This window comes from Stegodyphus dumicola, chromosome X2, assembly GCF_044657685.1.
Source record: "Stegodyphus dumicola isolate Sdum_Otavi_A_Nest chromosome X2, ASM4465768v1".
Lineage (NCBI taxonomy): Eukaryota > Metazoa > Arthropoda > Arachnida > Araneae > Eresidae > Stegodyphus > Stegodyphus dumicola.
In genome coordinates this window covers 191,675,411-191,747,499 of record NC_140781.1, presented here as the reverse complement: position 1 = coordinate 191,747,499, position 72,089 = coordinate 191,675,411, and the positions used below count along the sequence as shown (strand labels likewise).

Genomic DNA, 72,089 nt, shown 5'->3' with positions numbered 1-72,089 from the left:
GTAACATAATCATGTTTAACGCACAAGAATAAAATTCTTAAAACTAGCTAAACATAATAACCTCATTTGCGCTATGCTACATTTTATTTTAAATCACTTCATTTTATTTTAAAGTATTTTATTTTTACAACGTGTTCCGGAAAAAAAAGATAGGTTACCTTCAAGTATTTTAACGGCTTTTTAAAGGTTTTTAAATTCCTTACCTAATATTAATAATTATTCATGTAAATATTATGTACCTTTCACCTGAAGAGTGACCTCATACTTTTTTTATCATAATGAAATTTTTGTTTTTCAGAGGCCTCTTCTTAATTGCACATTGTCTCATCTTCTAATTTCTGAATGTCTACCAACATAAATTCTTCCGACCATTTTTCAAAAAAAAAAAAAAAAAAAAAAAAAAAAAAAAAAAAAATGTTTACCGAGGGGCGTAATTAACTTCCGCCAAGGGATAATTAAGCTGGGGGTTTACCAGTGATATCATGTTTACCGGATCTTAGTGCATAGGCTAATTCGTTAACACAGCTATGCCAGGGTAATTTCTTATATAGCTGCAGGTAATTTTAACTACTATATTTCTATTCATGCACTCTGCAGTGTCCGATTGCAATGTTCTCCTTCCAAAACTGGGGCGGAAGCTTAATAGTTAACTAGGTTCAGCAATAGCTCAATCACCTGAAAGTACTACAGATGTGTACTACAGATTATCCATGAATTCATAGTTGTCGGCCCTGTTTCTAATTCCCATTATGCTGCTCCTAAAATACCTTATCTCGTCAAAAGACACATCAAAAGATCTCATCTCATCATCAAATGGAAGTTATTCAAAAGACTTGTATGGTGCCAGCGGCTAAGTGAATCCGGCTGTTTTATTTTAAAATTTAACAAGGGCTCTTCTCTGTGAGCAAAATCTTAAATTCTTGTTCTATAATAGGAACACAAGCCCAAAAATGATGCCAGTTTCTTGGCCATTTTATGCGCCAAATAATTTTTTATTGTTGCAATTTTTGAATCTTTCATTTCTGTTTCCTGCTCAGATATCTCATGTTCCAGGTACCGAAGATCTTTTGGTTACGTATTATCATTTTGCCGCATTCACTTTAAAACCTGCTTCATTCAAAAAGCGAAAAAAATCTCGTGCAGATCTGAACATGCTCATCAGTTGTGATACTTGTGACTGCTATGTCATCTAAGTATAGTATGAATGCTGACTTAGTACAGGACTTAATGTTATGTCTATAAGGTGAGTGAGTGCGCCGCTAAGATGTTTTCCGACCATGGAAGTGAACTAAACGGAATTATACCGTAGATCGGCCTTAATACCGTAATTATACCGTAATTATTAAGTGCTGCTGAATTAGAGATAGTAAAACAGTAACGAGTTGGGCCTCCTCTGGCCTAGATAATGGCTGCCACACAAGGCATAGATTCAATAAGTTTGCGTTCATAATTCAGGAAGGGTCGCTAGTGTTGTGTGATGTTGTTTCATACCTTTCTCCGAAACATCCGAAAGGTACTCAGTAGGATTTAATTCAGGGTTTCTAGATTGCCAATTCATGGCGTAAAATGCTCATACAACCAGACAGTAGCCACTCGGTACCTGTGAGAGGTGCAGTTATCTTGCGGTAATACTCCATTTCCGTGTGATTGACAGGATAACATAAATGGATGGAGCTGAACGTCCAGCACTGAGAGAGGTTGATATAAGGACTAAGCACCCTAAACATTGCTAAGAGAAAACATCCTAGACTACGACTGAGCTGCCATGGCTTTGTACAGTTCAAACCTGGCATACAAGATCCATGGCTTCATGAGCCTGACGTCAAACGCTCAGCCTCCCCTCGATGTTAGTTAGTCGGAACAGAGACTCACCACTTCTTGCAACTCATTTCCATTCCTCTAGAGTCCATTCTCTGTGTCCTCTTGCCCAGGCAAGACGTGCAGCTCGACGGCATGCATTGAGCAATGGTACTCGTGGGTCTACTGCTCCAGAAGCTCATAAGTGAAGCTAGCATTGCATGATCTGTTTACTGACTATACAACTGGTGCCCTGATTCAGCTGGGTGGTAATTTGAGCTAATGTTTGGCTTCGCTGGCTACCAGCAATACGGCTGAACAGTCTCACACTCCGTTCATTCAAAGCTAATTGTCCTTTGCAATTTGTAATCACTAGCCCCCTCCCCCCCACTATCCATGTATTCCCTGTATATTCTTGACACTGTCGACCTTGAAAATCATAGCCCTCTAACGAATTTGAAAATTGAATGGCCCATGCGTCGAGCGCCTACTATGTGTACGTGATCAAAGATGCCTAAATCAGAAGCTTTACCTATAGTGGCAATTGAAACGATTGGTTAATAGCAATCACAATACTAGCTATAGTATATGCAGTTACCTCAGCGCCCTCACGTGAGCATAAATGCAGCGCAGCGCCACACAATTTGCATAGCTATGTCTACCCCTAATTCAGGGGCATGCCTATCCTAATTCAGGGGCCTCACAGCGGGAAAATCTACTAAGTTACAATGTTGAATATTATGTACTAATAGCAGTTTCTATATTTTACAAAGTCAGTTCATATTAGTATACGTTCTGAGTGCCTGAAACCAACGCTCAGATTAAATACTTCTTGCTGAATTAAAATAGGTTTTACTGTGATAAAATTGCACAGTACTATAACACTTACAAGCATCCAGACTTTCTCCTGGATACGAACCCCGCACATGTAGATACCACCTTCGAGCACTAATCAATATACTGATTACGATGGCGGACAGGTTTTATAGCAAGTTAATACAATCATTACCTTCAATGCATACGTGAGCCCTCGTAGAAGATTGTAGAACGGGCTCTGATTGCGATTGTGGTGCGGACCCTTAAATAATTAATATAAGAAAATCAGCTTGGTGAGTAATTACTTTATTTGAAAGTGATGCGTATATGAGTAAATTTTAAAAATGTTCTTTAGATAAATAACAGAACAAAAAATTAAAACGCGATAGCCAAGAGGTCCGTAATTGGCTATATTTTACTTTAAAAGCAAATTTTATAGTGCAGAAAATTTTTGCAAAAATATTTTTTAACTAATTATTTAACCTTTTTAATTGTTAATTATTTTCACTTGTGAACGTTCCATAAAAAAAAAAAAAAAGAATTAGCATTCGAATTTTGTAATTTGTACTGCCTCTCCCTCCGCCCTATCTACGGTACTGCAAAGTTATAACCCAGACAAAAAGGGTTATAACTATGCAACACCGGCACACCAGCGGCCGAGAGGTAAAGTCGCGGAACACTGGTAGCTAAAACCTGGGTTCGACTCCAGGCCAAACGGGCATGACTGCATGGGCGTTAATGTGGTTTTATTCATGAGTAACGTGTAAAGAACCCGCTTGCTTTAAAAAATCCTCTACGAAGCCATCCCTTTCCTTAGGCAGATAGCCCTCGCTCGCCATAATTAAATCAACCAACCAAAATCAGTTCTGCAGGGCCAACTCAAAAAACAAAGCATGCAAAAATTTTACTTATATATATATATTCTCAAAGTAAAATTAAATCCTCGGAAATTTAAATGTTCCATGAGTTTTCTTGCTACGACTTCTGCAAATGTATGGGAAATCTTTTTTTTTTTTTTTTTTAACTAAGAATCATGGTATAACGATAAAAATAAAAAGACACGAGAAGAGTAAGTTAAATTTAAAGTCAGTAACGTTTATTAAAGTTATTCAAAAATTGCAACAGAAAATCTAAGTCACTTAACTTATGGCGCCATCTGTCGATATGAATAGCTACTGTAATGAACACGAAGTGAATAACAGAAAAGCGGTATCAGTTTTCATTTCTTGAATTATCAGTTCAAAAATGTGCCAACATTCTTTAAGATTTTTAGCATATCGTATATTTCAATATGTATTTACTCTAAAGCAGGGATGTCAAACTCATAGGTACACTTGGGTCAAACAAACAAGGTTTAACTTTAGGCGGGCCGCAAAAAAATAAAGAAAAATCAATATTCATAGAAACGTAGATTTATTTCGAATAATACAATAATAAACATATATATATATATATATATTTATATAGAAAAGAACAAGAATAATTTAATGTTTACGTCCTGATACTTGACATCTCTTCTCTGCTATTATCTTTCCTATTTCGGGAGAAATTTTGTTTGCAGCGATAACTTTCAGCGCTGAACCAAGATGAGCATCATTAATACGGTTTCTAACAGGAGACTTATTACCTTTCATGACTGAAAATAACTGCTCGCAGCGATAAGTGCTACCAAACATGGAAATAATTTCATATGCGAATTTTCGAGTATTTTCAAACCTGGCTGGTAAATATTTGTAAAATTCAGGCACGCCCACTTCAATGAATTTTGCTTTCAAATTTGAGTTGCATTGAATCTCGATCACCTCCATTTGCATATGGCTGGGTAATGAGTCAATACTTATTGAGAAAAATCGAAGAAAACAACAACATAAAAAAAAAAAAAAAAATGTCTCCGAGGGAACTAAAATCATTAAACCTCGTTTCAAATTCAGTTGTTAAATTTGCAATTTTTTCTGCGTATTTTTGATACGAACAAGTATCATCTAAACTTGATTTGTTCATGCTGCACGTCGGGAAGTGCATCAAATCTTCATTTTTAAGTTGTTTTTCCCAAAGAACTGGTTGACATTTGAATGCTTTAATTATGTCAAACATGTTCGTAATGATATGATCTTTTCCTTGTAACGATAAATTTAAATCGGTTAAGTGTTTTGTTATATCAACCAAGAAAGCTAATTCTTGTATCCATATCGGATCGTAAAACAAACTTACGTCTTGATTTTTCGTTTTTAAAAACTGACATATTTCTTCTTTCAAATCCCAGAATTGTTTGAGAATCTTGAAGCAAGATAACCAACGTACCTCGGTATAGTAGGACAAACCCGAATATTCACTATCTAACTCACTTAAGAAAGCAGTGAATTGACGCTGATTTAAACCTCGAGATCTTATAAAATTTATAACTTTTTTTATATATGACAAAACATTCTCCATATTTATTACTTTCGTGCATAGAACTTCTTGATGTATAATACAATGCATATGATGAATGTTTGAACCGTGAATTTCACTAAGTTTTTTTCTTAGTAATGCTACGAAGCCCTTGTTTTTCCCGGTCATTGATGGAGCGCCGTCTGTAGCTACAGAATTTAATTTTGCCAAAGGTAGATTGTATTTATGCAGAAGTCCAAAAACACAAGTAAGTATATCTTCTCCTGTGGTAGTATCAGGCATCGGTATTAGTTCCAGTAATTCCTCAAAAATGTTAAAATTCTTGTCACAAGAACGAAGAAACACTGCTAATTGAGCTTTGCCACTAATGTCCGTGCTCTCGTCACAGGCAATGGAGAAACTTTCGAAACTAGATGATTTTGCTTTGATCTGATCACTTAAATTCGCGGCTAAATCAGTAACTCTTTCCGCAACTGTATTTCGAGACAATGAAATTGATTGAAAAGCCTTCACATTTCCAGGACAAACAATTTCTCCAGCTTTCATTAGGCATTCCTTGATGAAATCACCGTCAATAAAAGGCTTCGAATGTTTAGCTATCAACTCGGACAAGACGTAGCTTGCATGTACCGCCGCTTCACTTTCTTGCAATACTTTACTAAACATAGACTGTTGCTTTTTCACTCCTAACTTGAGCTTTTTCAACTTTTCTTCTCTCATTAATCCTTCGTAATTGTCATATTTCGAGTTGTTCATAATGACGTTTAATATTATATAACTTTGGTACATTAATAGTATTATTACATATCAAGCAGATTATTTTATCTTTTATTTCACAGCAAAAATATTCTAATTCCCATTTTACTTGGAATATTCTATGTTCGTCAGCGATTTTTCGTTTAATCTTACTACCACTTGGTTTTGATATAGACATACGGAATACAAAGGGCTGGAATAAACACGGTTAACGTTAAAAAGTTAACAAAAATTTATTCTTTCCACAAGAGATAAATCAAAATTCTGAAATATTTCTTCAAAAATATTCTAACAATATCACAAAATGTCAAACGTTTAGCAAAAATCAATTCAAAACAGAGAAACTAATTCTATCTCACAGCGAAATCGCTACAAATCAATCACAGCATTAAGTAAACAAACAGTTCGCTAGAACTACAGCTACTACTGAGATGAGTTGTTTGTTCTCGGCTTTTATAAGCTTTATAATTAATTTCTCGAATATACTGGAAACATCTATAAATATCTGGATTTTTTTGGATGGCAACAGCAATTACGAGATATTTATTTATTAGGTATTAAATGCACGCGCTGTTCTATTTTTAACCTTCCAACACAGCTGTCTTTTCAAAAATCGTCTGCGTAGCTAAGGCAACATGAAGCAAATCTAATTACAATTCTAAATAAAAAAAACTAAATAAATAAATAACTATGAAATCCGTAACAATATGAATTAAGTAATAATTAATAATAAAGCAAAGTGCATGCATGTGCATGCACTTTGCAACTATGATGCATGCACTTTGCCAATATATCGTACAAAACTATGATTGGAAAACTGAGACCATGATTTCGGCAACATTCGGCTATCGGGGGATGCGTACAAGTTCTGAGTGCACGTGTCCCCCAAAAGCCGAAGGTAGCTGAACGCAAGCTACTCACACGCATTTGTAATTTAAGTAGTGTGTGTGTCAGCTCGTTGTGAGTAATCTAACAACACTGAATAAATTATCGTTAATTACTTAGCAGTAAACATTTCATTTTTTTCTTCGTCGATATGTTATTTTATTATTATATATTATTATTTGCCGATATATTGGCCGGGCCGCAAAAATATTTGTTGTGGGCCGCATGCGGCCCGCGGGCCGCGAGTTTGACATCCTTGTTTTACACAGTCCGTGGACTTCGTGGAAAATTCTCTCGAATTAGGGAAATTGTAAAACTCAGCGTGAAAAAACAATTGATGAAGTACTCGAAATACTCCGTGAGGAAGAGTCCGTTCACAATCCAATGAACGGGAAACGACCTGATGGAACCAACGCAGAGGCGTTCATATCAAGAAGGAATAAAAACTATAAGCCAAGAATTTGTTAATTTGCCGACGACCTGGTCACATCGCGAAGGACTGATATTACAGAAACAAGAATCCAAAAAGTGAGTTATCCAAAGGTAACAAGGAAAGAAAGAAGTCACAACCTACAAGTGTGAACGTTTCAAATTGTTCTGATGAAAGAGAAAGTGATTTTGCTGTTCAGCTTACACGTGGAAAAAATGATGAATGTGATAAAATTTGGTTGCTGGATAGTGGTGCTACTAGACACATGGCAAAATACTTCTTTTGGTTTCAGAATATTACACCAGAGGTGAGGAAGATTTACCAGGCAGGTAAACATTCAAAAATATTTTCACAAGGTATTGGTACTGTTAGAGCAAAAACTATAAATACAAAGAATTCTAGTTTTATTAATTTAACTATTAGTAATGTTAGTTATATTCCTGATTTAAGAAATAACTTATTGTCACTCACTGCCTTAATGGATAAAGGATGTAAAATTGAATCAAGGAATAATTCTGTATTAGTTTTTAGTACGTGTAATGAATTACTTTTTAAAGCATTTAAGAATAACGGTAGGCTTGAAGTTAATTTAGAAACATTTTATAATTCTGAATCTTGCATTGCTAATGATTGTACTGGTAATAATTATGAACTTTGGCATAGTAAATTGGGCCATTTAAATCCAAAATATATTTTTAAAATGAAAGAATACATTGATATTAATGATGTAAGTTATTTTAAGTGTGAAACTTGTGACATAAGTAAAATAACTAGAAAAAGTCATCAAAATATTGACATTAATCAGAGTTCAGAAATTTTAGAATTAATTCATTCGGATCTATGTGGCCCTGTTCAAACTGAATCAATTGGTGGGTCTAAATATTTTATGATCTTAGTGGATGATTTTTCTGGAATGTATTTTACTTATTTTCTTAAAAGTAAAAGTGAAGTATTTGACGCATTTTGTAAATTTAAAGCTAAGTATGAAAATTTAACTGGTAAAAGAATTAAACGTTTGAGAACAGACAATGGTTTAGAATTTGTAAATCCACAATTAGATAATTATCTTGCTAATTCAGGTATTTTTCATGAAAAAACAGTTCCATATAACAGTGAGAGTAATGGGAAAGCTGAACGGGCAAACAGAGTTCTTTTGGAAAGAGCTAGGACATTATTACATGAGAGTGAGCTTCCGGTAAAATTCTGGGCAGAAGCAATTAATTTTAGTACTCAAGTATCAAATTTAACACTCCAGAAAGGAAAAGAAAAAATTCCTTTAGAAATTTGAACTGGTAAAAAACCCAAATTAAACTATCTAAAAAAGTTTGGATGTGTTGCATACTTTCACATTCCGAAAGTAATGCGAAACAAATTTGACATACCAGAGAAAAGAGGGATAATGTTAGGATATGCTAGAGAAAGAAAAGGATATCGTATTTATGATAGAGCAAGTAATAAAATAATTGAAGAACGATCAGTTAAATTTAACGAATCTTTAAAAGGTAGTAATTATATGGGGGAAAATAAAACCTTAGAAACTTGGAATATTGAGGAATTAAAAGGAAAGGGAAACGAAGCAGATCAAAAACCGCATCTCGAATTGGTTGTTACGGAAAGTACTCAAACAAGCAAATATGATGACACATCGAATTTCGAAATCGCCGACATGAGTCGTTGTAGCGGGGTTGATGACAGGGGGAATAAAGTCCAAACATCTGATAGCTGTGAAAAGGGTAATAAATATGAAAATGAAATACCATGGAAATCCGCAATGGAAAATGAATTAGATTCATTACATAAACACGAAGTGTGGGAAATAGTAAAGAGGCCTGAAAAAACAAAACTAGTAAAAAGTAAGTGGGTGTATACTTTGAAGGAAGGAGACTCTGGGGAAGTAAAATATAAAGCGCCATTAGTAGCGGCTGGGTTTAATCAAATAAAAAATATGGATTATACTGAATCATATTCACCAGTAGTTAACATTGAATGTTATAGATTATTGCTTGCACTTTCAGCTAAATTAAACTTGACTGTTAAATTTTAATGATGTAAAAACAGCATACTTGTACAGTGACTGAAACGAGGCTGTGTATATGACTCCTTCACCTGGTTATGGAAAACTGATTGGAGAAGGAAAAGTATGTAAATTGAAGAAAAGTATTTATGGGTTGCCTCAATCGGGTAGAAATTGGTATATGAAAATAAAAACTGAATTAGAAAAACTTGGGCTGGTACAGTTAGCATCTGATAATTGCATATTCATTTATAATGATACCAAAAACATTTTTATATTGTGTTTGTATGTTGATGATTTAGCTGTATTTTGTAATAATAAAGAAATGCTTGAAAATATTTTTTCTAAAATTAAAAATGTATTTGAGTTACATGAAAATACTAATTCAAATTTTTTGGGAATGCAAATAAGAAAACTTGAAAATGGTATATGTTTGTCTCAAACAGAATATATTGAATCTTTATTGACTAAACACAATCTGGAAAATTGTAAAGCAGTAAAAACGCCAATCGTTAAAGGGGCAGATAAAGGTTTTTCATGTACAAATGAAAAAATTGATGCAATTTTGTATCAGGAATTAATTGGGGAACTTATATATTTAGCGAATAGAACGCGTCCTGATATATCATTTGTAACAACTTATTTGTCACAATTTAATCATGTACCAGAAAAAAAGGCATTATCTTTTGGCTAAAAGGGTATTAAGGTATTTAAAAGGTACAAAAAATAAAAAACTTTTCTTCATCAATGATTTTGGAGTTTTAAATGCATATGCTGATGCTAGCCGGGGAAATGCAGAAAATGGTAAGTCATTTTCTGGTAGTACTATTTTATTAGGTGATTCATTGATTTCTTGGAAATGTCGTTAAGTAGAGAAGTGTTAGTCTGTGTACTTGTGAAGCAGAATTATTTTCTATATCTGAAATTTGTAAGGATATTATTTGAACTGTAAATTTATTATCAGAATTAAAATGTAAACAATTTTTGAATGGTGGTATTGAATACAGACAGTCAAGCTGCCGTCCAGTGGATCAACTATGCCAGATCTTCTACGAAATCCAGACACATGAACTTACGTTTCAATTTTATGAAGGACAATGTCATTAAGTTGGAATATTCACAGACTGATAATATGATTGCAGATTTTCTAAGAGTGTCAGTGAAGAAAAATTAATGTATGCATTGAAAATAATTTCCTTAATTTCTTAATGTAATGTGTTATATATTGTTTGTATTTCATTTTTGTATTGAAAAAATGTTGCTCGCAGGAGGGGTGTGTTGGGTAGAGGCGAGCGAACGTTTTTTTCTTATGCGCATGCGTATTATGATGGCGCAGTTGTCTCTTCTCCCGACACATCCGTCATTCGAGCGTATGGAGATGGTGAGATGTTATTTGTTGTGTGATGGACAATATGATTTCCTGTGTGATCTTTTTATTCATTATTCGTGTAAATAAAGTGTGTTGTCCTACGATGGCTTCTTTACTCTAAATATTGGCCTCTGAACAACAGAATCTTGTGAGGAGATACAGTAAGCGGTATGAACCTGGTGATACCCAATGCCATAAACCATTCAGTGGCTTATGAAATCCGGTGAATCCCCCAGTTGGCAAGATAAAGCTGCTTCACGTCAAAGTGTTGATAGTTGGTACAGGGTTTAATCCTGTGTGGAAACATGGGCTGTCGATAAAGCGATATTAAAGTTAATACTAGAGAAACTAATGACCACTGGTCGTGTGATCGCTATAATTAAGAGGTTCACCATAATGCCATTTGTCTTACTCTGAACAATAAAACCATGCATCTGTATCACTTCACACAAGTATGAAATCTGTTATACCGGAATTCTTCAAAAAAAGCGAACTAATGTGAGTTTCTGCAGCAGCGTATTTACTTTCATTGGCCAGGTCCTTGAAGAAGGACGACGAAAACGTTTACGCATGGATATGTTTAGTACACTTTGTAGCCATATGTGGACAATGAACAATCTCCGAAAGGCAGAGCGTGAACATAAGCAACAAAACCGGTGACGTCTTAAATATCTTAGTCCTTTGTTGCGCTTTTGTGGTGGGGGGTCATAGCTTCTCCCTAAATATATTGCAGGTGCGAATTATTTTGAGTTCTTGCATGATGTTCTGTTAATTATGGAAAATTTTTCCTTATTGTACTTTCCATACATTTTGATTTAAATGTGGACCAGTAGTTGGATACAGAGTAACGGACTATTATGAATTATGAATTGTTTGTCATGATCCGGTTGCATTGCTTAACAGATTGCCGGATCTGAATATTTTTAACTTTTAACTTTTAATTTTTAACTGGTAAGCGAATAATCGCTTTAGCTCAGTAGACAAAAAACAGATACTCAAGAAGGGTTAAATACCCTTTATTGTTCCAAATAAAGTTTAACAGTCGACTCCTTCTTGGAGTTAAATGAAACCTCCACTTGGGCTTGAAGCAATAAAACTTAATTCAAACGATATAGTCGAAGCTATCAAGATTCTAACAGAGTTGGCCCCTTAACCCTTTGCGGCACGGTGTGCCCAGTCCGGGCACACCTAAAAATTTCCTTCTGTACGCACACAAAAATTGAATGAAAAAGGATTTGAAGGTTACTATAGGTTTCTCTGAACCTTCTTTATTTATAGTAGATGGCAGTTCAACACAAACAAGTCCATATATTTTAGCCATGTTTAGTTTTTTAAGACCCTCATTTTCAAAGAAATCTTCCGGATTTTTTTTAGGGTATAAAAGGAATTGTTTGAAAGGAAATTTTTATGTTATTTTTTTGGCTGTATGCTAATCTCTTTATTTTATATTAGTTTTAAGTTTTTACCTTGAAATTTTACCACCTAAACCGAGGTATTCCCAGACTGGGCTCACTGCGAGTCTAGGTCACTGAGAGGCAGCTGTATCTTTGTTTCTCTGCAGCTTATCGGTCAGCTTCATTAACATAGAAAGGTGAGTCCACATCTGTGTTTCATTTCCTGTTTTTCTCTTACTTCTTTTCCCTCTTTTTTTTTTTCATGGAGGTAGGAAAGGAAGGAGGGGCCAACCCGCGCTGGAAGTGATGCACTGCTTTGAAGCTTGGGTCACCAGATGGGGTGTTCTTTGTTTACATTCAGAAGCTCGCTTGACATGGTTTTGATAGTATTTCGACAGACGACAGTTCCATGCAAATCGAAAAAGGGACACTTTCGCATGAAAGAAACATTCTTAGTGTGATGGATAACAGCAATTTGTATAGTTTAGTGACATTTAAGCAAAAGTCACATCTTGGTTATTTTTCGACAACTAACAACAGCGATTTTGATTATGAATTTGTTTTATAAAATTCTAAGCTGTTGAACTACAAAAATATAGATTTAAAGATAAATGTTATGCTTAAAGAATGAAAAATACCTTACGGTACATTTAAAATTGTATACGTGTTTCGATACCCCTATTCGCTACTTTTATTTTATTTTCCAAATGCCAAAATGTTTTAAATAAAACAAATTTTTTTCACATCCATATATTATTGTAACATGTACCTTTTAAAATTTTTTAGAGGAGAGGCTTTACTGCTGCTCATTTTAAACTCATCGTTTTAATTTTATATATCTTATTTGTAATTAGGCACATAGGTTAGATTAAGTTTTTATTAAATAGAGTAACGCATACAAGGGCTATCTGCCTAAAGAGAGAGATGCCATCGTGGAGGAATTTTGAACAAAAACTGACCTTTGAGTGGGTATTAAAAATAATGCATATAATTTTCATTCAAATTATATTCATATATATTTTTTATGTAAAACTTTGCTAAATTAGTGTAAATTACTTTACACGAAAGATATAGTGAATGCACAGAAATTAAAGATTTGCACATGGCGGAAATGAAAAATAGGAAATATGTATAGGTATTTATGCATGTGCTAGCAAAAAGCATGTATCTGCCTTTGACAAAATACATAAATATTCATTAAATTATTTATAAATGTATTTGAAATGAAGAATTTATTCACTTATAAACAACTGTAAAAGTACAGTGAAGAAATCTAATTATTAAATGTATCTAATTTATAATGATTATAAATGTTATCTAAATATATAATAACCGTAAAATTGAATTGTAAACATTAATTGAAATCCTGTTGACAAATACGTTATAAAACTATTTAAGCAAGAATTGTTCGTATTGAAAAGCAATCAGTTAAAAGGTATTGTAAAGCAAATGCTATGAGATGCGCACTTAAGAACGTAATAAAGAGTTTTGGAATATGTATTGTTGAAATGAACGGTAAAAAAAAATCTGATAAGTATAATTAAAAGAATTATTCCCCTTACATTTTATAATAACTCAGTTACAAGCATTAAATAATACTTAAAAAAAAACTTATTTTATTCCCTTTCAGAAATGTTCAGAGAAAGTCAAGTACTATTTAAAGTATTTCGCTAATTCCTAATAATTCTCTAATTTAAAATGAACCGAATAGAGCATTAATTATAAATTGACTTACATTTTTCGATTTAAAAGATGCCTCAGAAGCCAAAAATTCATGTCATATTTACGAAAGTATTTTAGGAAGAAGCTCTATAAATAGAAAAGAAATAATGCAAAATTTTAATATTAATAATACAATAAACTTTGATCTTAATTTTTGTACCTTAACCGAATAAAATCGAATTACCTTAATTTTTTTTTCTAATGTAATTAACGAAAACTTGTGAAAATATTTCATTCAAATTAAACCATTCTGAGAAAACTGTCCTGTGAAAAGTATAGCATTTAATTCCGTTCAGAATGAAATGTTGTTTAAAAATATGTTGTTTTCATATACTTAGATCTCTGGAGTGTTGTAGAAAAAGAAAATATATACATTTATAATGTATATTTACGACGTAATTACAAAATATTTACATCCGAACGCGTCAAATCCCATTGAACTCAATGGTAAATGACCCAATGTTTTGGTCACCACGTAGAGATCGCCGGTGCTTCAGAGCAGGGTTCGGGAGAAACTTGCTTAGGGCTCCTCCATATTACCTCCATGTTTTTTTTTGGGGGGGGGGAAGGGAGATTTGGTTATCAACTAAGAAATTGTTGGGGTGATTTTCTGAAGGTCAGGGATAATTTTATCAGTTAGCTTTTTGGTTTTTCACTAGAGGAGTTCTCTTTTTCTCTTTCGCTTTGGTTCAAAGAAGTTTCTTAGCGCTACGTTTAATAGTTTTGAGTTTTTACAGTTTATAATTTCAAACTATAGATTTAATATTAGTTTATTTTCTCGGATTTTTAATTATTTTCCAAACGGATCGGAGAGGGCTGACCATTTCTAAAGCACTGAAAGTGCTGCAAGACTTGCTTTCAGATAGTGAATCTGATACGGATCCCAGCACATGTGCAAAACATGTAATACTGGGTTGTGCTTTTTCAAAGGTGGTGTCACTTTCTTCGAAAAGTACCACGATGAAAAAAATAGACTAAAGTTTAAATATGAAATGTAAATAATGCAAATATCATCCACACAAGTACCTCGAATTTCCGAGGATGTGAAAAATTCCCTAAGATAAAACAGGAGAAAGTTAAGAATTACACTAGTAGGGTGGTGGAAAACAAAAGTTTCGCGCAAGCACTTTCCACTGGATTATATTCTGAGACCATCAAGGAAGCGAAAAAGGTGTTCGCCGACTTGGCTGAACTTGTAAACTGTAATTAAAAGCTCAGGATTTTTTGCTTTCTCAGCAAATTCAAGAGGCTAAAGGAATAGTTGAAGCAGCCTCACAATCTGGAGACCATAATGGCCAGACACATCATTAATAGAGCCCCTATTAGAGCAGTTTTTTGGAATGCGCACAGCATTCTTCCTAAAATCACGGAGCTACACAATTTCCTTACTACTCACGAAATTGATATTGCTCTAATTTCGGAAACTTACGCAACACCGTGTAAGAACATAAATATTAATCATTATCGTACGTATAAATGCGATCGCTTGAGTCACAAGTAGGTGGGGAGTCGCAATTTATGTCCGGAACTCCCTGCAATCTTGCTTGATCTCGGATAACAGAAGCAACGCGAATGAAATGGTCACTGTCTCAGTTTTACTGCCTTACATGGGGATAATTTATTTCAGTGCCTATTATAACGCCCCCCCCCATGGATGTGCTCAAAAGTATATGCCCTGAAAGTCAACAGTTTATAGTGGCTGGAGACTTTAATGCGAAAAATAAGGAATGGGGATGCAGGAAGACAAATAAAAATGGTCAAATACTCTATGACTCTATGGTCAAATACTCTAAAAATCACTCCATTGCTCTAGAAGCGCCGGCTGAGTACACATACCGGCCGAATGATCCACGCAAGGCGGAGATTTTGGATCTCCTTTTAACTAATACCTCCTTCCCTATGACTATTGAAGTTCTACACGAGCTCACCTCTGATCACCTACCAGTGGTAGTCATACTTGGAGTCGCTAAAGATAAGAATGTTGAAAAAATTAAACTAACAGACTGTAATCTCTTTAAAGATATTCTTCAGATTAGTTCTCCAAATATTGGTAGTCTCAAGACTAAGAATGTCATCGATGATGCGATAGAAAAATTGATGAGTGGCGTCAAAACTGCCATTAATAATGCCTCAAAAGTAATTAGCAGAAAGCAGTTTACCAGTTTTCTCCCCCGAAGTATTAAAGATCTAATTGCTGAGCGCAATAAGCTCCGCAAGAAATGGCATCTGACCTGGAGCCCTCATGTTAAAAGAGAATGGAACAAATTAAATCGCGAAATTCAACGGAGAATTACCGAGTTCCGAGTATGGGAGGAAAAACTACTAAATCTCAATCCAGCAGACGGTTCCATTTCGCAAAAAGCAGTCCATTTCAGCAGACGGAAATTCGCAAAAAGCTTAAAGAGAAAACTATGCAGCAACAGACCTATCTACACGGATAATCACATTGCTACTACTAATAGTGAAAAAGCACATATACTTGCTGATCATTTTGAACAGCAATTTATGCCGAATCGAGAGCCCAGAAATACTCAATTTGTTTACGAAGTCTGCTACTTTATCAGGGACTGGTTGAATGCACCATGGGTAAGGAATCTTGCCAAGTTCACATCTCCCGCTGAGGTGAAAGAGGTAATTAAGAGGCTCAAATCTAGGAAGGCACCTGGTTATGATACAATCAGCAACACCGCAATCAAGAACTTGCCAGATAGTTGAATCACAAGTTATACGAATATATTGAACGCATGCCTGTATATCAGTTATTTCCTTACCGCATGGAAGCATGCAATGATTTTTATCCAAAAGCCCGGAAAAGATATCACGAAGCCGGATGGGTACCGGCCCATCAGTCTACTTGCCGGTTTGGGAAAAATATTTGAAAGAATCATTTTAGCCCGACTGAGACCCTACTTAAGAGTACTTCCACCGTAGCAGTTCGGTTTCCGTAGCCATTTATCCATCACGAAGCAGCTGATTAGACTTGTAGAGTTTTGTGGAGATGCGTTGCATAAAAAACAGAGCATGGTCCTCCTCATGCTGGACGTGGCGAAAGCCTTCGACCGCGTCTGGCATGAGGGACTAATTTACAAACTAATTCACCATAATTTGGATAGAGAGATTATACTTCTTATTGTCTCATTTATTTCAAATAGGACTTTCTCAGTTTCCATTGGAAAGGATTCCTCAAGTGTCAAGCCATCAACGCAGGGGTACATTCTGAGGCCCATTTTATATCTTTTATATGTGGCGGACTTCCCAAATACTCAGACTTACTCAAACTACTTTTTAGGCTGCTATGCGGATGACACGGCTTTAGCCGTTAAGTCCTCTAGCGCAAATCACGCTATCATCAAACTTCAAGCACGTATGCCTGATATTGAGGAATGGTGCCAACGTTGGCGTATTTCGATTAATGCACAGAAATCTAAGTTGCTACTGATTCGCCGAAACGCAGGAAAACTCTGGTTAAAGAGAACCTTACTTTGTTTAGGGAAATTGTCCCGCATATTAATAAGGCCACTTACTTGGAAGTTGTTCCGATTAAACAGCTAACATTGACGGAGCACATCAGGAATCTTAAAAGCAAGCCATTTACAGTTATCAACTGCCTCAAGCCATTACTTGGGAAGTATTCTAACTTAGATCTCCGCAGGAAAAGACTCATGTACGAGTATATTACCATGATACGGCCGATTTTGACTTACGCATCACCTGCTTGTTCCACTATGAAGGAGAAAGAAGTAAAGCAACTACAGGTTGTTCAAAGTAAAGTACTAAGGCAGATGACCAACGCACATTGGTATGTAAGCAATATTACTTTACACCACGATTTGCAGCTACACGCAGTCAAAGAGCACATACATAAGCTTAATTTGCAATTCTTCAATAAAGACTGAGTTGCAGCTATCTCGCGTCATTCGACAGGTTTAGTTATGTTATCCTCCCGGACGATGATGAACTGAGACCTCTCGCGGCTGACCTCACCCGTGACTCAAATTTTCCTATGAATTGTATATATTTAGCCTATGAATTGTATATATTTGTATATCTCTTTTACCTAGTATTTATGCATTACTGTATGTTTATTCTGATTATTAAAAATTGTATTTTTATATTATTTTCTTATCCTTGCAATATTTTATTTCACATTGATGACATACATACACCAACTCGTCTCTGTCAATGATCGCTATTCTTTGCTTTGCTGCCTTGTGATGCTGGCCCCCCCCTCTTTTTTTGACACCTCCATAGCCCGACGGAATTTATGTGCAGATTGATCTAATGTGATGCGCCCTAGTGGCAATGTTGATCGAACCAGACAAGCGGCTTTGTGTTGCATTCGGGCAATATATTGATTCTGTCAGTCAGTTTTAGGTTCACGTCGGTGCCGTAGCATCATATCAATTTGGTGATGGGTACCATATGTTTGTTGGTACATGCAGGTTGAGATGTTAACTGGTAGATGGTATGGGTTAAAATCAATTTCCTTAGTTGCTCTACATAGGTCAAGACATAACTTGCGACTCTTTGGATAGGGGCATGATACTCCAAGCAGCTCTAAAACAGCAGTCTTACCGCAAAAGAATTGGAGCTATGTCTTTTTTACGCGGCCGGAGACAGCTGTCACATGTTCATGTAATCTGGCATACTTCCAAGTGTTTTAGCGTTTTTGTTGTGATGTGCGTTAATAAATAACTTCTTATCAAACTTATTTTTAATACTGCTATTCTCGCGATGTAACAAAATTTTCAAAGGGTGCATATTTGAAATCCGACACCCTAGAGAAAAATAGAAAACATTAATCTAGAAAGCTATCCACGAGAAATTTGCCAGTATATCGCTATATAGAGGTTTCTCACCTTTCACATTTTAAGAACATTCTAAAATGTCATATATTTGGCGCAAATTGTTTTCTTTCTTCAAATCTAAAATTAAACTTAAATTAAGTGCATGTACATCAAAATTAAATAGGGAAACCTGAAAAGAATTGAAATGGTTAAATATTTAGCCAAGAAGATACTGGCAAATATATGTAAATGGAGAACCAGACGGGTCACCTAACATGAGAGCGGGACCAGGAAACAAAAAATATTACTAAAACTTAATCTTTTTACTTTAAAATGTATATAGAGAGTGAAAAAAAACAGTGTTATACTGTTATGTTCTGTTCAATGTTTTTAACCATCAGCAATTAAGTTTTTCAGGTTTGAAGGGATTTACGATTGTGCGAGCATATCATAATTCGAAACAATAACCAAGTATTGCTCAAAGTCAAGGTGATGATTCAATTACAAAATTGTGCGTGGGATAAAGTGACGGTTATATGTACATTTAAAAATGAACATAACAAGAGGGATATTTCATTCAATTTCATTTTACAATTAATAAACGATTTTTTGCATTTAAAAATTTGTCTAGACCTTCTTTTTTAACATGGTCTTTTTATATAGAGATTTATCTAAGGCACTGCTCGTCAATTTCAGTTTTATTTGAGTCATATACTTTCCGCGTTATGAACATTCGCTTTTACGAAAGCCTTTCTTGGATTAGTGCAAATTTCGATCTAGTTCTTTGGCGTAGCTCTGAGGGGGGGGGGATGATCAAACCGAGCTGAACACTATTTTGAATCAAACTCTGGAGCTACTTGAACATTGGTGAAAGGATAACAATAGGTCAGGAAGCACAAATAAAACTACCAGCCAATTTTCACTCTTAATAGACAACCCTTTGTTCCCAAACTCATCTTCCAGAGTAGATGTGTACAACTTGATGATTTTTCAACTTACTTTGGTTGCATCTTCGACAAGCTAACTTGGATGGGATAAGCTGAGTATGTTATTTCAAAGGCACGAAAAAGACACTCCCTTTTCTTAAAAGACTAGCCGGAGTTAAATTAGGTTGTAACAGAGAAACTTTAAAACTTATAAAATGTATATTCAGCCGTCCCTAATCTATTGCAATGAAGTATTGGTTTCTGCTTCTGATAGGATGATTAATGACCTCCAGACTTTACCAAACCAGGTTTTACGAATCCTTTCTCGAGGAATCAAGATCATCCCTGGGCTGACGATGCAGCTATTGAAACTTGATTAGTGTGATTAAAAAGATGCAACAGTTCTTTATAACAGGTTATTTAGGCTCAATAAAAACGTTTTTTTAGAGAGATTACAATCAAAAACGTACCTGAAAGCTCAAAGGTGTTTTATCCAATGTGTACATGACATTGTTTCCATTTGATTAACAGTACACTCATTGAATACTCTCTCTCGTTAACCCCATGGATTACATAGACCTTAATGTAAGACTGGACCTAAATTAGAAAATAAAAAAGTCAGACTGCTGTACTGAAGCACTCTGTGCGATTGCTCTAGAAACTATCCCCCATCATTGTCCTACTCATGAATGGCTTCACATCTATAAAAATGGCTCCCTTCTGGATTCACTCAAAAAGCTGGGGCTGATACTTTTTGTGTACTTCTTTTTTATCTGCCAGTTGGAAATTTCACGACCCATTTTCTTGATGGGCTGGAATCAATCAACTCTTCAGCAACTTTACATTTGCCAGAATTCCTTTGATAGGGCTAAGATCCTCTCCGATTTAACATATGCTCTTCGGGCTTTATTATCTAATCAGGAGAATAAAAGCCCTTGCGTCCAGCAGTGTAGATCTCTACTATTCAACATAAAGTGTCCTTCCAGTGGCCCACTTTCACTGTGCTGTAGAAGGAAATAAGAAAGCGATTCTTTTTTGCAAAAAGTGGTTGCAGTTGAATTCAGAAACCAAATAGAAATTTGCCTTTTCATTCTTCAAAACTGGAGATTAAAAGAATCTTCTGACGATCCTTTCATACAAAGCCTGCTCACTCTTCCTGTACCAAGTCCTGGAGTGTCCTCGGCACCAGTTGCCTTTGTGTTCAACTGGACAAGATATGACCGCTGCTCCACATTACCTCATTGTAATTGCCTTGTGGGAAAATATTAGCAGCACACAGCCTAATGACCTAGTGGCTAACAGGCAGACATTTGATTAAAACAAAATATATTGAAAGCCTTCCTGCATCGCATTTGCAAATATAAAATTAAGATGTATTCACAGTGTATATAGTTGCTTTGGGACAGCATGCTACCAATGGACCGACAGTTTGAGACCACTGTACTGGTTTGCTTGAAACCAGCAGATTCATGGCAACTTTAGACATGGATTAGTCTCAAAATGCTGCAGTGTAGAAGAAGGTATTACTAATTTTTAGAACAGGAAGGGAAAAGACTTAAACTAAAATTAAGTATTAAGGGGCTATTGCTAATTTAAATTATATTTCTTATCTTTCCTATATTTATATGTCATAATTTAATGCGTAGGAGGAATCGGATACTTTAACAGATTGTGGTCTTAGATGGCTGAGTGGAAAGCCAAAAAGACGACACTTGCAAAAATGAATTTTGAAGAAGTTCCAATCTTCATTTTCACGCATATAAAATCATCTTAGTAGACATTTATCCAATCCTAATAAATACGATAATTTTTATGTACATTGTTTTTTTTTTAAAAAAGAAATAACAGAGGCATTTAAGCAAGATAAAGCAGCACAATGCTGGCAGAAAGTAAGCTATGATTGGTTAATTTTAGTTACCTTTTTTTCAACCAGTGTTATGTAACATGGAAAGACCTCGAATTTGGTAGAACAGATGAATTTAGGGGAACAGCACCAAATCTAGAATACTTAATTTTGAGGTCGCAAATTATTCTTAAAGCAGCCATTGTATTTTGTTATTTATATATGTGCATGTATGTGTATTATTTCATGTAAGTTGTACATTAAGTGCCACTTAATGTGATCACATTTGTCCATACTATAATGATAAAATTAAGCAATCAGAAAAGTACTTTTAGAAATATCCATGGAAAATAACTAATATAAATATTGTTGCATTTTTCTTTCTTCTGACACCAGTTGTTGTTATGTTATTTTCTTCCTTCATGTTCGTAGATTTGGAGTGAATAACGACGACACTTGATGAAGTATCGAAACACACTTTATTGGTCGGTATTAATCAGGACAGCTACAAATCTCGTTTACAGTCGTCGAACTGTTATAAACACGCTGACACAATCAGCGACACAGCTTTCAGGTTATCAAGCTATCACGGTGGAGAAAGCTTCACTGCAAAGCACCAGATTACAGCTCCCGACTCTGCTCGATCGTTCTCGGAACTCCACGTACTCTCAAGACTCTTCACGCTACAACTTGCGATGCACTCGACGACACACAGAGCACGGCTCCCGACTCTTCGGTTCAGTCGTTCACGGAACTCAACACGCTCTCTCGACGATGCACTAAAAGACTCTTTCGGTGCACTCGACGACCCACTCTGCACTCACTGCCCGGCTGTCAACTTGATCGACTTTGCACGGCTCGCTAGACGAGGCACACTCGATACTAACTCTCCGCGTACCAGCAGGGTTTACATAGCTTTTGGCTGGTGTTCGAGAACATTCTGGGCTAAACCGGTAAGAATTCGTTCCAGAAGGTTCTTCATCCGTCCACAGCATATCGCCAACTTTGTCGCCAAACGGGCGATTTCTAGCCAAATGTGGCAACCCTGCCTTCCCTTGCTATTGTATGGCAACCCTAAAGCTGCTTTGCGGGGAAGCCATCTTACCACGCCTGTACATTTTGTAACAATACAATAAGAAAAATATTAATATTTACTTTCACAGCATTTCAATTTGGAAAAAGGGTCCTTAACAGTTGATTTCTGAAATTCTTACACACAAGTTCCAATTTTGAACTTCACAATGCTTCTGGAAATTATTTCATTCATACTGAATCTCTTAATATTGACAGACCCCCCCCTCATAACTAACTTAAAGTTTATAAGAAAAGTTTATCACATTATCTGCTCTGATTTGTTTCAGATAGCAATAAGCAAATGTCTTTTTCTATTATTGAATCTGCAGGAGGGTTTTCTTCAATATCAAGCATAAAATTTCTCAAAAACAATTCATGTTGGTTGGATAAGATTCAAGATAATTCATATTGGTTGCAGGCATTTTAAATTTTCTTTCATCATTTATTAAAAGTTTGCCGTGCCTAAAACAGTTCTTTATTACCTTTTCTTAGATGCAGTTCCAAGATTTTAAAATAGCCTTAAATCAATAAAATATTAATTCTATGATATTTTGATAACATTAATCGATGTATTTTCCATGTTTTCATATACAAACAGGAGGAATTTGGGCAATTCAATAAAGATATCAGAATGATAACAGAATAACAGGTACTTTTCCATTTTGCTGCCGCATGCGATACAGTCGCTAATAATGGTACAACTGATGCCAAACGGAATATCCTCGCTGGTAACCTTTTCCACCTCATTTTCAAAACAACTCACAGCCATTTCTTATGAGATTGATTGTTCCTTTCAATGCTGGCATACAATTACATAGAATTTTTACCAGACAGTTCAATTTTATGCCTTAAGGCCATTTGTGGTAACTAAGTCAATAAAGATGCAATCACACTGTTCACCCAAAGGCAAAAATATAGAAAGGCAAAGTCAAGGGTTAACTTCATTAATTCTAATCAGAATGCACTAAGTAAAGCACTGCGGGTTTACATTTCTGAGTAAGGTATTCGTACGAATTGAAATGATTCTTGCATTTAAACTTGTGTTCCAAACTAAGATTTAGCTTGAAATTAATGTAAATAATTACTGAGAGAATTAGATTTTTGTAACGTAGTTTACGTGAGATGAGATAACTAGGGTTTACATGATACGATCCGGCAAATCAGGATGTTGAACCATGAAAGCATAGTAAATTCTTAAATTGTATTTTTAAAAATTTATTGTCTTTATTTATTGACTTTTTACTAAATTTTAAACGCTATTAAAATGTTTATGCCTTCAAAATAAAAAATTCTTACAACTGACATTTGTTAACATTTTTTATGTGTGTACTGTATGTTGTAGCCAATAAAATCTGCTTGGGGAGATTTGCGACGGCGAAACAAAAAAGTACTGAATGACATTATTTTTTATTACATTAAGTAGTGCCTACTATGCATATAGGTACATGCATATATATAAAATATATTCATATAGACATAAAATATGAACAAATTACTATTTTAATATAGCAATCGTCCTATTAAGTTTTCATTTTAATCTGGCTACGTCTCCTTTTTGAAATATAAAATGCATCAAATCTGAAAACAAAAACGCACTACACTGAAGTGACAAAAGTCATGGGATACCTCCTAATATTTTGTCGGTCCTCCTTTTGCCCGGCGAAGTGCAGCAACTCGACGTGGCATGGACTCAACAAGTCGTCGGAAGTCCCCTGCAGGAATATTGAGCCATGCTGCCTCTATAGGCGTCCATAATTTTGAAAGTGTTGACGGTGCAGGGTTTTTGGCCACGAACTGACCTCTCGATGATGTCCCATAAATGTTCGATGGGATTCATGTCGGGCGATCTAGGTGGCCAGATCATTCGCTGGAATTGTCCAGAATGTTCTTTTAACCAACCGCAAACAATTGTGGCCTGGTGATATGGCGCGTTATCATCCATAAAAATCCCATCGTTGTTTGAGTACGTGAAGTCCATGAATGGCTGCAAATGATCTCCAAGTAGCTGAAGGTATCCATTTCCAGTCAATGATTGGTTCAGTTGCACCAGAGGACCGAGTCCATGCCATGTAAAAACAGCCCAGACCATTATGGAACCACCACCAGCTTGATCAGTACCTTGTTGACAACTTGGGTCCATGGCTTCGTGGGGTCTGCGCCACACTCGAACCCTACCATCAGCTCTTACCAACTGAAATCGTGACTCATCTGACCAAGCCACGGTTTTCCATTTGTTTAAGGACCAACCGATACGCTCACGAGCCCACAAGAGTTGCTGCAAGCGATGTTGTGCTGTCAGTAAAGGCACTCGAGTCGGTCTTCTGCTGGCATAGCCCAAGGAAGACAAATTTCGCTGCACTGTCCTATCGGACACGTCCCTCGTATGTCCAACATTGATTTCTGTGGTTATTTGACGCAGTGATGCTTGTCTGTGAACATTGACAACTCTACGCAGACGTCGCTGGTCTCGGTCGTTAAGTGCAGGTGGTCGGCCACTGCGCTGTTCATGGTGGGATGTTATGCCTGAAATTAGATACTCTCGGCACACTCTTGACACTGTGGATCTCGGAATGTTGAATTCCCTAACGATATCCGAAATGGAATGACCCATGCGTCTAGCTCCAACTACTATTCCGCGTTCAAAGTCTGTTAATTCTCATCGTGCGGCCATAATCACGTCAAATCCTCTTCACATGAATAACTTGAACACAAATGAAAGCCCTGCCAAAGCACTTCGCATTTATACATTTTCTACGTGATACTACTGCCATCTGTGTATTTGCATATTGCTATCCCATGACTTTTGTCACTTCAGTGCATGTTCATGTTTAATTTTGTGATGCAGTAAGTTCTTGTCCAATTACAATCTAAAATTTAAACAAAGAATTCAAATCTACAAATACCCCTTTGCTGAAATGTACAGTTACTTTTTCTACTTTCTTTTGGCCTGCTAATGCACATCTCCTTACTTCACTGTTTGATCTATTGTCTCAAAATGTGATAAGTGTATACATAATTGTGGGGTGCTTGTCGCACCAACAGTGATGGGTAAAAAAGAAAACCGTGACCCAAAAAATTATTCATCAAGAAATTATGTGGTGAGTCAGCAACTATTTTTGGGCTCCAAATTCTATCCCTATCTGTATTTCAGCAACATCTATAATCTCCTCAACCATGACTGAGAAATAATTGGTGTATTCTCTTCTGTGCAACATAAAATATTGCTATCATGCTCTACAAAATTATCAGATGTATATAAGTTGTATGTAGAGGTCTGTAATGGCAATAAACAGCTCTAAAACTCGAAGACTACGACTGTTCTTTCAAAAATACTATAACATGTTTAATGTTTATTTTTGCTATAACATAATGTTTATAATTATGTAATAGCAAAAATGTTATAGCATATTCAACACGGTTTATTCTTCAGCTCTGATCTTCATTAAATTAGTCACATCTTCAGGTCTCTAAAGAAGAAATTTGAATAACTCTTTGAAATGCACATTGGTTAACACTGAACTGAATAACAGAAAGAATTTTCAAGGTATAGAAAAACAGCCTTCAGAGGTTACTGAGGTTCCACCTTCTAGAAAAAGACCAGCATTGCTAAAGCAGTGTATATATACACTGAAAAATCAGCATTGTATTTTAACAGTACAATAACCTGATAATTGAGCATCATATTAAATACACTGAACTATCATATTACTCAATATGCTATCTGCTGCAGATGAAAACATTTTCCACCAGCTATTGAAAATGTTCAAATCAAGTAAATGCCAACATGCCACATCAGTTCCAAAGAAAATTAACTCTTTCCATTAAGAGTCTTGTATCTCTAAATAGATGAATTAAAATTTGATCTCTTTTCAGAGGAACTTTAAGACTGTAGAGATTCCAGAAGGAAAAAAGAAACCGCAAATACATAAATCACCCAACAACAGATAATCATATCTTATGAAGGAGTTAAAAAATGTTTTAGATATTGCTCACAAGAATACTCTCTTTAATAGCAAGTATCCTTTTTCCTGATACAAATGAATGATACTTTGATATATGGTTGACAAATCTGCTATGTAGCACAGTTAAAGAAAAAAACCACTCTGAAAATGCAGATAACCAACAATTGTCATCAGAAGTGGTATAACCTGATCTAATCTATCTGAATGAATCAGGGATGTGCATTGAAAACCTGATTCATATCCATCAAAAACACATGAAGCTCTTTATCCTGAACCAAACAGAGTCACACAGAACAAAACAATGTGGAAAGATGAACTGATGTGGAATAAAATATTTCTGGTCTTTTCTATTTCGAAAGTCTACAGGAACACCTGATGGTAAGACTGAGGTTGCTAAAATGAACATTTTTCAGGAGCAGCAGCATGTTCAATCTAAAACCTAAACTTGCTGACAACTGTTTCTATAAACACTCCTGTCAACAGGCATTTGAAAAAATTCCTAAGATATTTCAGTAAGAAATATATATAGTAGATCTTTAATCTATGCAGTGAAAAGAATGGAAAATGTACACAGTTACTGATATTTACAACAACATATCTCGCAGAACCAATGATTATTTCTATTCAAGAAACATAAATGTATGTAAAGTAACAACATTTTTTCTCATAATATCAATACATCTAATGATTTTAGAAAGTATAAAACCCTATAACCTCTAACCAAAACAGGAAAAATATATAAAAATCAGTGAAGGAGGGAAAAGAATAACCAATGAACATGTATACCAAAAATTTCTAATTCATTTATACATGGAATTCCTCCCCAAGAAACTTGTAAAAATAATATAAAGTCAAAGCTTGCTTCATAAGAAAATATCAAAATAAATGAAACATTTAATAAGCTATTAAAAAGTATCTTCTTGTTTCTAAAATTTTCTTTGAGTGTAAGAAAAACAAAGAACTTCATTGTTAAAAAAAGCAATGTATTTTTCTTAGGTATAAAATTATTACAAAAATAAAATCCTGTACAATACAAATCTTACAAAAGTAAAAACGTAATTTAAGATTAGTATTTCCTAATTGTAAAGGCATCGAAAAACGCTTTTTCTAAAGCGCCCTTTTACTACAAAGCAAGAATTTATCGACAAATTTTAAGTATAAAAATATCACTGTATGTAAAAATTATTTTTCAATAAAATTCATACATAATACATTGGACACTTTTAAAAGCTATTCAATTCAATTCACTGGCAAATTATAGTCGGTGACAAAAAGGTCTTGATCTATAGGTCAACATTAATCTTCTTTATCCTTGTTGTCTCTCCATATGCAGTAAGTAAGTGCTGAAGCCAGTGATAACCAAGCCCAATAAGGTACCATAAGGTAGGCAGCAGTCTTATTGACAGATGCAAATGTGTAAGTGCAAGCACCTACTGTACCCCAAAGGACAAGTATTTCAGCAAGAGCCTGTTAAGAAATTTAAAAAAAACTTAACCATTCATGTCATACAATAACCTTACAGAAATATAATTTTAAAGAATGATAACTTTCAAGCCTCCTCCATGTATAATGCCATACAATTATTCTTCATACTGAACTTGCACTACGGATGGGAAAACACTTTTTATACTGCAAAACCATATTTTACTTAACCAAAGACTAAACCATATTTTATTTAACCAAAGACTTATTAAACTATCAGCAATTTAAGTTTCTTGGTAAAATAAAAATAACGTTTTAAATATACAAGGAAAGTTTTATAGAACTAAAAACTACCACACAGAAGACAATATATAAAGAGGAAACCCATAAAATAAGAAAATTAATATAAAAGGCATTTTAAGTTTATATTAAGGCCTAACATATGGCTGATTCTGCACTTATGATAAATGAGCAAAAGATTAAATTCACCAGCATTGTGCAACTATAATATTAGCATTGCAGGATCAATAACCAAAACCAAATTTTAACACCAGTAACTTGAACTTCATAGTAATAAAAAACTTCTACAATTGCTATGAAGCAACACACATTTTAGCAATAAAAATTAAGCTTTTCATTCCCAGCAAATTGAGAACAATAATTGGGAGTTCTAATAACAGCAGCCACAAAAATAACAAAAAAACCATAATTATTTTAATCTAGAAAATCACTATGACACATATTCATATCACAGACTCTCTACACTCATGAATATTTTGCTTGTTTCATACAACTATTCAGAGCCAGCTCTAAGAACAGATTAGAAAGGCAGCTTAGAGGACATCAAACTGGTTTTAGGCAATTAATCAAATCATCTTTGGAAATTTTGTTATTTTCCATGCAGTAATGCAAATACGACACTCACTCTGAAATTTCTAGATACAGCTAAAAAGGACAAGTTAAATTTACCAAATCTTAGGCATGTTCAAAATAGTTTCCTTATATCAAGACACTTTTACAGATTTATTTTCCAAAGATTAAATGCTTCAAACTATCAATTTCTTGAAACTGATGAAAAATATGCTTCTATTTCTTCTGCAGTTTTATCTCTGGAATGAAAATTACACAAATTTTGTTTTAGATTAAAAAATAGCCACTGGTCACACATAATAACATTATGAGAATATGTTAGGTTATCTATCAGTCTAATGTGTTTTTGTTTAAGAAATTCGATTGTCAGTCTTGCTGAATGAGAAGATGCATTGTCACAGTGAAGCACAAGTCACCTAAGATTCACTTCTTGAAGAATTTCTGGAGGACATTTAATGGTATACTACACTGGTGAACAAAATTAAGAAATGGAAAACATTTGATTGCATTTCTCCTAAAATACCACATAAAACCTGAACAGTTGGTTGCCATATAATGTCACTGTGACTCTGGTGTCACTAAGATGAGTTTTATGTATTACTGCGGGCATCGCTACGCCAGCAGGAGGTATAAAATTCTGCGTCCAGCTGCTCAGCGCATTCCGCTCTGCAGCACGGAAACGATTTTTATCATCTTTCGTGAATAAACTTTTTGTTTTCTACTGTTTTTTAGGTCAAATGTATACACATCGTTCATTGTGCAGACGAAGGTAAGACATACAGAATCGTAAGTATGTTTAGGAAGGGCAGTCCTAAGCTCAGCATGCTAGAGAACAGAATGCAATACCGTCATCTCTAATTTGTGGCATCAGTTTAAAAACAGTGGGACAATGTTCAGAAGACCAGGACAAAGTTGCCAGAGAGTCACAATTACCAATAACGACCAGTATTTGGTACTTTCAGCCTAGAGCAGAGGATGTTTACAGCCACACAACTGTCTTGTGACCTCGCTACTGCCACAGGAACATCAGTTTGAAGGAAGTCAGTTGCCAGAAGCCTACATGATACAGGACTGTATACCAGAAAGCTCGCTATTTGCATTCCACTCACTCCCTCCCAAAAAAGAGTGTTTACAGTGGTGCATACAACACCAGCATTGGACACATCTTAAATGGGCGAAAGCTGTCTTCACGGATGAGTAAATATTCAGTCTACAACTTGATTATCAGCAATTATTCATATGAAGGGAACCTGAAACCTGACACCATCCCAGCAACATCATGGAAAGGGACAATATGGTAATGGAGCTGTGTTTGACTGGGTCTGTGAATGCCCAGAGGGTACAGGTAGGAGATCTTAAGAGCCCTATATGCGACTTTGTGGCTGCTGCTGGCCACAAATTCAATTTTATGGACAACAAAGCACGACCACATAGAGCCCAATATATCTATATCATGGTTGACTATCTGGAGAGTGGGGATATTCACTGAGAGAATTGGCCAGCCAAATCTTCTGACCTTAATCCTAATGAACATGCTTGGAATGCTCTTGGAGAGGGCTGCTGCAATATGTCAAACCTCATCCAGAACCATTCAGGAGTTGAAACTGCTCTGGTGGAGGAGTGGTCACGACTTCCACAGGCACACATGAACTTTCTTGTTAACAGCATGGCTACTCGTTATGCAGGCTGTCTGTCTGTCAGAAGCGGCCACAGACCATACTATCCACATTTTCACTGCCATCTTTCAACCTCAAGTTTGGACCACAATGGATTCTTGCCCATAACTCATGCTAATGAATGGCATTTTCAATGTTGCTTTGTACATATTGTCATACTATATATTCATGCCTAATTTCATTTATTTCTATCCAGTATTTCTTGAGATATTTAAAAAGTGTTCCATCTCTTAATTTTGTCCACCAGTATAGTTAGCTGTAACTGTTGTCTGTCCCTCTAACTAAATAGCTTTCACCAGCTGATTTCGTATTTTTACTTTCGTACTTCTAGCTACGTATTTCTGAAGAAAGCAGCATACATTGCTTTACTAATTGCTCATTGGCTTTTCATTATTGTTGGTTAGGGGTCGTCTTCCAAGACCCATATTCTAATTTCTTGATGTAATATAACATAAAAAAAAAAAAAAAAAAAAAAAAAAAAAAGTATTTCATATGTAAACAATACTCAAATATGTTTCATCACCAGCTACAATTGTAGATAAGTAAATTTAAGGTTTCTTTTCTGATTATGACAGGATCCACTTTTTGGTGTTCTGCTATTTATCAGAGATATGATGACAAACTAATTTTTTCATATGTAGTTCTTCCTGAATATTTCCATATGCAGCTCTGGATCCAATGTTAAGTTCCTTTTGTATCTTTTGGTAGGCACAGTGATTATCATAATTACTATTTTTTGTATGTGCAACACATTTTCACATGCTATAGCTGGCAAAAGACTGCTTATAAGTTATGGAATTCACAGAGGACAGCATTTCAACCTCCATGAAATTCTGTAAAACCATCTGAATACAGCAGCAAAAACATGGCTTTATCTGTGCGTGCTAATTGTAACACACTGAAGGCATTCTTATTTATCCCCCTTTAAAATCATAGCAAATCATTGTGTGATAATACTCTCACATCTACACTTTTATTTTCTTTTAAAATTTATTCTACGGCTGATAAATTGCAATTACTGCCACAAATTACCATGTGCGATACAGGTTCAAATTTACATATCTAACAAATAACTGTTTTTAGCCCATTTCTCTGCCCATGTCTAAAAAATTTCAGATATTAACTTGGTTCTAAAATTTTATTATCACAAAACGTACAGTTTACATTGTGTGCACTCTTATTTTATTAAAGTTTGTATTTATATATGTTATGATGCTATACATCACTTCAAATAAGACTGAAAAACTAAGGAGTTTGGGGGCAAGTTAATTTTGGCTAGTTGGTTAATTAATCACAGTAAAGAATGCAAAAACTATAAACTTAGAAATGAATGACTTTGTAGAGAATTTTCAAAGAGAAACTAGCTGCTATATAAATTATACATGAACAAGAGAATTATGACACAATTTCATCAACTAAAATGGAGCTAAAAGCAAAATCAGGAACGACTTACAATTAAGGTATCAGATTAAAAATCTAGCAGAATATTTGGAAATTCTCATGACAACTGCAAAAGGAATTTTTTAAAACATACAGAACATTATAAATGTGGAATTCATTCAGGAAACTGAACAGATAACAAAATAAAGCTCAAACGAGAAGAAAGTGCATTGGCACTATGATTTATAGAAGTTCACATCTTCCATGTACCTTTCAGCTTTGAATTACTAAGAGAGAAATCAGTAATCTTGAGACAGGTTTTGAGAGAGGAAATTGCCTATTTATCAAAAATGCATTGAGAAATTTTAAAGGCACAGACTAATATTTTCATCAACAGATGAAAATGCAAGCACTGAAGAAGGTAGAGTTCTGTAATGGCTAATTAATATGACAAATTTATAAAAAAGTCTAGACATCTTCTGCTGCAATGAAATAACTTTTTTTAATGATGTCTGAAAGTATTGTAGTTTTCAAAGATGAAATCATAATGGAAGAAAAGACAAAGACACACATAAAGTCGTAACATCCCACACTTCTGCAATGCCAAAAATTCTGAAAAAGTTATCCCATTTAATCATTGATAAATAAGAAAGGGTTCATTGTTTCAAAGATTTAAAAAATTTGTTGTGAATAAGATTATAAAAGAAAAGTTCTGGGTGATTTACTAACATCTTAGAGATCACAGGTTCTCAGCCTTATAAGCTCTCTGCACCCCTTTCACCATTCTTCCCCCTTCCCAAACTAAAAAAAAAAAAAAAATAATAATAATAAAAATAAAAAATACATATACATTTATTTAAATTTAGATTAATTTTTTAAGTGTTAAATACGAAAAAGTATGGAAAATGTTAATAAATACCACATTTGAATAAAAGTAGTTTTTTTTATATTCATAAAATAAAACTAAATACTTAACATACAAATGAAAGGCTGATTGCATTCCCCTCCCAAAACAGAAATTTCTCCTTGGGAGGGGGTAATTCCCCCCCCCCTGTTGAGAATCCCCGTTGTAGATGATACTGTTTTGCTATGCAATTTTATTTAACAGCCTGTTATATAGTTTCCCATAAGTCAGCTATCATCTAGTAAGTAATTAAAGTAAAACACTGTTTAAATAACAAATTAAAATTATACTATTACAACTTAAGGATTAGAGAATTTGATAGCAAATGTATCCTGGCAGATCAAATATACAATTAAATTTCTAATGTGCCAAATCAACTTAAACTGAAATGAGTACCTGGCAGATGTAAGCTAAGCAGCAACTGCCAGGGACTCCAAGCCTTGAAGGGGCCTGTAAACACACAGTAGTTTGGAAATACACCTTTTACTATTTAAAAAATGAGAATTAATCAAAATTGTTTATTACAATAACGTCAATAAAATAATACATTTATCAATTCATTTTACATAAAAGTAACAAATCAAGGCTAGGTTAGGTTATTTAATTATGGCAAAGCCTCGAGGGCTATCTCCCTAAGGGTAGGGGTGCCTCCGTGGAGGACTTCCTAAGGGAAACTGGCTCGTATACACGTTACACATGGGGAAAACGAGTTTCAGATATTGTGGAAGTGGCCACTGTGAAAGGTTTCTAAACAGTTTTGCTTGAGGGTGTTGCTAAAGATCTTTTATTGACCATTATCGATGAACCATTAACCCGGCGTTACTCGCGCCTGGCTTCCGAGGCCCGATCAGTTTGTTAAAGCTATGTAAACCCTACCCCTTAATACTGAAATGGACCACACCCGGTCTAGCTGAGTGTAAGGTGCACTTTGACACAAAGGACGCATTTTCGGAATTTTGTTTTATTCTGTTCGGACAAAAAGGCATTTTTTTGGGTCGCTTAGACCTGGCGCGAGTAAACGCGTTTCTAACTTCGAGTTTGAAGTGCACTGAGTTCGTAGCATAACATGGCTCGCAGATTAACATATGAAGAAATTAAATGATTACGTACTTTGATAAATGAAGTATCGACTAAATCATCTATCGAAGGTGATGATTTATAGTCTGATTGCGATGAAAGGTTTATTGAGCATAATACATCGTCAGAAGAAGAAATCGAGTCTGATGAAGAGGACGCTACCAATTCTAATTCAATTGATTGTTTTATTGGAAAAGATGGAAAGACAATTTGGAAGAAAACAAAATTTCGTCAAAATGTTTGAACTTTATCGCGAAATATTATTTCAAAGTTGCCTGGAAATGTTGGAGTAGCAAAAAACATAACTTCTCCTCTTGAGTCTTGGAGTTTATTACTGGATGAAAATATCTTGAATATGATTGTCACTTGTACAAATATATATATTGACACCATCCGTGACATCTGTCAGAGAGAACGCAATGTTAAAAAAACAAACTCTCTGAAATTAAAGCCTTTATTGGATTGCTATATTTATGTGGTATACAAAAATCATCCCATGTACATGTGAGGCGCACTGATGGAATGAGAATAGAAATATTTCATAGGACCATGTCTCATAATCGTTTTTTGTTTCTTATGAGATGCATTAGATTAGACAATGTTAGAAACAGGCAAATGAGAAAAGAAATGGACAAGCTTGTCCCAATAAGGTATGTATTTGGCTCATTTGTGCATAATTGTCAGCTGGATCATATCTTACAATTGAGAAAATACTCGAACCATTTAGAGGACGCTGTTTATTTCGACAGTACATGCCAAAAAAGCCAGCTAGGTATGGAATAAAGATTTTCGCTCTTGTTGATGCAAGAACTTTCTTTACATGTAATTTAGAAGTTTATGCAGGTAATCAGCCCCAAGGCCCGCATCATGTAAATAATTCATCAATTGAAGTCGTCAAAAGGTTAACAGAAAAGTTAAATTCTGGGAGAAATGTAACAGTCAACAACTGGTATACTAGTTATGAACTTGCAAAATATCTCCTTCAGAAAAGCATTACTCTAGTGGGCACCACAACAAAGAACAAGAGGGAAGTACCGAAAGAGTTTGTGAACAGTAAAAATTGGTAAGGTGCTTTCATCCTTGTTTGCATTCCAGAAAGGCATGACTTTAGTGTTTTATGTTCCTAAAAAAAAACAACGACAACGCTATTGACCAAACAGGTGAGGCAAAAAAACCTGAAATAATAACATTTTATAATTTGAGGAAAGGAGCTGTTAATGTTGAGGACCAAATGTCGACAGCGTATTCAGCTGCAGGAATCAGCAAAAGATGACCGATGGTTCCGTTCTTTACACTGCTAAATACTGCTGCAATCAATGCTCGAGTATTATTTCAATGCTCAAAACATCCATCCTTATAGCACAGGAAGCAGTCAGTTTTTGAGAGATCTTGCAACAGATTTGCAGAAAAACTACACAGCGGAGAGGTGCACTGTACCATGTCTCCCTCGACATTTGCAAGAAAAACTATCTTCCAAGAGCAAAGAACCTACTGTTAAAAACAAAAAGTAATTGAGAGAAATAGGTGCTATATTTCCCCAAGTTCAAAGGACCGAAAATCTAAGATAAGTTGTACAAAATGTGAAAGAAATGTCTGTGGAGATCATTCTGCTTTAACATGTACAAATTGTACATAAAACTTGGTAAGTTTAAAAAAAAAATTCTATACATATATTGAATAAAATAAGAGCTCTAAATACTGTCTTAAATTATGTTGTTAGTAAATGCTTAATGGGGTGTTTAGTGACCTGATTAATATACACTCATGTCCATAAACTAAGGATAATTCGGAGTCACGCGTAAATCGAACTCTAAAATAAATATATCACCTGTAAAATCACTACACACATCTTCAAGAATCATATGCAAATTTCAGGAAGTAACCAGATGACACCGATGGTATGTCACAATGACGAGAGTGTAAGAGAGTGATATATAAGGAATACAGGCAAAGAACTAAAATTGTTCGCAGGCGCTTTATAAGCATTTCAGTCCAATAACCGAATAGTTATGAGACAAAGGACGCATTTGGACGAAACTTGGAGGGGTGGTGGAGCGTACTAAAACATGCATTTTTTTGTATGAATGTAGGGTCTAAAATGATGGGTTAAGGCAGGAACGCAAAAAAATGACACGAGAGGAAATGTATTTATGTACAAAATCAACGCAAAGTGTTTCTTTGCAACAATACAGTATTCACAATAAATGTTCAAAAAAGGGAACACTAACAGTAATAAGAACTACACCTGTGATTGGCTGGTAATGCAGCGGTAGAGGGCCGCAGTGAGCCGGACAAACCACGACCCGATGCATCAGAGGATCATTCGTAACTCTGATGTTGAGCGTGATGGGCGAGTTTACACACAGGGAAAAAGCTGACATGCATCTCATGTATGGTGCTGCTAATGGGAACGGCAGAGCAGAACTATAGTTGTACCAGGAACAGTTTCCGAGCAGGCGCATGTTGAAGCACACAATGTTCGAGAGGTTGCATTGGTTTCTGTGTGAAAACGGGTCATTTGAAGCCACCTTTGACAGTAGGAGTGGAAGAAGTGCACGACAACCTCACATTGCAGAATCCATCTTCAACATTGTGCATGAATCACCTCAGACAAGTACAAGAGTTATTGCACGTCGTCTGCAGCTGAGTCATTCCACCGTTTGGAGAGTATTGCATGAAAATGGTTTGCACTCATACCATTTGCAGAGTTCAAGCCTTGCAAGAGACAGATTACCGTCTTCGAGTTCATTTCTGTCATTGGTTCTTGCAGCAGTGTGTGGCACAGGCGGATTTCCCCATCGGATGTGCTATTTATGGACAAGGCAACTTTCTCACAGGACAGCATCTTCAATAGCCACAACATGCACGTCTGGGCAACTCGTAATCTACATGGCACACGTCCACATGCATTCTAAACCTGCTTCTCCATGAATGTGTGGGCGAACGACTACCTCATAGGCCCATACCTCTTACCTTCACGTACAAATGGCTTATGCTATCATATTTTTCTGCAAGAGGTGCCACCGGAATTGCTGCAGGATATTCCGGCTGTTGTTCGTGATCGCATGTGGTTCCAGCATGATGGTGCACCAGCCCATAACCACATGCGGGTCCACAATTACCGTAATTTCGCGCGTATAGTCCGCGGACTATCTGTGTTTAAAATGCGAATTTTTGAAGCTGCGGACTATCCACCAGTGCGGATAATACGCTGGTTGTTCACGGTTAAAATCGTTGAAATTTAAAAAACACGCTGTCGTGAACTGCCGATGATCAAATATAAAAAAAGCACGAGATTCCAAGAAAACATTCGTATGTATCGTATCGATAGTAAACCATAGAGCATAGTGCAGAACGAATGAGTAGTAGCAAGTAGAGCTCCTAAAATCCAGGCTGGCGCATCAAGCGATGCCGGGATATAAGCCAAAGAAAGTCTTGTATGAACACTCACTTAGCGCAACCAGAGTCTTGTATCCAAGTATCCTTCGCACTGCTTTAGCGCAACTGCCGGGAGGGGGAAAAGTAATTGATGCGTCAGCTCGGTTTTTAGGAGCCATAGTAGCAAGTACCTGGAGTACAAAAAAAAAAAAAAAGGCGTGATTCGTTTACTCGGTGGTTTGGCAACACCGAGTGAGTGGGGTCGAAGGTCACATTTCATTACCACTTATGACGAGTATAGCACGCTGCACAGTATTTTGTATTTCATCTTCGATAACGTTGATGAAACATCGCCAGGAAAAAGATGGAAATAGAGTAGTGGGCCGTTATTGGTTTAATCCTAGTATTCGGTGCACACGGGATTTGGCTACTTTTGGTGACTTTATGATGAGCAGTAAAAACGGGACATATACGATGAGTAGTTAACAGGTCATTTAAAAAAATATATAGTTTAACATAGTATATACTACATATATAGTATGTATACTATGTATATACACACATAGTATATAGTGCATAGTATATATATAGACGTTCTTTGGATCATTTTTGGTGTTGGCGATAATTTTCAAAGTCGCGCCAAGGCTGCACCGTATACTAGGATTTTACCCCGTTATTTTGAAGTGGACGAGAAAGCGGTGAGAAATTGGCGCAAAGGATGTGTTTAAAAAGCATGGGGATATTGCCGTATTAAAAAAACGTAATTTCGGACGTATAGTCCGCAGACTATCTGACGATTTTTGAAATTTTTTTTATATAAAATCTTGCGTGCGGACTATACGATGGTGCGGACTATACGTGCGAAATTACGGTACTTGGACATTTCCGGGCCGATGGATTGGCCTGGGTGGACCCCTTCGCCAGATTTATTCCACTGGGATTTTTTTTATGGGGCCATCTGAAGAGCATCATTTACGAGACTCCTGTTGACTTACTGGAGAGCCTCATTGCACGACTATCCATTGTGGCTGCAAGCGTGCGTGAAATGTCTGTCATTTTTCAAAATGTTCGTCAATCCCTTCTGCTACGTTACCAAGCATTAATTACTGCTGGTGGTCACAATTTGAACATTTATTGTGAATACTGTAATGCTACAAAGAAGCACTTTGCGTTGATTTTGTACATAAACACATTTTCCTCTTGTGTTTTTCTTTTTTTTTTTTCCCCCGTTCCTGCCTGTCACTTTAGACCCTACATTCCTTTCAAAAAATTTGTGTTTTAGTATGCTCCACCACCCCTCGAAGTTTGTCCCATGATCTACGAAACAGCCTGTAAACATATCTATGTAAATAAAATGTAATCTAATAAACTTAATTTTGTTGAATATATATATATACAGTCAAAAACCGTTAATTCGGACTCGTCGGCACTTCGGTGATTCCGGATTATCGATTTTTCCGGATTATACATCATCGGTTTAAATCTGGTAAGATGGCATGCAGAAATTATAAAATTAAAATATGAAACCGTAATTTATGAAATAAAGAACAATTATGATCTAAAGGGTATCAAAATTTACAAAAAAAAAAAGCTTAATATTTATTTGTTTACTTTATTAAACATTTCTTTCAATGTAAGTTGTTTAAGTTGCTTCGTTTTTTTATGTGATAATACTTTCTCTTTAATTCTATAAACAGACATAATTTCTTGTTCAGTTACAAAGTTTCGCTGTTCAAGTCCTATAATTGCTGTGTCGAGAATACCGACTAATTTGTCAATCGAAATTTTTTCGTTTTCGAAGAAAGTGACCTCTGTGTCTTCGCTATCGGAAGCGAATTAGAATGATGAGGAATTTGATTTAAATCATATCAAAGACGGAGTACATCGAGATGAAATACTACATTTAGTAAGGAATTATAAGCCAAATAAAATAAAAACATCTGCTCTGAAGATAAGGATAGTACTGACAGATGAACTTCCAGTTCATTGCGCCCCCCCCCGTTCCCCCCTCACGACGCTCACGACGTTCCCCCCCCCCACACGCAGAGCAGCGTGAAATTGATAAACAGATTTCGGAATGGTTAGATAAACAAAGGATATGCCTTTATCCATTTTTTGCAGCAATTCCACTTTTTGTTTAATGGACTTCGAAACATACTTTTGCTTTGTAGATCCTTTACATATTAGGCAGAAAGTTTGTAGCTTTGAGGTCCGGATTATAGATCATTCCGGATTATGGGTGTCCGAATTAACGACTTTTGACTGTATATATATTTTTGCAATTTTCTTTAACAAGTAATTCTTTTAACTTGAAAAAGTTTTTTAGTTCCCTCAGTTTTGTGTTAACGATTTTCACTGTATATACATATATGTGCATACATATGTATCTGTGTATGTACACATATATATGCACATACATACATACATATACATGTGCATACATACGATTCTGAATCTGGTCCTGATAACAGAACAGTACCGATATTTGCTAGGAGTTCATCAGCATTATTAACAAATATTTAATCACATTTATAACAGAACTTAAATCAGCAGTACAAAGTCTGAAATCCATTATCCGGAATTATCTAAAATTCGGACCTCAAAACCACCAACAAAATTTTTCTCGTAGGCTTTACACATGCGCATTTGATTTTTCCCTCTGCGCATAACTAAACATCCGCAGAGTCCTGATTCTTAATTTCACTTCAACACTAAATAAACTACCTTTTTACCGAAGAAACAATCAATTTAGCATAAATTTGTACAATCAGTATATAGGTTCAGTTCCTGTATATTTGCTTTGCACGCATCTCAAACTGAAACATTCCATACAGATACATCGTTGATCTGATGCCAACCTGGCAAATCATTTTTTATTATACTTTCCTTTCATTACCACATGTTTATGAAAACATGACAACTTGAGTAATGACTCATGTAGCGATACCTAAACAATCTTTTTCTGTTAGTAATTGAATAATAAAGGAGTATGGTAACGTTTTATGTTGACATTACGCTTGGCAATGATTACAGATTTAAGTTAAATGCACTAAAAAAAGTTCCCCCCCCCCAATGGCATATTGTGAACAATTACAAATGTAATCCAGTCCATTAATCTATACAAGACCAGATGTGGTGGTCTCTTTATTATGGAGGCACATAATAAGGTGGGCCACCATTGCCTTTCCTATAAGGGAAGGACAGTTACAACCATGCCTTCTCTGGGATTCAAACCCAGGCCCTTCGGCATCGCAGTCAGCTTCCCTAACCACCATACTGACTGGGCTAAAAAATGTTGACGAGGAAAAATTTACTGCAAATTTCTTTTCATATGCTAAAAATAGATTTTGTTGATGATACTCATAGACCCAAAGATTACATTTAGGGCTATTTGAATTAAGAATAACTGATTTGTTATTCACATAAACCCAGAACCAGCATCAGGGCTTGTATGGCCGCACGTAGTCGCAGAATTTAGGACCCACAGAGACTGCATCAGGCGGTAAGATATCTAGCGTCCCTAACATATACATAACCCTCAATAAGGCTTAAGTATATAACATATACTAGCCTAACATATACGTAACCCTCAATAAGGCTTAAGTATATGTGGGAAATTATCTGATAAGCCTTAAGCATGTGCAAGAAATACATATAAGTATAATAAATAACTAATATAATTCAGGCTTAATTGTCTCAGTGCACGATAAAAGCAAGATAAAATTTAACGGAACAACTTGTCGTTAGTCGCCAAGTTCAGGATGCAAGAATAGCTAAATTTGATGATGACAGTCACTAATTTTAAAGGTTTTTGGATATCAAAAAACAAAGGTAAAACTTTTGCAGTTAACGGATTTTGTAAAGAAATGTGGAGAAGCAGTAATAAATGAAGATGATATAAAAGAAGTTTTTCATTGCGATGACAATGCTTCTCAATTATCAATCAATTAATGAATGGAGAAATCTGTAGTATGGTTCTAAATCCAGAAAATACTGCTACCGATAGTGAAGAAAGTTACGGAGAAGTTACTGAAAACCAGAAAATTTCGATTGAAAAGTTAGTTGAAATTCTCGAAACAACAGTTACAGGACTTCAGCAATGTAACTAAAGAAGAGATTATCTCTGTCTACAGAATTAAAGAGAAAGTATTAGCACAAAAAATGAAGTAACATAAAACAACTCACATTGAAAGAAATGTTTAATAGGGTAAACAAATAAATATTTAGCTCTTTTTTTTTTTTTTTTTTTTAATTCTGATACCCTTTAGATCATAAATACTTCTTTATTTCATAAATCGCGATTTCATATTTTTCATTTTATAATTTCTACATGCCATCTCACTAGATTTAAACTGATGATCTATTATCCAGAAAAATCCCAAATCTGGAACCGACGAGTCCAGATTTCGGACTTTGTACTGTATGGCCTTTTACCCAGCTCTATACCTGATATTTTGCACATTGATAAACTGACATCAGTTTTAAGATATGTGGTGATATAAAGGAAAGGTTTACACCAACTGAAATCCCATATTTGGAACAGCACCAAATTTGGAGCAATATATATTACCTGCTTTAACAAAATTAGGTAAGGATATTAACTCTGTAGAGGTTAAACATATGGAAAAGGAAGAAACCTGTCAGTAAAATACTCAGGATTTGCATACTCATATTAAATACTACAGTCGGTAATCATTGTTAGTGAGCAATTTTGCAGCAGAAATTGGTAATGCCACTGTTGAATATTTTATGTTTGTGCAAAAGTTATTAGACTTTTTTCTGTGTACCCTCTCCTCACTGGCAAATTTTTAGTGAGAAGCTGAAAACATCATTAAATGGCAAAGAAATGACCCGCAACTGAATGGTCGGCATACTGGTATTAAAAACTAGTTACAATCATATAAAAAGAAGCCTTATCTGGCATCAGATAGAAAGTTCAGAAAAGAGAGTTACTAGTGGAGGTTATACCTTTATTCAAAAAACTGTGCCACAATAAAATGATATTCACAAGAAACATTTAAAATACTCTTTTACAGAAAATGGATACCACCAGCAAATCTTCACAAAAAATAAAGTGCACCCTATTTAAAGGTGCTGATTTATTAAACTCTTTTTGGAAGATGTTACTATGTGATCCATCACGAATTTTATAGCATAGAAAATTTCTAGCATAAAAAAAAAAAAAAAAAAAAAAAAAGGTTACTGCATGACATCTTTGACATTTAAAGAACAAAACTGCAAGTCACAAAAAAGGGGAACATTTTTAATAAAAGTAATGAAGGATCTAAATCGCTTTCAATGCATGAAAATTATGTTTAACTTTTTTATTATTACTTGTGACAATATAATATCATAATTTTCTCATGGAAATGAAGTACTAGTCAAACATTTTGATGATGAAGTGTAAGAGTTTTTATTGTTTTTAAAGCGTGAAGACAAATTTATATCTGGCACACTAAGCATATTATGCCCCAAGATAAATGTCTTTAGTTTTTTATTCTAATTATTTAAATAACTTAGTTATTCCAGTTTCCAATACATTTGGAGAGAGAGATCTACACAAGGTACAAAACAGTTTAAAAATATGATTACACTATATGCTTATATGTGGAACAAGAAGTGTTAAAGAACATCTATACTTCGAAAATAATTGACAAATTTTCTAGAAGTTAAGAAAAAAATTTACTAAACCTACTACTTGACAGTAATTTTTATTAAATAATCTATTATTTTAAGCTTAAAATATTCCACAAAATGTTTTAGCAGTTTGGTGTTTTACTAATCTTTCCCATAGAATATTTAATTTCTTGATATACTTTTTGTGTCTTTTAGTCTTGATATGCAGAAGAAATAATATAAGAATATTTCGAACTAATAATATTAAACTGTAATTTTATTTAAATATTGCTATTACTAAGCAATTATGTGTCTCTAGTAATTTATTATCCTTCAGCACAAATTGAGTTTCTAACACGTTTACGTGAGCAAATACTTTCTTTAGGGGACCCAAACTTTTTAACCACTCGTTCCCTGAGCGGATTTCAAGCGGTATGCATCTATACATGAAAGCAAAGCTTCCAACATCATTTTAACTATTCAGATGATGTTGGAACTGGAATAGCTGTTTAAAGGAGTAACTCAAGAATCATTCTCTTTACCTTCGGAGAGTAGCTGCTCTGTTTTACCCAAAGCAAAATGTATGTTAGTGAGCCCTGCATTCATGTAGCTCTGCATACAGCTAGAAATTTGCACAGGGAATAACAGGTCATCCAAAAAGACTAGCAGATTTTTGGTTAGTCTATACTTTAGGGTGCCCCTTGGATTATTGCCAAGTTGTTTCATTTTTTGCCAACTTGTTGTTTTGTGCCTTGCTGGCCAATCGCCAAAAATCGTCAATTTTTGCCAAGGAGCACCCTGAAATATATTTTTACCCAGTTTTTTTTACGATAAATATAAATGAAGCAGTACAAAGGCTAGCTTTGACAGTCACTAAAGAAATAAATTTCATATCATTCAGAAAATTTTGGCTAATATTTACTGTACGGTAACGCTTGGTTTCAGTCTGAAAAAAATTGCCAAGAGGTATTGGTTGTTCGTGAAATAGGTTTTTCATTAACCCTAATGTTGATAATGTTGGCAAAGCTAGCCTTTGGGAAAATTTTGGTTTTTATTTTTTTTTTTTAAAGTTTTTGTCATTAAAAAGGGGTTATTTCTGCGAATATCGTCAAACGTGTTGTGATAAAATTTAGAATTTTTGCTAGTTTTTGTAATAGTAACCCTTTCTTATGGACCCAGGTTTTTGGTTCTTACCATTCTTTTCAACTGCTGTGTTTGGTTGCACGTGCGTGGTAGGGTCTTGTATTTTGAACTTGCTATTATTCTGTTTTGGGTACCATCATTTGAGTATGTCTGAGGTGTCTAAGAGATGAAAAATTTAACCGAATTGCTTACCTGGAGGATGGAGGAGATGGTCATGGGAACTTTAAACATATGCACATGAATAAAAGGGTACGTTAAAAAAATGACATTTCTATTTATTTATTCATCTCTGTGTGTTAATTTTTGTTAAAAGATTTGTTGTTTAATGTTTTATGTTAGGAAATATGTATTTTTGGTTATTTATTCCTCTCTGTGTATTTTTGGTTATTTGTTTGTCTCTGCATGTTAAGACAGCAGCAAATTTTTTCTGGTTAACATGACAGTTTTAACTTTAAGCTTCCTGATTTTGTTTAAGTGAAAATACATCGATGTGTACATGGAGAAAGTTAAGGCAGTGTGCAATGCCTAGTTTGTGCAATTCTCCGATTTTTTTAAAAGTTAAAATAGGTTGATGCGTACATGGACACCGAGTTTGTGTAAGTGTTTGACTTTTTGTTTTGGTTTTGTGTAGCAGGTGGAAGGAATGGCACCATCTTGAAATTGGTGTTGATCCTTTGTGGCACCAATCTTGGCATCAAAAAAGAAGCGATTCGCCAAGGGGTACTGTAGAATAAATTTTAACCAGAATTTTGAAGTCACTTGAACAGAAGAAAATCCGAGAGAGCAAGCTCTAGTAAACATGGGGGGGGGGATATCTCAGCCATAATCAGCACGTTCTTGTGTGACATTCTTTAAAATGTTACATTGAGAAGAAGCCAACACTTGGATTAAGTTCACCCTGTATCAGAAGTCACAAAATAATTAAACACACACACTGATTTGAAAAATTACAAAATTTTTAGGAGGATTAAATAGTTATGCCAGCAGAATGCTTTTATCTACTGCTCAATTGTGTCCTGCACCAATTCACTGCAGCCTTTCTGTACGCACATTCCATTAGAAAATCTGCTTATTTTCATCCTTATTATACATACACACACACATATATATATACGCAAGATAAAAATATGAAAGCGAACTTCTAAATTTAATTCACTAAACCCTTTTTATTTTTTATTTCATTTGGAAACTTCATCTCTCTGTCCTAAAAACAGCACTGCAAGTCTAAATTGTGTCATTCAAATTAATCATGCAATCTTACACAATGCTTAATGCAGATGCCTCTTGACCAATCACTAAATCATAAACCAAAACTTAAAACAAACTTTTGCCTCCCCCCCTCTTCTTCTGCATTACTACTGCGGCACACACTCTCTTTTCGCTTAAGCTTTCATCCTGTTAAGATGCTTTGCTACAATCATCTAAGTGCTGCTACGATAGCTTCTACCGATACAGCATCAAAATTTTGAATGTTCTGGAAGTGGGCACAATTGGAGTGCCAAGTGAACTGTGGCCACAAAAAATGAATTTAAATAAATATGGAATGTAATTTGGCTTGACTGTTTATTCCTTTCTTAAAAACAGGTGGACGCTCTAAGCATCAAGTATTTACGCCATCAGGATTTTTGCGTATCTACGTCATAGTGTTCTTACATTCAATGCTTCCAAAATTGTGTTAATATTATATATATATATATATACAGGGCGTATCAGTACAGCAGTGAGAAACTTTCAGGAGAAATAGAGTACACCTAGACGATGAAAAATCATATAGCAATTACGGTCGGAAATGCTTTCCTGGTGCAGTAGGGACGACACAAAACACAAAAAGGGAAGGACACAAACAGTGAGATAAAACACGTTTTATAATGTTTAGACCAGCAGCAACCTACAAATCAGAATAAAAACAAACAACGATTGTCATTAAAGAAGATGTTCAAAATTACGACCTCGGACCATGATGCAGGCCTCACTTCTCTGGTGCATGGAAGATCTGCATCACAAATGGAAGATTGCATGAAAAGATGCATGACGCACGGTTCCTGCATCACGGTCCAGGTCGTAATTTCGAACACCTTTTTTGATGATGATCGTTGTTTCTTTATGTTGTTTCTCCTTTGTTTTTGTTGTACGCCGATTAACAAATATGTTTTCTCACGCCGTTCATGCCCTTTCGTGTCATCACTACCGTGCCAGGGAAGCATTTTCGACCACGCACTGCTATATGATTTCCCATCGTTTAGGTGCACTCTTTCTCTTCTGAAAGTTTCTCACTGCTGTACTGATACACCCTGTATATATGTGTGTATGCACTTTAAACTATCAATTTATTGATGGCACTGATTGAAAACAAACTTCTACAAATGCACAGTAGAACACTGCTGCACATAAAAATTAGCTTAACGTTTTAGAAATCAGCTTAATAGCATATTCTTAGTAAATGAGTACGCATTATCTTATTACATCCACACTAAGAGACATACAGTACAAAGTCCGAAATCCAGACTTGTTGCGACTTTGCCGATTCCAGATTTGGGATTTTTCCAGATATTAGATCATCAGTTTAAATCTAGTAGGTATCAAAATTTAGAAAAACACAAAACAAAAAGGCTTAATATTTATTTGTTTACCTTATTAAACATTTCTTTCAATGCAAGTTGTTTAAGATCCTTCGTTTTTTGTGCTAATACTTTCTTTTTAATTCTGTAGACAGACATAATCTCTTCTTTAGTTACATTGTTGAAGTCCTGTAACTGTTGTTTCAAGAATTTCAACTAACTTTTCAATCGAAATTTTCTGGTTTTCAGTAACTTCTCCGTAACTTTCTTCACTATCGGTAGCAGTATTTTCTGGATTTAGAACCATACTACAGATTTTGCTATTAATTGATTGATGATTGAGAAGCATTGTTATCAAATTGAAAAACTTCTTTTATATAATCTTCATTCATTACTGCTTCTCCACATTTCTTTACAAAATCCGTTAACTGCAAAAGTTTTACCTTTGTTTTTTGATATCCAAAAACCTTTAAAATTAGTGACTGTCATCATCAAATTTAGCTATTCTTGCATCCTGAACTTGGCGACTAACGACAAGTTGTTCCGTTAAATTTTATCTTGCTTTTATCGTGCACCGAGACAATTAAGCCTGAATTATATTAGTTATTTATTATACTTATATGTATTTCTTGCACATGCTTCTTCCTTTCCTTTTCCATATGTTTAACCTCTACAGAGTTAATATCCTTACCTAATTTTGTTAAAGCAGGTAATATATATTGCTCCAAATTTGGTGCTGTTCCAAATATGGGATTTCAGTTGGTGTAAACCTTTCCTTTATATCACCACATATCTTAAAACTGATGTCAGTTTATCAATGTGCAAAATATCAGGTATAGAGCTGGGTAAAAGGCCGTACAGTACAAAGTCCGAAATCTGGACTCGTCGGTTCCAGATTTGGGATTTTTCTGGATAATAGATCATCAGTTTAAATCTAGTGAGATGGCATGTAGAAATTATAAAATGAAAAATATGAAATCGCGATTTATGAAATAAAGAAGTATTTATGATCTAAAGGGTATCAGAATTAAAAAAAAAAAAAAAAAAAAGAGCTAAATATTTATTTGTTTACCCTATTAAACATTTCTTTCAATGTGAGTTGTTTTATGTTACTTCATTTTTTGTGCTAATACTTTCATACTCAATAGACATACTCAAATGATGGTACCCAAAACAGAATAATAGCAAGTTCAAAATACAAGACCCTACCACGCACGTGCAACCAAACACAGCAGTTGAAAAGAATGGTAAGAACCAAAAACCTGGGTCCATAAGAAAGGGTTACTATTACAAAAACTAGCAAAAATTCTAAATTTTATCACAACACGTTTGACGATATTCGCAGAAATAACCCCTTTTTAATGACAAAAACTTTAAAAAAAAAAAATAAAAACCAAAATTTTCCCAAAGGCTAGCTTTGCCAACATTATCAACATTAGGGTTAATGAAAAACCTATTTCACGAACAACCAATACCTCTTGGCAATTTTTTTCAGACTGAAACCAAGCGTTACCGTACAGTAAATATTAGCCAAAATTTTCTGAATGATATGAAATTTATTTCTTTAGTGACTGTCAAAGCTAGCCTTTGTACTGCTTCATTTATATTTATCGTAAAAAAAACTGGGTAAAAATATATTTCAGGGTGCTCCTTGGCAAAAATTGACGATTTTTGGCGATTGGCCAGCAAGGCACAAAACAACAAGTTGGCAAAAAATGAAACAACTTGGCAATAATCCAAGGGGCACCCTAAAGTATAGACTAACCAAAAATCTGCTAGTCTTTTTGGATGACCTGTTATTCCCTGTGCAAATTTCTAGCTGTATGCAGAGCTACATGAATGCAGGGCTCACTAACATACATTTTGCTTTGGGTAAAACAGAGCAGCTACTCTCCGAAGGTAAAGAGAATGATTCTTGAGTTACTCCTTTAAACAGCTATTCCAGTTCCAACATCATCTGAATAGTTAAAATGATGTTGGAAGCTTTGCTTTCATGTATAGATGCATACCGCTTGAAATCCGCTCAGGGAACGAGTGGTTAAAAAGTTTGGGTCCCCTAAAGAAAGTATTTGCTCACGTAAACGTGTTAGAAACTCAATTTGTGCTGAAGGATAATAAATTACTAGAGACACATAATTGCTTAGTAATAGCAATATTTAAATAAAATTACAGTTTAATATTATTAGTTCGAAATATTCTTATATTATTTCTTCTGCATATCAAGACTAAAAGACACAAAAAGTATATCAAGAAATTAAATATTCTATGGGAAAGATTAGTAAAACACCAAACTGCTAAAACATTTTGTGGAATATTTTAAGCTTAAAATAATAGATTATTTAATAAAAATTACTGTCAAGTAGTAGGTTTAGTAAATTTTTTTCTTAACTTCTTTCTAGAAAATTTGTCAATTATTTTCGAAGTATAGATGTTCTTTAACACTTCTTGTTCCACATATAAGCATATAGTGTAATCATATTTTTAAACTGTTTTGTACCTTGTGTAGATCTCTCTCTCCAAATGTATTGGAAACTGGAATAACTAAGTTATTTAAATAATTAGAATAAAAAACTAAAGACATTTATCTTGGGGCATAATATGCTTAGTGTGCCAGATATAAATTTGTCTTCACGCTTTAAAAACAATAAAAACTCTTACACTTCATCATCAAAATGTTTGACTAGTACTTCATTTCCATGAGAAAATTATGATATTATATTGTCACAAGTAATAATAAAAAAGTTAAACATAATTTTCATGCATTGAAAGCGATTTAGATCCTTCATTACTTTTATTAAAAATGTTCCCCTTTTTTGTGACTTGCAGTTTTGTTCTTTAAATGTCAAAGATGTCATGCAGTAACCTTTTTTTTTTTTTTTTTTTTATGCTAGAAATTTTCTATGCTATAAAATTCGTGATGGATCACATAGTAACATCTTCCAAAAAGAGTTTAATAAATCAGCACCTTTAAATAGGGTGCACTTTATTTTTTGTGAAGATTTGCTGGTGGTATCCATTTTCTGTAAAAGAGTATTTTAAATGTTTCTTGTGAATATCATTTTATTGTGGCACAGTTTTTTGAATAAAGGTATAACCTCCACTAGTAACTCTCTTTTCTGAACTTTCTATCTGATGCCAGATAAGGCTTCTTTTTATATGATTGTAACTAGTTTTTAATACCAGTATGCCGACCATTCAGTTGCGGGTCATTTCTTTGCCATTTAATGATGTTTTCAGCTTCTCACTAAAAATTTGCCAGTGAGGAGAGGGTACACAGAAAAAAGTCTAATAACTTTTGCACAAACATAAAATATTCAACAGTGGCATTACCAATTTCTGCTGCAAAATTGCTCACTAACAATGATTACCGACTGTAGTATTTAATATGAGTATGCAAATCCTGAGTATTTTACTGACAGGTTTCTTCCTTTTCCATATGTTTAACCTCTACAGAGTTAATATCCTTACCTAATTTTGTTAAAGCAGGTAATATATATTGCTCCAAATTTGGTGCTGTTCCAAATATGGGATTTCAGTTGGTGTAAACCTTTCCTTTATATCACCACATATCTTAAAACTGATGTCAGTTTATCAATGTGCAAAATATCAGGTATAGAGCTGGGTAAAAGGCCATACAGTACAAAGTCCGAAATCTGGACTCGTCGGTTCCAGATTTGGGATTTTTCTGGATAATAGATCATCAGTTTAAATCTAGTGAGATGGCATGTAGAAATTATAAAATGAAAAATATGAAATCGCGATTTATGAAATAAAGAAGTATTTATGATCTAAAGGGTATCAGAATTAAAAAAAAAAAAAAAAAAGAGCTAAATATTTATTTGTTTACCCTATTAAACATTTCTTTCAATGTGAGTTGTTTTATGTTACTTCATTTTTTGTGCTAATACTTTCTCTTTAATTCTGTAGACAGAGATAATCTCTTCTTTAGTTACATTGCTGAAGCCCTGTAACTGCTGTTTTGAGAATTCCGGCCAACTTGTCAATCAAAATTTTCTTGTTTTCAGCAACTTCTCTGTCACTTTCTTCACTATAGGTAGCGGTATTTTCTGCATCTAGAACCATACTACAGATTTTGCTATTAATTGATTGATGATTGTGAAGCATTGTTATCAAATTGAAAAACTTCTTTTATATAATCTTCATTCATTACATTCTTCTCCACATTTCTTTACAAAATCCATTAATTGGAAAATTTCACCTTTGTTTTGCGATACCCGAAAACCTTTAAAATTAGCAGCTATCATCATTAAATTTAGCTATCTTTCACTATACATATTTGGCTATGCATCATGAGCTTGGCCGAGTCCTGGTGCTGGTTCTGGGTTTATGTCAATAACAAAAATCAGTTATTCTTAATTCAATAGCCCTTAAATGTAATCTTTGGGTCTATGAGTATCATCAACAAAATCTATTTTTAGCATATGGAAAGAAATTTTTAGTAAATTTTTTCTTGTCAACATATTTTAACATATTTAACTTAAACCTGTAATCATCGCCAAGCGTAATGTCAACATAAAAGGTTACAATACTCCTTTATTATTCAATTATTAACATAAAAAAATTGTTTAAGCGTCGCTACATGAGTCATTACTCAAGTTGTCATGTTTTGATAAACATGCAGTGATGAAAGGAAAGTATAATAAATAATGATTCGCCAAGTTGGCGTCAGATCAAAGATGTATTTATGTGGAATGTTTCGGTTTGAGATGTGTGCCAAGAAGACGATGTATCTATGTGGAATGTTTCGGTTTGAAATGTGTGCCAAGCAGATACGTAGCAACGGAACTAAATTACTGATCATACAAATTTAGACTGATCTTTGGAATATGGTAACAGGTAGTTTGGCGACATTTTGGAGGCAATAAAGGTTACTACCTAGGACTTTGGGAATAATGTGAGAAGTACTCAGTTCCGATTACGCATTATTTTGTGTGAGGGAAATGAGAGATCATGATATATGTCATGTGACATTAATGGACGAATCACTGTTCTTTAATCGGAAAAGGGGGTAAATTTGTAAAAATATCTGCTGTACAGCATTAGTTTCATTTTATGTTCTGTGAAACAGTGTTGTTTAATATTTGGATCCCATGGCTGTATATAAAGTAAATCCGAAATTTTTATTGCGTTTATGTGTAATTGAAAAGAATTGCTTAATTGCGGATAAGTATGAATGTCGAACATGTGGGTATGAAATGAGATGTGGAAGGAAGGATGTTACAGATAAGTTTGAATGGCAGTGCAAGAAATCTGGTGAAAATGGACATTTTGTGATCCGCCATGCACTCAAGATTCTGTAGAAGATTAGGTAAGTTAGTGTTTTTAATTATTTGAGGATATTATTTTTATGCATTGTTCTAAATGTAAGGAGTAAATAAATTAATATGGTATTATTGGAAAATTGTTATTAGCAATGATTTAGTTTAAAGCAATTAGGATTGTAAGCTAATTTTTATTAATTTAATGTATGTGCTTATTTATATTTTAAGTAGTGTTTTTTAATTTAATTATATTTTAATTTAATGATCGTGATTTTGAGAGTTATATGTTTGTAGTATTTTGGAATATGTTTGAGTAGAAGTAAATGTGCATGGAAAGAATTTAAGTATTTGACACTAAGTATTTGGAACCATTTTCAATGTTTGCGTTAGAAATTGGCAGGTGAAGTTTATAACAGATAATTTAGAGGTAAAAGTTTTTGGATATTTTATTTATTTTATACATGCAAATGTTCATCCTTGGAAAGGGTATATACTTTTTCATGATCAGGTAATTTCATATATGTCCTTTTTACCGAATTTAAAGATCTACAAAATTTTCATGCATTTTCATGAAATTTTTCTAATTTATGAGAAAAAAGCAGTGTACATGGATATACTGAAGAGTGTGCGCAATGCCATTTTTGTGCAATTCTGGGATTTTTTTTAAGTAAAAATAAGTCGACGTGTACATGGTTTAATTATATTTTAATTAAATGATAGTTATTTTGTGAATTATATGTTTGTAGCAATTTGGTATACGTTTCAGTGGAAGTAAACGTGCATGGAAATAATTTAAATATTTGAGACTAAGTATTTGTAACCATTTTTAATGTTTTGTTATAGATTCGTTGGTGACGTTTATAATAGATAATTTAGAGGTAAAAGTTTTTGGATATTTTATTTATTTTATACGTGCAAATGTTCATCTTTGGAAAGGGTATATACTTTTTCGTGATCAGGTAATTTCATATATGTCCTTTTTACTGAATTTAAAGATTCACAAAATTTTCATGCATTTTCGTGACATTTTTCTAATTTATGAGAAAAAAGCAGTGTACATGGATATACTGAAGAGTGTGCGCAATGCAACGAGATAATATACTGGTAGAGAGCTTATTGCAACCTTCAACCGGTTCCAACATTAGTGTCACGTGACTGCTGCGCGAATTCCAAACGTCCGGAAATACTTTACATTGCTTTCTATGGGACGAAAGACTGCTGCTCTGCTTGGTCACATAAAATTTAAGTAAAAATGGTTATTCGCTGCAGCGCCTATGGATGTAAAGAAAGTTTCGTGAAAGGAGGACCTGTAACCTTTCATAGGTAAGTTAAAACTGCATGATTTATTATTTTATTTTCAGTATTTCTGTCGTTTTACTATCTCTGTTGAATTGGTTGGAAATTTTCAGCCATATTGTACAAGAAAATTGCCGCTGTATATGACATTTTCAGCATGTATTATTAGCATCAAAATGTATTAAATACTGTGACACTATTTACTGGATTCATCCTTTACAAATAATTGAATTTTATATGTTTTTTCCGTGTATTCCGTTGAAATAGAAAGCTGCGCCAATTGGCGTTAACTTTTTTTTGCCAAGTCGTACGTGTTTTGATTTCATAAACAATTACTGCTTGCGATAAAAAAAGAAAAATGCTGTTATTAGCATTAAATTATTGAGAAAAGATTGTGCGATATGTTTACTTTGTTAAAAAAAAAAAAAAGCTGAAGATCTTGATTCATGCAACATTGAACATAAACAGTTAAACAGCATTATTTTAAAAATCAGATTACTTTTATAGAGCTCAATGCTGTATCATTATTTTCTATAAAATCAATTAAAATAAAAATAATCTGGATTATAATTCTGTCTCATCTACGATGCTGTCAGAAATTTAATGTAATTGAAAAAATGTGATGTAAAAAACTTAACCATATTTTAAATAGTATTTAAAAAAAAAGGAGAGTGAGAGAATTTTTAACTGTAATATCGTTTTGATCCTAATAATAAATACTGAGTTGAAGTTTGTTACCGTTTGATACATATTCAATATAAAATATTTGTTACAGTTAATAAGATGTATTCATCCCCCCATGACATACACATGAGTGTGGAAATCAGTAATTAAGATTGCATTATTTTGTTCCAGTAATATAATCTCAAGAAAAGAGAGTGCATTATTATGTTTCAGTAATATAATCTCAAGAAAAGAGAGGTGGTGCTCATTTTAGAAGTTGAACCTGCATGCAGTGAAATATAATTTTGTTAATAGATTTTTATTAAGAAAGAATTGTTGATGACAAAATCAAACTAACTTTTTTCAACATTGCCTTGAGCACAAATTTTTCCCATCATTAACAATCTAATTTGAAAGTGACTCATTTTCTTTTAAATTTCACTTGACCCTCTTTTCTCTAGAAGGCACCTTTTGACCTGTAATTTGATGTATTACAAATTGTGTTTTTGAATGTACGTACTATTGTAAAATAATTTTAAGAGAACTTTAAGGTGGTCCAAAAGGACCCTTTGATTTCCATTCCAATACAGAATCACGAAATAAGAATTCTCATGTAATAAAAGGGGATCTAAAGGGAAAAATGCCATCCCCATATACAGACAATTATATTATTGTTTTGACTCTAATTGTAGGTATATTTACATTTCTTTCCAATGAAAAATTACTACACTTTTAAAATTTCATGATATTTTTCAGCATGTACTTAAAGAATTCTTAAATGATTCTGAAAAATTACCATTCTTCTGCAGTATACCTGTATGACCTGGAATACATATATGTGTGTAATTTAATACTTCATTTGCTACTTTAGTACAATTAAGTTTTTTTTTTTTTTTTTTTTTCATTTATAGTTTCCCTAAAGATCCAGAAAGGCAAAAACAATGGGAAGTACAACTGCGGCAGGAAAACTTTAGAGTAACCAAGTATTCAAAGTTATGTTCGAAACATTTTACATCAGACTGCTTCGATAGAACAAAGTTTGGAGGCACCTGGTTAAAGGCCACAGCAATTCCAACGTTATTTAATTTCCCTTCTCACTTACAAAAAAATGTTTACAAGCGAAAGTCGTCAAAAAAGCCACTTCAGCCCAATCCAGAAGAGTCTATGCACTATTCAGAAAGTAAGTGATGCTCTATTTTCAATTTCAGTATCATGTACTTAACATACTTATTTATGTATGTGAGAGAGAGTCGAGGAAGAAATTGTACTTTGATTAAGTCTAACATAACATGCTGTGATGTAGTAATTTTTTTCTTTGAATTTTATTAATTGTATTGGTTTCAATATGTTAAATAGCATTTTTAGAGAGAAAAATAGTTTTGTAAGTAGGTGAATTTTGTTGCATTCTAGACTTATATTCAGTTTAGAATTTCCAGAATGCTTGTAATTTACTTTTAGCCTACTTTTTTATTTATGTTTATGTTTCAGTTTCATTTGTAAATTAAATTTAATGAACTTAGCTTGAAAATTTTATGCAATTGCTAATTAAAGCAACTAAAACACTTGAACTATTACACGATAAAGTAATCTGAGATTATGGGAACTTTTAAAACTAATTTAGTTTATATCTACAACATCTTGCCTGAACTCTAATATTTTGCAAGGTATTGAAAGCTTGTGAAGAAAAACCCATTATTTATTTTTTACTAATTTAAGATGGCAAATTACCCTCAAAATCTCCTTGCTTGCTATAAATATTCATGTTTCATAACTTTTAATTCTGTTTCCTCTCAGAAAGACATTACACAAATAAAATAATCCTTTTCCTCCACACCAAATCAAATTATTAGCCATAAAATTACTGAAATGCGTTATTAAGCTCCATATGAGTATGATTTATAAATAATAATAATTATTATTAATATAACACTTATATTTAATATTTCGTCTTGAAATCTGTTGTAGGTTCAGCAAGTACATCTGTAACTCCTGAAAGAAGGAAACGGCTGCATTACTTGGGAGATTTTAATGATGAGGATGTTACATCTCCAAGTAAAGCAAAAAAAGTTCTTGAAATAGCTCAGCAGCAAAATATCAGCATGAAAAGAAAAATTAAATTGTTAGATAAGCAGAACAAAAGACTGAAGAAGCGTGTGGCCTCTTTAGACGAGCTGCTGACTGAGTTAAAAACTCAGAATTTAATATCTGATTCAGCGTCAACAATTTTAGGGGTAAGCTTAACGAATTTTTACAATATCCAGTTTTGTATCTCTCTTACAATTATTTTATCCATCATTTCCCAGAGAAATTGTGCTTTTAACTATAGTTTTGGTTTTTAACTATAACTTAATTTAGGGGTAATTCATAAATGATGTTGCACATTTTCATAAAATTTTTTATCCTCCTTCCCTTGCCAAATGTCAGGCTATTACATAAACATATACTTTCACTTCTGATTTAAAGCTGGGAAATGCTGATCTAAATCATTTAGTAAGAATCAGTAGAATTTTTATTAATCCCAGGAAAGTTGTTTTAGCCCCAATAGAAAGAAATACCCTCAATTTTTGTAATTTCAAAATTTAATCAGCTGATTTTAAATGCTGTTTTATAACCAAAATGTGTGTGATGCCACACTTTTTACTACTCTTCTTCCCCCTTGTGACAATTGCACAAACCCCCTCCCCCATCAGAGCGTGACATCATTTTTGGATGGCCCCTTATCATGCACCCTAAGATATAATGAATACTTGCTGAGAATTTTCAAAATGTAATAATCAGAAATATATGTCTAATCAAGTAATTCTTTGATTAAGGAAATGACATGCAGGATGCAATGTCACAGGTTGTATTTCTATTAGTGTCATGAAAATATTGCATCTGTAGGTTTTTTTAAATATTTTTGAGGTGGCCATTACATAAAAATGTTATAAGTTATTGCTAAAACTCATCTATGTTTTATTATATTATATTTAAAATTTTTATGTTTAATATTATATTAAAATCTTAATTTTTTTGCTCCCTTCCTCTAGTTGTCTGGAGCTGCAGGGGACTTCATAGAAAGACTTGAATGTAGTAATTCAAGAGCTGAATATTCAGAAGACCTCCGAACATTTGCCATGACTTTGAATTTTTATTCGGCAAAAGCATATAATTATGTCAGACAAATGTTCAACGACAGTCTTCCCCATCCTTCTACTTTAAGAAGATGGTATGGTAAAGTTAGTGGTTCTCCTGGATTTACGAAGGAAGCCCTACAATCATTGAAACTTAAAGCAGAAGAAGCTTTAAAGATAAACAAAACCATTTATGGAGCTCTTATTGTCGATGAAATGGCAATACGACAACATATTGAATGGGATAGAACGCGTTTTACTGGATATGTTGACTTAGGTACTGACATAGATGATGATGAGCTGCCTCATGCAAAAGAGGCTTTAGTTTTCATGGTAAATGCCATTAATGGAAGCTGGAAGGTTCCAGTTTCGTATTTTTTGATAAATGGGTTAAATGCTCTCGAAAGAACCAATCTTATTAATGAGGCCCTTCATTATCTTCAAGAGACTGGCATTAGAATTATAAGTTTGACATTTGATGGTTGCAGTAGCAATATTGCAACTGCAAATGCATTAGGTGCAAATTTACAAAGCAATAATTTAATCAATTATTTTCCACACCCTGCCACTGGAGACAATGTGTATGTCATAATGGATCCTTGCCATATGTTGAAGCTTGTTAGAAATTGCTTGGCATCAAAAGGATCCATTGTTGATGGTGACAGTGGCTTCATTTTGTGGGAGCATATAATCAATTTAGAAAAATTTCAAAAGGAGCAAGGCCTTCATGCTGCAACAAAGTTACGGGCACGGCACGTAGAATGGTATCGTGAAAAAATGAAGGTTAAACTTGCAGCCCAGGTTCTCAGTAATAGTGTTGCTGATGCTCTTTTATATTTAGAAAACGATTTAAAACACCCCACATTCATTGGCTGTGCTCCAACCATAAAATTTTTTAAAATATTCAATAGCCTTTTTGACATCTTAAACAGCAAAAACCTATTAAGTAAAGATTTTAAATCTCCAATTAAGCCCCAAAATAAAGATACTATATTAAATTTCTTAAATACAGCACAAGAATACATAAAAAACTTAAGAACAAGTAGAATTGGAGAATACATATTGCATAGCAACAGGAAAACAGGATTTTTAGTTTGCATCAATAGTATTAAATTGTTATATATTGAGCTGTGTGAAATTTCACCTCACCCATTAAACTTTTTCCTGACATACAAATTATCACAGGACCACCTTGAGTTATTTTTCAGTGCCATACGCACAAAAGGTGGTCACAACAACAACCCTACTGCAAAACAATTTAAAGCAGCATATGTTCGCTTACTGATGCACCATCACATAATGACATCAGGTAGTGCAAATTGCATCGTTTTAGACAATACAAATATTTTAAATGTGAGCAGTTCCACTAATATGTACTTGAAGTCAATCAATTTCAACTCCACAGATACCTTTAAAGGTGATTTTAATTTTTCTGAGAATTGTGTTACTGAAGATCATTCTTTTGCATTAACAAGCTGTAAACAATTCTCAGACTTTGTTAGTGATGTTGTTGCATACATTGCTGGTAGTGTTGTTAAAAAATTGAAAAATGCATTAAAATGTGATACTTGTATATATTCTCTGTCTGATGTTGGTTTAACTGTTGATTATACACAAAGTAAATTATTAGGTAGAAAAAATAGGGGAGGATTAATAGTTCCATCTGGTAGTGTTGTGAAGATATGTAGAGCAGCTGAGAAATCTTTTCGAACCACCCAAGCTTCTGGAAAACTTAAACAAAAAAACATTATGGCTTCATTAATTTCAGATAGTGTTAAATGTATAATAGAAAACTCTCCAAATATATTTTTAGGCATGCATGAACATATTTTAAATCATGAGCCTTTAGATAACCATAGAAGTTCTTTGATAAAAGCCATTCTGTTTGAATACCTGAAAATACGACTGTACTATGCAGGTAAAGTTGTAACAGAAAAACTTCAGAACAAAAACGTACATAGTGTTAACACAAAAATTACACTTTTTAAGGGACAATAATATTTTAAGTTTTATTCAAGTCCTGTATTTTTAAAAATAAAAGCATGTATTTTTAATTTGTAGTTTGTATTTTATTTACATTGTTTTATGTATTCATTTTTTAAAAGTAAATATCACATTCTTTATATATCTATAAAGATTTCAATGGTTCGACAAGCTAATTTTCTAAAACTATATACCATCTCCAAAAATAATAATAATAAATAAAAAAAGTTTGATAAGTCAAATTTTTCATATCAGAGCCATATATAGGGTGCAACAAACAACGGTGCAAATAATTTAAAGCGATTATTAAAAATATAGATAAAATATTCAGGAAAAAAAAGGTTATTATTATTGTATTTCATATTATATTGCATTATTGTATTTCATAAAGTTATTCATGTAGTATATAACAATAACTAGTTTCTATATTTTGGCCAAATTGTGTGTTTTTGTTTTAAAAAGCTCATTACTTATTCACATATCAAAAATAAGAAATTTGGAATATACTTGACTACCATTTTGAGTAGGTGATTTTTAGTACTTGTTCTTGATATACTTTAGAATAAATAATTTTAATAAATAAAATAAAGCATTAATCCACTTAAAATAAAAATATACTACTTTGTATGAACACCAAACTTTTAAAATATGAGCAGGACATGCTTTTCAATCGAAAAACTTTATTTCTTCATCAGATGCAAGTTGGATCCTTTGCAGCTGGTGAAGAGCGAAAACTTTTTATTCAAAACGTGCGTTCTGCTCACGTTTAAAAGATTAGTGTTCATGATAAGTAGTATATTTTTGTTTTACTTAATTTTTGAGTGTTTATTTGTAATTAAGCCACTTACTTTATAGTAAATACTATATTTAAATGCACATTTTCATAATGTGTTTATTTAATTGGGATACAGGAATAAAATAGAATATGTATTGTCATGTTTGAATTTATAATTCAGAAAGAAAATTTTATTTTGAAAATGTACATTTTACAGCTGATCTGCAAAATTTGAAATCTTACTAAATTTAATGTACAGTTAAGGCAGTAGCTTCCAAGTTTGCATGAAATTATTTTCTGGACATTGCTGAATTTATAAGCACTTTAATATGCAAGTAACTGAATAAAATGGGCATAATCAATTACTTAATAAAGATCTTTTTAAAAATAAAAAATTCTTTACTATCCTACATTTCCATAATGCAAGTACTATTGCTAACACCGAGAGGTCAAAAGTAAATGAAATTCTTCCAAAAACTATTTCTGACTTTAAATTAATTAAAATTATGTTTACTTAAATATATGAAAGTAAAATATTTTTCTTTAATATTTTACTTTCATATATTTAAGTAAACATAATTTTAATTAATTCAGTATAATTTATCTTTTTGTATCATAAACTATATTAAGTTTGGACAGTAATAGTTTATAGTTCCAGCTGAAAGTCAACAGTCTGTAAGTATATATTTCATCAATGGCATAAATACATGTAATACAATGTGATTTTCTTTGTCTCTTTAGGATGCAATGCATTAAAATTAAACGAGATTTTTTTACCTTCTCAAATATTATAACAGTAGTGCAATTAATTTTTTAACGTTATTCAAATTAAAGTTTCCATCTCATTTTTTATTATTTATTTTAGATTTTCTTCCTAAAATTATTTAACCTAAACATCTTAAACAATGGTGCAAATAATTTAAAGCGATTATTAAAAATATAGATAAAATATTCAGGAAAAAAGGGGTTAAGTTATATCTAAATATAATTGTAAAAAATCGAACAACCTAATTCGAGGTCGTTGTCTGCTGACTGCTAGGAGACGGAAATAAAAAGCACTACTTGCCATATCAAAAGCGGGCCAAACTGGCGATGAACAGTCTAAGCTATCACTCCCCAAGAGTGCCAAGAGCATTAGTCATGTGGTATATGTTGGAGACATCCTAGCAGACAAATTCTCTGTGGGTGAGCCGTCTACCTGTTATAAGAAATCGTTGGCGCAATGCCATTTTTGTGCAATTCTGGGATGTTTTTTTAAGTAAAAATAAGTCGACGTGTACATGGTTTAATTATATTTTAATTAAATGATAGTTATTTTGTGAATTATATGTTTGTAGCAATTTGGTATATGTTTCAGTGGAAGTAAACGTGCATGGAAATAATTTAAATATTTGAGACTAAGTATTTGTAACCATTTTTAATGTTTTGTTATAGATTCGTTGGTGACGTTTATAATAGATAATTTAGAGGTAAAAGTTTTTGGATATTTTATTTATTTTATACGTGCAAATGTTCATCTTTGGAAAGGGTATATACTTTTTTGCGATCAGGTAATTTCATATATGTCCTTTTTACTGAATTTAAAGATTCACAAAATTTTGATGCATTTTCGTGACATTTTTCTAATTCATGAGAAAAAAGCAGTGTACATGGATATAGTGAAGAGTGTGCGCAATGCAATTTTTGTGCAATTCTGAGATGTTTTTTTAGGTAAAAATAAGTCGACGTGTACATGGTTTAATTATATTTTAATTAAATGATAGTTATTTTGTGAATTATATGTTTGTAGCAATTTGGTATACGTTTGAGTGGATGCAAACGTGCATGGAAATAATTTAAATATTTGACAGTAAGTATTTGTAACCATTTTTAATGTTTTGTTATGAATTTGTTGGTTACGTTTATAATAGATAATTTAGAGGTAAAAGTTTTTGGATATTTTATTTATATTATACATGGAAATGTTCATCCTTGGATAGGGTATATACTTTTTCGCGATCAGGTAATTTCATATATGTGCTTTTTACCAAGTTTAAAGATTCACAAAATTTTCTTGCATTTTCGTGCAAATTTTTGTAATTTATGAGAAAATAGCAGTTTAGATGGATAAAGTTAAGAGTGTGCGCAATGCCATTTTTGTGCAATTCTGGGATGTTTTTTTAAGTAAAAATAAGTCGACGTGTACATGGTTACTGTGTATGTGCGATTTTGAAAAACGCGGCAAGGAGTTTGCGATTCTGCACTTTTTCCCAATTTTGCAGTTAACATTTGTCATGATTAAGCAGTTTTGTTCCATAAAATTTCTAGCATAAGTGTAATTCGGCTAGCAGATTGTTGGAAAAAGTGTTGAGTAAATAAAAAGAAAAGAAATATGGTGGCGAAAAAAAAAAATAGAGGGTTGCTATAGCAGAGTTGGTCGCCAAAAAATCGCCAAGTTACCATAATCCAAAGATCAACCGAAATTTATGCTAAAATGATTGTTCCTGTAATAACAAGGTATTTTATTTAGTGTCAAAGTGAAATTAAGAATCGGGACTTTCCAGATGTTTTATTATGCACAGAGGAGGGGAATCAAATACGCATGCATAATTCTGCATATTACTATAACTAATGTAAATAAAATTCATACATAAAGAGATGGATACTAACCAATCCCTTTTTATGTGCTCCAAAGAATATAGGTGTCCATGCCCAATTAAGAATAAGGTTTGTTCCATATAATATTAATGGTAACTTTGCTGGACCTTGAAAACCATCACCATCTTTCCATACTAAATATGAGGCTACTCCCATGCCAGTGTACAAACTAGTCCAGACTGGAGCAAACATCCAGTTAGGTGGTCTCCATGATGGACGTCTTAATGTCTAATAAATTTAAAATAAAATCAAATTTAAAGTTATTTCTTCATAATTACTTAATTTTGTTTATATTTTTTTAAATATCCAGTAAAAGTGAAAAAAAGAAAGATGTTAACCTCTTATATTCTCACACAAAATACTACATACTAAATTTTAACAGGTACTCTTTTGTAAATGTGATATTAGTCATCAAATGTGGCATTTTGTTTATATCACATGAATAGCTGGCATTTTGTTTATATCACATGAATAGCTGTGCAATGAATATCAATCCTGGAACTTTTGCTCCATTTTTCCAAACTAAATAGGAGGAAAGATGCTAGATTTTTTGCAACTTAAGAGGATGAATCAGCAGCTACCAGATATGAACATCTGCAAGTTGATCACAAATACAGTGTTATTAATCTCGATATGGAATGCCATATACCAAATTGCACTGGTCACAACATCCACATTCTTACCTCATCGAATCCATGAGGCAGTGGCTGTACAAAAATGCAAATGGGCACTTTCTGATTATCCACGCCTTCATGAAAAGTCACCAACTCATGGTAAATTTTCAATGTAACTTAATGTAACCTGGCAATACCTTCTGATTGAACCTTATAACCTTATGATAAATGAAGATGTTTTCTTATATGTTTAACTATCTTTACTGATATACAGATACTGTTCTCTTCACAAAATGAAGCATTTTATAAGAAACAAATCTTATGAGCAAAACATTAAAATCTATATAACAAGTATTTACATTTTTACAACTGTTTAGCAAAATGACAGTAAATGTTAAATGTGTTATCTACCTGTACTTAATCACATATCTGGTGTGCGTTTGTGCAAGGTGGCTACTGTACACTTGAAAGAAAGCCAAAATACTTGGCATTTTTATCAAATTTTAAAATCTGAATTGAAGATATTCAGAAAGTACCTGCAAATGTTTTATGTTAAACAAAATGGTACTTTTCCATTTTGCCGGCGCAGGCGATAAAAGTCGCCAAAAAAGGTACAACCCATGCCAAATGGAATATCCTCACTGATAACCTTTTCTGTCTCATTTTCAAAATAAGTCGTTTCTTATCAGATTGATTGTTCCTTTCAATACTGGCATACAATTACATAGAATTTTTACCAGATAGTTCAACTTTATGCCCCGAGGCCATTACCGGTAATTAAGTCAATTAGGATGCAATCACACCACTTACCTGAAGGCAAAAATATAGAAAAGGCAAAGTCAAGGGTTAAATTCATAAATTCTAATGAGAATGCACTAGCAAAGTTTCACATAATTTCTGAGTAAGCTATTCGTACTAATTAAAATGATTCTTGCATTTAAACTTTGATTCCGTAATAAGATTTAACTTGAAATTAATGTAGATAATTACCGAGAGAATTAGATTTTTGTAGCACATTTTACGTGAGATGAGATCACTTGGGATCACATCATATGAACCAGCAAATGAAGATGTTGTACCATGAAAGCATAGTAAATTCTTAAATTAAGGTCTTTTTACACATTTATTGTCTTTACTTATTGCCTTTCTACAAAATTTTAAATGATATTAAAATGGTTATGCCTTCAAAATAAAAAAATTCTTAGAACTAACACTTGTTAACATTTTTTACGTGTATACCATATGTTGTTGCCAATAAAGTCTGCTTGGCGAGATTTGTATCAGCGAAATGGAAAAGTACCAACAATATCAGCAGTTTTATACCTCCTACCTAATCTGATATTAATCAGATGAAATCTGTTTTTGATTTTCATAGAAGTTTTTTTTTTTTTTTTTTTTTTTTTTTTTAAATTTATTCTGGATTTAAAAACATAGTAATTCTTTTCATGAAGCTTTACGTTAGAGTTGCCACCTCTAGATTTCATGCCATGTTAAATGCTAAATTAAAAATAAAGTACCCATTATCATTCATTATAAGACTGAAGATTAGCACCTTCTTAATCTGCAATGGTTGCAACTGAAGAAAGTGATCACATTCAACTATTTAAAGCCCTTCTGTTAAAATAAAAGAAAGAAGGAGGCAGACGCTCAATAACATTGTTTTCTTTGTACTCAATCCAATAGCCAGCTATGATTTTTGTAGTTTGTTTCAATATTTTCAACACTACACTGCACTTTCAGCACTGACTTTTAGTTAGGATTTAACTGTTATTTTTGGTTGAAGGCATATTACTCACAACTTAATAATAAGATCACATTTGCACTAAATTGTAGATGATTCAACTAATTTTACAGCCTTTACAACCAGTTGGCATAGCATGCTGTTGAACAATCTTGAAGCAGCACCTTCAAAATGTCAAAATGCTGAAAACTGAAATTAATAAAAGGTACTTAGTTAAGTACCTAAATATTTGTTTAAAGGTTATATGAAGCATAACAGGTATCTGTAAGCAGAAATACTAAATTCTATCAAATGCAATTTTCGTATTAAGTAATCTTGTCACTGACAGTCTCCTATAAATATCCAAAGTTCTACCCCTTTCTCCCAATTCATACCATATTAAAAAAAAAAAAGAAAAAAGAAAGACTTGAGAGTTTTTTTTTTTTTTTTTTTTATATATAAAAATGAAGATGTTGTACCATGAAAGCATAGTAAATTCTTAAATTAAGGTCTTTTTACAAATTTATTGTCTTTACTTATTGCCTTTCTACAAAATTTTAAATGATATTAAAATGGTTATGCCTTCAAAATAAAAAAATTCTTAGAACTAACACTTGTTAACATTTTTTACGTGTATACCATATGTTGTTGCCAATAAAGTCTGCTTGGCGAGATTTGTATCAGCGAAATGGAAAAGTACCAACAATATCAGCAGTTTTATACCTCCTACCTAATCTGATATTAATCAGGTGAAATCTGTTTTTGATTTTCATAGAAGTTTTTTTTTTTTTTTTTTTTTTTTTTTTTTTTTTTTGTGAATTTATTCTGGATTTAAAAACATAGTAATTCTTTTCATGAAGCTTTATGTTAGAGTTGCCACCTCTAGATTTCATGCCATGTTAAATGCTAAATTAAAAATAAAGTTTTAAATACATAGGATATGCTTTTCCTTTCCATATGTACAATACTTGCATGATACTGCAAATTTCAAATTATCTTACTTTTGTTTACATTTCCTTAACACAGCAGACTTCATTCCAAACAAGACCACAATGGAATTTCCTACCAATGTATTTTTTTGTGCCATTTTCTAGCAACATTAATATTCCTAAGTACAGTCTCTTGAAGTTTCAAAATTACCATTTATTCTTGAAAACAGTGTTACAAAGACTGACATTACCAAATTACAACTTATTAAGCAAAAACTGAATTACAGCCAAATGGTTTTCTCGACAAGTCCATCCTAAATTAAATTTTGATATCAGACATCTGTTCTACACTATAATGAATACATTCATATTAACCACTTCTAGGTACTTCAAATGGCACTGAGGTGCCCTAAAATTTTGCTAACTTAGTACATTATCTTTGATAGCTTTCCCAATTCATTATTGTCTTTACAAGTCTCTGAGATTTTCAAAATAATTAAACAGAAATTATCTGTTTTTCCCAAAATCATAAATATTACTGAAGAGACAAAAATGTTCCAATTCCAATTATGTGAAATTCCACATCATTGGAAAAAACATGCTGAAAAAGTCCAACATAGCGAAAATTAGATGGATGGTAAGAATTAGGAAAAAAAAAAAATACTTGGAAGTAAATCTGGATAACATCTGTAAAATGGATATCATTCACAACAATTAAACAAGCTAATGCGATTCAAATTTTACCAAAAAGAACTGGATATGACAGGTAAACCTGCTATAGTTTTATCTTGCATATGCAAGTCTGAGAAATTTTTATTACTGAAATACAAGCAGAACCAAAGTCCTCAGTTTCCAAATCAGCAACCAGTCTCTGGTTATTTGCTGGTTTTGGAATCTTTACTTGGTGCAGATTCCAGTACCAATCAATACACAAATTCTTATCTTTATTACATAAGATAAACATTTTATATACAACACTTTGTTCACAAGACAAATATCATTTATTGTATGCTTCATTGCATTTTTATGTTTTTATTGTGTGTACAGGTAGAAGCACTATTCAAATATTCTGGAAACACCTACCAAAACTGGATTTAGCAACATACCTCATACCATGTTTTCACTTCTTTTCTAGTAATAAATGCGGCAGTTATACCACCCACATGAGGAAGAAGAATTGCTCCAGCAATAGGGGCAATTTTCTCAATGGAAGCCATTTTCTGAAAAAAAATTGTGTTTTGAATATAAAGATTATCAAAGCAGAAGAAAAACAAGCCAAAGTAAAACATAAAATTAGCAAAGCAACAGCCTTGTGTTTGGAATAAATTTAGTCAACCTTGTGTTTGGTATAGATTTCGAGGGCAACCAGGTACAGGTCCCTCGTCATCAGAAGCAAAGAAATCTGGGTCTTGCATATATCTCTGCTCTTGATGAAGAGGGACCTGTACCTGATCGCCCTAGAAATGGATTGAGTTCTTGACTAAATCTACGCCAAACACAAGGTTGTTGCTTTGCGAATTTTATATAAAGTTATATTCATGTACTAACAAAATCTTAAAAAAATACTTCAGCTGTACTCAGTGATAATTTTAAAACAAATTTATACTTCAATTTGCTCTAACTACATTTAAAAACATTCGGCATCAATGATTTATGCACTGCAAATTACAGATTAAAAATTATGCCAGTTTTCATGCAGCTTTAAATTATAAAAAAATTGTTAACTTCCTTTCCCTTCTGTTTCAAAATATATAAGTGAAAAAAATTAAACATATAATTTAAAAGCATGTGCAGGAAAAATCAACATAATGTACGCTTTAAGCCACAAAATTTTATACTTCACCTTACACCAAAACTCTTTCGGTTCCGGGATTTCTAACTAAAAAACCAATAAATGATTAACAGAGACTTTTTAACATATATATTATCTAATCTTTTGATTTTCCATAAATGCTTTTATTATTACATAAATCTTCCGATAAAATTATCTTTCGATTACAGTAACACGCAACCGAAGCACCTACAGCCGAGTCACTTGCGAACGATTCATTCTTAATTCATCAAATATCTCCAAAGAACCTTTTATCCCTTGATTTTTCCCTATAATGAAAAACTGCCATCCGCAATTAAGGCTCCTATCCGCAATCCCTCAGCTGCTACCCTTCAGCCATTGCCTGCCTCAGCACAGTGGCTAATGGCACCGCATTGATACCCAGACCAGGGTGATTGTATTATAGTTCAAACTCCGAAATTAAACCAATTATGATCAAACCTGCAATAAATTTAGTGACTTTGTAAAAATTCTTAAAAATGACAAAAAATTAGATATTTCTGCCAAAATTAGCGGAGAGTTTCTAAAAGTTTTCGCTGGTAGTGAAGATGAACATAGGATGATTACACTTTACCTTGACGAAAGGAAAATAGATCATTACATCATAACTACCAAATTAGAAAGGCCACTGAAAGTAGTCATTCGAGGACTCCCCATTGACTGCCCCGTCGAAGATGTTCACGAGGAACTGATAAATCGTGGCTTCAAAGTTACAAAGGTAGCCTAACTGCATCGCGTAAAATCTACGGTACCGATGTCCCTCTTCCAGGCGCAAATAGAAAAACTGCCAGAGGTTGAGCAGATCTATGATATCAAAATACTATTACGTTTTTATATGTAGATTGTTGTGTACAAGACTGAAGGGGGTTAATACAGTGCCATAATTGTCAGCAATTCAACAACTCGTCTGAAGACTGTAAACTCAAGCCGCGGTGTGTAAAGTGTGCGGGGCCACACAATACTGTGGACTGTTCTGCAAAGCGTCTTGGCATAGTTAAGTGTTGCTATTGCCAGCAAATAGGACACACTGCGACTGTCGTGGGTGTCCTAAATTTCATAATATAATTAAGCATGTTAAATCTGTGGATAATGCAAACTCAAATAAGGACGTTACTAATAGTAAGCTGGCGAAATGTTGTGTCGGGTAAATCATATGCTAGTATGGTTCAAAATACTAATGTTATTGATAATATATTTAATGATGTAACTAATAAGGCAAAAAATGACAATGGTAAAACTGCCACTGTTAAATCTAAAAATGTAAAACCTGGGCCTTAGCGCCCTTACTGATTGGTAACATGTTGAAAGGCTTTTCCCTGATGAACATCCTAAAGAAAATTTCAGACAAAATGCCTGAATAACGAGCATGTGATAATGCCATAGATAAATTATTTATACTTTTTTCTATTTGAAGAATTTTTTTTTCATGTTGTAATGCAAAATAATGTCTAGTATTATTTATGATTGTATTAATGTTATTACATGGAACGCGAACGGGCTATCCCGTAAGCTTAACGAGCGGCGGGACTTTATAAATGAGTACGGCTTAGATCTTATGTTCCTACAGGAGCACAAACTTAGCCCAGCTGATCCTATGTACATTGATAATTACTGTGTCTACAGATCACATAGACTGACTCAAGTCAGAGCTGGAGGAACTTCAATCCTTATTAAGTGCTGTATCCCCACTATCCGGTTACAATACCACAGCTTTCAGCCATAGAGGCCCCAGCTATTTCACTCAAAACCAACACTTCCATAACATACACTTTTATTTCCACTTATATTCCACCACGCCGAGATCTGTTACAGGTCAAGGCTGACATACGTATTCTACTTACACTTGGTACACATGTTATAGTAGGCGGAGATTTAAATGCACGACACAACGTGTGGAAATGCTATAATTCTAACACCATTGGCACTGTAATCAATGACTTAGCCTCTACGGTGGGATTACACATATCAGCTCCGAAAACCCCAAAACGGTATGCTGCAAATTCTACAGGAATCATCGATTTCTTGCTTCTCAGAAATACCAGCGTTCTGCTGGATATTTCTGTATTGGGTGAACTCTCGTCTGACCATAATCCGGTCAGAATGATAATGAATATAAGCAGTTATACCTCACCAGATAACAGAGCATTTACTACAGACTGGCATAAATACACCAAAGCTCTGCACAACATGCATTACACCACTCCAGTGATACGCTCGGGGGAAGACATTAACAGTTTAATCAAGGTATTGAAAATGTTCATGAATTTGCCAAAAAATAAATCAAAGTGTCAAAAGTAAAAAAAGGACTAAAGAACTTGCTAAACTCATCAAGGAACGAAATGCTGCTAGGAAGCAGTTTCAAAGAACAAGACACAGAGATGACAAGCAGAGATTCAACAAGTTAAATAATGCAGTCAAGTCTCTTACAAATGTACAAGGATAACTCAACTGGACTAAATACTTAAATTCTCTCTCTACAGAGCATAACTTCCTATGGAAAGCAATTGCAAAGTATAAGAAATGCCACAATAGCATTCCGCCCCTTAAGCTGCGTTCAGGCGTGGACGTAAAGCGCATAGAGCCATAGTCATAAGGGCATAAAATACGGGACATCCGTTCACACCTGCGAGACGGGTCTAAGCTGTGGCCAATGCGAGAAGCTAAATTTGCGCATGCGTGGATGTGTCTACACCTTTCGCGCGCTGTTTTCTATCTCAATTGATTTCTCGTGCTCGCTCTGCTTGTTTTTGTTATTTTGTGACATGGCTTTTTCAGCTCACCACAAAGTTTTACTGGTTCAACAGAATGCTCTTTTATCTGCACTTGTTATAAGCCAAGAGGCAACGGAAGAAGGTAAAAGAAAAAGAAAAAGAACGAAATGGTCTAGAGATATTTTTTTGAAAGACCAATACTTGGTTGGCACATATATTTCTGTGCAAAGCAGTATAGAATATTTCTGTATTGTACTGCAGTACTCTCTATACTATAAACACGCGCATGCATATTTATATATATAAAACCTTCTTCAATTTTTATATATAATTTCTCTTAGGAGAAATACGATATTCTAAATATGCCTAATTAAAAAAATCTTGAGGATAACTAAAGCCTCTATATAATATTTTTCTATTTTGCAGGTGTGAAAGCAGTTAAGCTAAAAACAGTACTTACCATATATTATTATTATTTTTTAAAATTTTCAATCAAAAGGAACATGTTTCTGTGACAGTGAAACATGTGTGCTTAGCACTCCTTATTCACTGTCCCTGTCGATCACTATAGTAGTTGGTTGCACTACCAGTATCAATTATCACTAGTACTAGTATCCCACAACTGTTCACAATGACTAGCAACCACAACTAGTACAATACTCGGAAACGTTCATCCAACAATGTATTTTATGCTCAATCATTAAATACATTTTGCTGTGCTGCCAGCTGTTTGTATATATCTATTTCTAATAATTTGCATGTATAAGCCGCACCCCTGAATTTAATTTCAACATATGCTGTGATTTCTCTTTACGACCAAATCTCAAAAGTAATTTCACATTGAAAAATTTTAGGTACCCAAGTCTTCAAATACAACAAAATTATAAACATTCATACCTTATCCAGGAATTTCTACCAGAGATATAGCATGAATTTAATGATCAAAATTCCATTCAAATTATAGTAATAAAGTGTGGATAATAATAACAAATACTATTCATTAAATTATAGTCCATGTTATGAATTATGTGTGCTATTCAGTTTCATTAAAAGTAAATTCCTTTCATGGAGAACGTAATTAAAAAACACAACAGAACTTCAACAGGAGACAAAACTGTCTAGACTGTTGACTGTTGTTTTACGGATATTTCACTACACGTTTTCCTTCTTGGAATTCATAAGAACATTTTCTCAAAAGATTAATCTTTTATTACTTATACAAAGCTTACACCATTGAATTGACTATTGTGACTATTCTTAAATAAGTGAAAATAATTTTTTCTTTTTTTTTAAAGTAATATTTTTACTGTTAAAAAAACAGCAGATTCTTGATATTGATTTGATATTTTAGTAAAATTAATTCATGAAGTTTGTTTGGAAAGAAAATCAGCATTTGAAGCAAATAGCAATACAATATTTCCAGCTTTTTCCATAAATTTACTCTTAAATACAAAAATAATTAAATAGGAAAAAAATGATAGTAATAATTAAAAAAAATTATAAGCAGAAAGAAAGTAATAATAATAATTTACACAGAAATAATACAATTTTAACAAGCATGCATTTTTTAAAGAATTTTTATAATAAAATGAAAAATATTGGATGGGATCAATCATCTACAGGATCATACACAGCTGCATAATCCTGAGCTTAATTTTCGCTTTACGAGTTTCATCCATATTTTTCAATATAAATTGAAAAACTCATTAAAAATGCATTAAAAACTCATTAAAAAATGAATGTCATCATCGTAGATTTCTTGCGAGATCAACTCATTATTTCGTTCGGATACGATGTGCTCCATATTAAAAAAAAAATGTCGCTTTCGATGTGACAGCGAAATCGTCTAAAGAAAGACGCTTCGTTTTAGCTTCGCTTTGATTGGTCGACGTAAGGCTCCTATATACCAGGCTGAATCATCAGGCATTCGCGCTCCCAAGTGGGAGATTTAATGGCGGCTGAGTGGTTAAGGTGCAACAATTTTTTGTGTTTTTTTTTGTGTAAAATGGGCGGATGTACAGCTATTAATTGTTCAAATCATTCACGGAAAGGTCATACATTGGTAAAATTTCCTAAAAATGAAGAAAGAAGAAAAATATGGGTAAATAATTGCCGAAGAGACAATTGGAAACCTGGTCCAGGCGCTGAACTTTGCTTAGTAAGTATAATGTTAATTACGCCTTCATTTAGAGTTTATATCTTCTCTGATGTTTATAATGTGCAAGTAAAGTGAAATTCTTGTTTACAATAACCTGAGTATCTGCTAATTTGTGTAATAATAGCTATAATTAAATTAGTCTAGGGTTAATGTACCCGTCGCCAAACATCGCCAATGTAGATGTTTT

General features: G+C 33.7%; 1 protein-coding gene across 1 annotated transcript; it reads right to left on the bottom strand.

The window, feature by feature from the left end:
• Positions 1–27,128: 27,128 nt before the first annotated feature.
• Tspo (Translocator protein) lies at positions 27,129–67,254 on the bottom strand. Its single transcript, XM_035377364.2, has 4 exons — positions 67,046–67,254; positions 66,309–66,422; positions 61,952–62,167; positions 27,129–27,633 (listed from the first exon to the last, which is right to left on the bottom strand). The coding sequence occupies exons 2-4, from the start codon at positions 66,417–66,419 to the stop codon at positions 27,463–27,465; spliced, it is 498 nt and encodes a 165-aa protein (XP_035233255.1). The 5' UTR covers positions 66,420–66,422; positions 67,046–67,254; the 3' UTR covers positions 27,129–27,462.
• Between the last annotated feature and the right edge of the window lie 4,835 nt (positions 67,255–72,089).

Excerpts from the sequence above, each read along its gene's own strand:
- Tspo (XM_035377364.2), bottom strand. The coding sequence starts at position 66,419 with ATGGCTTCCATTGAGAAAATTGCCCCTATTGCTGGAGCAATTCTTCTT. Across the intron at positions 62,168-66,308 it reads AAGTGAAAACATGGTATGAG|ACATTAAGACGTCCATCATG; the intron begins GTATGTTGCTAA and ends TAAATTTATTAG. Across the intron at positions 27,634-61,951 it reads GAGCACATAAAAAGGGATTG|GCTCTTGCTGAAATACTTGT; the intron begins GTTAGTATCCAT and ends ATTTCTTAACAG.